This window comes from Leuresthes tenuis, unplaced genomic scaffold (assembly GCF_036924035.1).
Source record: "Leuresthes tenuis unplaced genomic scaffold, fLeuTen1.0.hap1 SCAF_9, whole genome shotgun sequence".
Lineage (NCBI taxonomy): Eukaryota > Metazoa > Chordata > Actinopteri > Atheriniformes > Atherinopsidae > Leuresthes > Leuresthes tenuis.
In genome coordinates, this window is record NW_027325363.1 from 29,372,046 (window position 1) to 29,444,134 (window position 72,089).

A 72,089-nucleotide genomic window follows, 5' to 3' on the forward strand; every position below is an offset into this window, starting at 1 on the left:
TACTCACCAAGGAACAGGACCAGGAAAGTGAACAAACTTAACTGGTCCTCTCCTATATGGACAGGACGCAGAAGCTACAACACATTGTGTAAAGGTATGGTTGACTGAGAATAGACTGAGTAACTGGATCCACAAGGATCACTGTACTCAGGCTCAAGATCCTGCCGAAAGAACATTAACTGAGGTCCGGACTGACTTAGGAACCTCACCTACTGACAAAGACTAGACCACGGGGACTAAAACTCTATCAGAGACTGAACGGACCACTGACGATGAAACCAAAGGAAAACACCACTGTGGAGACTAGACTGTAGAACCACAGTAGCAGAAACAATAAAGGTTACAATAACTAATTTTCACACCTCTCCTGTGTGAAAGTCAGACATTAAAAGCTCAAGTGACAAAGAACTACAACAATAATCTGGACACACCCTCTCTTCCCACCACTCCACACCAGGTGACTAAAAGATCTCTGAAAAATGGCAACAATCCACTTCAATTGCAATTTATTGAGAAACAATATGTACAATCCAATATGTGCTCAGTCATGACATGTTGGTCGAAAGAAAAGGATATGAATGGGATGAATAAAATGTTCTGTGAGAACAGTTTTAATCATGTGTTCTGGTCCATTCGAGAAATTACACGGGAGATGACCCAAGTTGTTTAATCTGGTGCACTTAATCAATCAATCAATCAATCAAACTTTATTTTCATAACACTTTTCATACAAGAAAATGTAACACAAAGTGCTTCACAAGATAGAAGAAAATAAAACAAAACAGTGAAACCCAAAGACACACACACACACACACGTGCACATCTATACGTACACATACACCCATATACATCCACACATACTGGAAGAAAGAAGTAAAGATTAAGTAAAACATAATAAACTGAGGCAGAGCTGCTCGAAGTAAGGTAAAGCACAGAGCTTTGAACTGCACGATTAAAGGCCTAATTCATGTCAAGAAAAAACAAGAAGGATCCTGAACAATTTAGCTAACATTCCAAAACTGCTACGAGCAAAGAAAAATATTACAAAATAATATCAAGAATCTGGGCCCTTAGGTCAAAGCATGCATGCAATATAACAGTGATCAATAACCAACCAAAGATCTGATGTCTAACAACACAAGCATGATGCTGTGGCACTGCTAAGGAAAAGGTTAGCAGCACAAGGCCACATGGCTCATCTAAAAAATAAATAAATGAGGAATTAAGACAACTAGAAAAATAGAATAAACCTTTGTCTTTGATTCTAATTTGTATGGAAATATGTTATTGTATCATGTGATGTTATAAGAAACTCTGATGCCACACTGTTGGTACCACATGAAGTGTTTCTAATTTAAATGAAAAAAAAAATTAATGCTGATCCTGAACTGTCTGTGGATGGCTCAGCATCACGAAACACAGCCACTTGTAAGAATTAAATAGAATTTAGTATAAAGTAACAAGTGAGAATCAAGCAGATCATGCTGAAATTTTATCAAAAGCACTCTGAGTTGAATTAAGAGGACAGACACTATTTATCCCAAAAAGGTTAATCAGTTACTCATTGAGAAGAAATGGCTGCTTTCTTGATGCTGTGCTGCTCCCAAAATGAAATCTAACCACAAACATTTCTGTCCCGCAGCAACAACACAGGAGCAGAAACTGCAGTGGAAGAGTTCAGCAGAACTAACATACGGATGAGACTAAGTCTCATCGGGGGGGTGGAGACACAACAATTAATCATAGTTTACTAACACTTCTCAAGTTTTTCCAAAAATTCTGTGAGTCTTGTCTTTCTTTTGTCTTTTGTTCTATGTTGTCTTGTGTTTTGTCTTTGTCTTGCTGTTTTCTCTAAATGGTTTCAAGTTTTTCCACAGAAAAGGTTGATGGTACTGGATTTCTCATTAATGCTGTACAGCAGGTTGGTGAGTCTAAAGGTACTGTCCTAAAACATGGTTTCTATCAACTGGCCAGTTGTTTTGTTTTTCATTTCATTTCATTTATTTTTATTTTATTTTATTTTATTTATTTATTTTTTTCGGTTTATTTATTTGTTTTTGTTTGGGGTTTATATGAAAACTTAATTGGTCAACCAATGAATACTGGAATTAAACCTGTTAAAAGGGAATTCCTGAATATAGAACATTGTGAAAATGAAATGTTGTGCTGCTCGGTTCTCTCTCCTGCTAACATTCATCCACAGCTTAAATTAACTGCATCGGCAGCAGAACCTCTACAGGACTCACAGCCAAGTGACTGACAAGACGTCGGTCTGAAATTCTGGGAGGCATGATCATCATGCCAAGATAATGGTTGAACAACCACACAACCTTCAACCACTGTCAACAAAATAATCTGAATTATCTCCTGAATTGTCCCAAAGAAAAAGATTAGTTAGGGAAAACGGGTGGTAAAGACCCCTTTGTGGAAGTGAAGTGCTGGTAACCTCTCCTTCCTAGTTAGCTCAGACTGCTGAACTGAGGTTCAGCCAGAAGGACAACCAAACACCAAGCAGTGACAGGATTGGACCAGAAGAGACTGAGCTGCACTGCACCACTCGGCACAATGTTATCATAAAATTTTCACTCAAAAGAAATTGTCAGTTTTTACACTACATCTATCATTACTCATCTGTTCTCAACAGGGTCATATCTTCATATTCACATCATGTTTAAATGTCTGTACTGTATTGTTTTGTGTGTTGGGTTTTGTGATGTTCCTATGTACTTTAATGATTTTAAGTAGACCAAGTACTAATCATAGCCAATCATAAATATGTCCAGTGCCATTGGTGTGAATCGGCTGTTCGGAGCGGGACCTTAGGCACTGAAAGGTAATTAAGTGGTCGGTCGCCAAGAGGGAATGGGGCTATAGGAGAATTTTCCCAGATATCAGCCATCGGGTTTTTCGCTCCTATTCGCTGCGAACAGTGGACGATCCTGATGGTGATGTTAATTGCCTTAAGCACTTTTTGGGTTTCAATATTTTATGAATTGTTGTGGCTTAGTTAATTATTGTTATGTGTTGTAATGGTACTTATGGGTGAGCAGGGTCTTGCCACTGCTTAAACCACATATAGTTTTGGGCCAAAATGAACTAAGATTCTACACAGAGATTGGGTTTGGGGCCACATACACACACTAATTTTAAGACATATTGAAACATTTATTGATTTATTCCTTGCATACACGTACAGGCGTGATACTTATAGCTTTTATGAAATGTGCTCATTGCAGAGTTATGATCAGTTGAGTAATGAAGGTTGAACTATTCTGGGAAAGAGGTTCTGTTCCCAGCATCATGATAAACACTCCTGATACAGAAAGGTTTAGCTAACGCATTACAATTGTGTTACACATGCATATGCAATGAAAACTTGCTTGCTGCTGATAATTGCAAAGAAGAACAGCTTACACATAACAGCTCACATAATGAAGTTGTATCAAAAGGGGGATAACAAGAATCTCCTGTCTGGTTGTGCTGCACCTCAAGGTAGTTGGCCACTTGCAGTTTGGGGACCTGCTAAGTTGGCTGCCGCTAACAGGTGTGACACAATACAGAATATAACGGTCCTACCTCATTTAGTTGACATGATTAAATCATGTCAAAAGGGGGAGTTGTTATAATTGGCTTTATTCTTAGACATTATAAATTCATATTATGTATCTTCCTAAATAACCTATGTTCCTAGCTGGTACTTTTCCACTCTGCTCATACTGCACAACAGATGACCTTAAATGGTCCAAGACCTTAGAAGGACATAAACAACTGGGTCAGACAAAACATCTCTATTAGGGCAGATAGGTCTGGTACATTAGATCCACGCCTAAAACAGCACTCACACACACACACATTATTTATCACATCCAAAGAACACAACAAGGACAGCAGCTGGCCTGAGCATGTCACCCAAAACTGGCCAATTATACTCTGACAAGTGTGAAAACAACTTCTGTGAGATAAAGCTGAATATAAATATGACATGTTTTCGGATAACGGGGCTCGGCCTGACGGATTTCCTGCGGGAGCTCTGGCACTCCGAGTCCAGCGCTGCAATATACTTTACTTGTGACCACTAATAAATACTTTTTTAATAAACGATTTCTCCAGCTTGTTCTTGGGCTTCCAATGAAAAAATCGGGCTAACAGTTACAACCATTAAAATGATTATACTACCAAAAGTTAACTATTTGTTCTCAATGATCCCTATAAAACCATCTGCTATTTGGTTTAAGTCACTAGATTCATGCATCTCCAAATTTCTGTGGAAAAACAAACCACCACGTATTAGTTTAAAAACCCCACAGAAAACCAAGGACAGTGGTGGATTAGATTTACCTCATTTTCAGCACTATTCCTTAGCCAATAGGTTACAATATATATCAAAATGGTATAAACCTTGTTGTTGTCACAGTTCCCAGAGACGTTGTAATCGTTGAGGATTCTATATTCACCCCCTCATTAGAGGCACGTGTTGCAGATTGATGACACTGAATCTTCTTCTCTGTTCATTGCTGGCATCATTCCCAGCATCGTAAGTGTTCGTGGCATTGTTAGTCTCTTCTTCTGGATCTTGATATCGAGCATCCTTTTGTATTTCTGGTTTGTCAGTCCTCTCTCTTCGTTCACCGGAGTCTTCGTCTCTTTGTCCTTGAGTTTGAGGATTTTTTCTTCTTTTGATGCCTTGACACAGTGTGACAGGTGATACCACGTGGGAGATCCTTTAACTTGGACTGCTGTCCCTGTGCTTGCGAAATGGCTGTGCTGCTCAAATGGTCTCTCCTTCATCATATACACAGTTATTTATACATCACCTTCCACCGTGAAGCGTTGTCCCTTTTTGTTTCTCTCTTTGCTCTTAAAATGCTGTTATGCATGTCTAAACCAATCCATTAAATTAGATCATTTTGGCAGTAAAGCGATCTACAATGTGCTTGGTCGCAAAGCTGCTCATCTGTGGTAAACAGCTCTTCAGAAAGGCATTCTTCAATTGATTTCACTAATTTTATGTAATAATTTTGTGATTTCCTACAAAACTACACTTCTCCCATCTGTCTGAGTATTTAATATTGTCTGGGTCCCGTTAAAACATGTATTTTTCCCATCTAATTCCTTGTTTGCTTTAAAACAAGTATTCCCCATTTTCTATCCCTTCAGTAGTCAACCAGTTTGTATGGAGTACACTGGAGCAACTTGACTGATCAGTAAAACACTGCTTTTGTTGTCACCGCAAGGCTTCCCCCGTCGGTTGTTTCACTGAGACACTACTGAGTTAATATAACTCAACACAGTTTATACACATAACATTCATATACATACTAACAAACAAACAAACAATTATTTATCGCAATTTTCTCATCTCTGTTTGAACGTACACCCAGGTAAATATTCCTGTAATCTACTCATACCGACTATGGACCCATTCATTGTTTAACTTCACTGTTTTGCAAATCCTAATTGACTATTACACATTGACATTGAACTTTACTGGATAAGCAGGTCTTCATTGCATTCAGCAGCCTATATGTGAGCATCTATGTGTAAGCTGTTCTTCTTTGCATTTATCAGCAGCAAGCAATTCTTCATTGCACATGCATATGAAAATAGTAAAACAATTCCAATGCGTTAGCAAAACCTTCTATATCAGGAGTGTCCATCATGATGCTGGGAATAGAACCTCTTTCCCATAATAGTTCAACCTTCATTACTCAACTGATCATAACTCCGCAATGAGCACATTTCAAAATATCATTCCTCTACATGTATTAAAAAATCTATGTGTAAATGTTTAATATTTCTTATATTTGTTGATGTCATTCTGTGTGCATGTGGCCTAAACCCAATCTCTGTGTGGCAATTTTAATTTAAACAAGTTGAACTCTGCCTCTGATCATTTAAAAAAGGTGTGTACCAATATCAACCTTTCTCAGGTAATTACTGATCCTACAAAACCAAACTTAAGAGATCCTTCAAGGTTGTCCCTGATTGGCTCAATCTTAACAAATCAAAGGTAGAAAATCCGCAGTATCTGAACTTGGTGTTAGTTATCACTGCTCAATAGCCTGTATCAGAATTGCAAAAATGAAAACATTAGGTCCACGCTTGGTATCCAGATCCTGAAACATCTCCATGAGCAGGTTTTTTTTTTAACTGATCTGTTGAATAGTTATACTCATGACACTGTTAAAATCCCAGATGAAGATCTAGCACTTGACCATTTTTGTAAATCTTCTAATTCCATAGTTGATAAACACGCCCCTTTTAAAAAGTATAGAACTTAGAACAGGTCTAGTCCCTGGCTTTCGGCAGAACTGTCTTCTTAACTTTTTTTTTTTTTTCCCCTTCTCCTGTTCAGCATTATGGCAGCAGAATTGTAGTCTGAATACCTTTGATGCCAAACAGATTTGCTTTGCCAAGGGAAGTTTTATAAATGTAAAGCTCCCCTTGATGCCCATTTATTTCTGTTTACAATATATGACAAGTAATAGAACTGAACCGGACCGGGGGACAAGGAAAGAAGAAGAGGAAAGAAGAGGAAACAGAACAAAAATAGAAACAAAAACCAGACAACCAGCTGCTACACCTGTAAAAAACAAAACAGACAAGACATGAGGGGAATCCAGCCTTAGCGCCACCAGGAGCACCTGAAAGCAGACAAGCAGAGAAAAAACAAACACACAAACAAACAAAAACAAGCACAAGAAGCGGCAATCGCATACAACACAGCTGTGGATATAGATGACCTGAGACGACATGATAATACATCAACTGCTTAGCGACCATGCTACTGGACTAATGAATGTGTGTGTGAGAACATGCAACACCCATGGCACAGGACCTACATGATAACCGTGCTTAGTTATGAGTGTATAAGCGTACAGGGCCACAATCCACAGCCCCCCCAAGCAATCAGAAGCAGGCAGAGAGGGCCACAAGACCCAGGCCACCAGCAGCCCCCACAGAGCACAGAACCCACGAAGCCCACCGCAGGGGCAACCACGCATCCACCCAGAAGACTGCAGAGGAAGCCCCCGGAAAGAGCCCCCATAAGCATAGGGCAGAGGCCCTCCGGGAGCCAGGGGCAACAGCCCACCGACCCAGCCAGGCCTCAGCCGCCCAGACATGGGCCGTGCACTGGACCCGGGCCCCAGGAGCCCGAGCTCCCCCAAACCCCCCGGCAGAGGCCCCACCCAATACCCAGGAAGGCCAAGCGCCCCAGACAGCCACACAGTGGGTCAGCGCCTGCCCCAGCGCCCCTGGCCAAGTGCCCTGGGAGCCAAGACGTGCCCACAGGTGGGTGAAGTCGCGAGCAGCGGGGAGAGGCAACGCTGCCTCCCCATCGGGAGAAGCACAGGCAGGCCAGGCGACAGCAAGTCCCAGATCCAGGCCCAATCATTACCACACACACTTTCACGTCCCATACATCCACAAGTTCTCCCTCCCTCGACTCCGCTGGGATGTAGTGCAGCGGGTACACCAGGGGGCCAGCAGCCCCCCAGCCACCACAGACCCCGAACCAGCAGAACAATTAATTAATCCTCCTGGCCCCTCCCGCCCCGAGCAGCAACCAGGAAGCAGGGGTGTGCGAAGAAGACTCCTCCCCTCACCCTTCTGGCTCTTCAATATTTTCTAATAGTGAGCAATTAAAATTGAGGGGCAGCCGAACTTGTAGAACTGGGAGCGCGGCCCTCTGGGCAGCCTACATACCCATAGAGCCCCGCCCACCAGATGCCACTCAGTGTAACCACCCCCCAAGACCTAATGTGTGTGTGTGAGTGTGTTTGATAAGTAGTAATGTCTAAGGTGTAATTAAAACAGGGGCGGGGAACTGCAGAGTGCAACCAAAGGGGACCACCTACGTGGCCCCATCCACTACACCCCACCGAACACACACGCCCCCAAAACCCTTCATGTGTGAGTGTGTGCTGTGTACAGGAGCCTGAAGGGAGAGGGGTATGGGGATATACACCAGGGGAGCTACTCTCCCCCAGAGAGGGCAGCCAGGGACTGGCTGCAATAGGCATCCCCGCTACCTAGGAGCCAACACAGGGCAGGAGGGCCTGATGTCCACCAGGCTCGGAGCCTGCAACGACCATATTCCGGGAGCTACTGTACCCCCAGAAGGTACCCATCCCGCCCCACCCCACTCAACCCAACCCCACCCCGGAGGACCTCTAGAAAAAGCAAACAAACAACAACAAAAAACAAACAAACAAACCACTAGGTCACACCAGTCGCAGCAGCCCGGGCCTGAGACCCACCATCACCCAGGCCCCCCCCAACAGGGGAAAAGTACCGCCCCCCACCGCACGCCCCAACACCCTGAAAAAAAACAACCTCACAGACTTCAAGCCAGAACTTCTGGACAGGCGCACAAAACCACAAAGCGTGTGCATAATCATCAGGTGTGTTATCTGTGCAATGTGAGCAGATGTTTGAGTGTGTTAGACCCATCCTGAACATCCTTTGTCCTGTATAGTGTGTTCTATGAAGGATTTTGTATTGTATGGGCTGTAAATTAAGATTTCGAGTCATTCTGAAGGTGTTCAAACATATTTGTGGCCAGAAGCTATGACTAGAACTGATGGATAAATCTGCCTCCCATTTTGAGGATGGAAGAGACATTGTGTCATCTATCTTAGACAATAATTTATATATTTTTGATAGTAGTTTTGGGGTGCAGATGCTTAGAAATTCTACTACCCTAGTCGGGAGTTGTAAGTCTGGTTGGTGGAGGATATATTTCTTTGTTATTATAGACTTAAGTTGTTGATATTCTAGGAATTTATTGCTGCCTATCTGATGTTGTGATATGAGCTCATCAAATGAAATAAAATTTCCATTTTGGATTATATGTTCCAGATGTTTAATTCCTTTGATCTTCCACAGAGTAAAGTTTAGCATTTTTTTGTTTTGCAGTATGTCAGGATTGTTCCAGATGGGTGTAAGCTTACACGGGACAAGTGAGGACTTTGTTAATTTAAGAAATTCCCACCAGGCTGTCAGAGAGGTGCTGATGTTAATGCTTTTGAAACATTTGTGATTTTTTACGTTTTGACGAATAAGTGGCAGGTCAGAGATTTCCAGATTATCACACAATGCTTGTTCTATATTTATCCATGGTTCATCTATTGGGCTAGGTTTAAACCATTTTGATATATACTGTAACCTATTGGCTAAGGAATAGTGCTGAAAATTAGGTAAATCTAATCCACCACAGTCCTTGGTCTTCTGTAGGGTTTTTAAACTAATACGTGGTGGTTTGTTTTTCCACAGAAATTTGGAGATGCATGAATCTAGTGACTTAAACCAAGTAGCAGATGGTTTCATGGGGATCATTGAGAACAAATAATTAACTTTTGGTAGTATCATCATTTTAATGGTTGTAACTCTCCCCATAAGTGATATAGGTAAGGACTTCCAACGAGAGAGATCGTCCTCTACTCTCTTTAATAATTGCACATGATTTAGCTTTGTTAGCTCTGAAAGCCTGGAGGAAAGGTTTATGCCTAAATATCTAATATTTCCTGACTGTAAAGTGATCACAGGTATATTCTGGACCCTACAGTTAATGGGCAGAACTGTGGTCTTAGACCAGTTGATAGAGTAGTCAGAAAGTGCTGAGTATTGCAAGACCATACATGATCAAAACAGAGAGCGGAGGTGGTTCAGCTGCAAGGTGTGAATGTCTGACTAAAGTTTGTAAAAAGCGGGTAAGACAAGGTGCGAAGGCCTGACAATGTATGATCAAAAGAGGGAGCGGAGGTTTTCGGCTGCAAGGTCTGAATGTCCAATCATAATCTGTAAAAATCGGGGAAGAAACGGTTCGAAAGCCCGACTATACACCATCAAAAGCGGGAGGGGAGGTGTTACGCTGTAAGACGGTGTGAATGTCCAACCATAATTTGTAAAAACCGGGGAAGAGAAGGCTCGAAAGCCCGACTATACACCATCAACAGCTGGAGCGGAGGTGTTCAGCTGCAAGAAGGTCTGAATGTCCATCAATAATTGCTAGAAAACATGAAAGAGAATTTTCGAATATCAAACCGTACATCATCAAAAGCGGGAGCGGATGTGTTCGGCTACAAGAAGGTTTGAATGTCCAACCATAGTTTGTAAAAAGCAGGTAAGAAAAGGTTCGAATGCCCGAACATACACCATCAAAAGAGGGAGCGGAGGTGTTCCGCTGTAAGAACGTGTGAATGTCCGACCATAGTTGGTAAAAGGCGGGTAAGAAAAGGTGAAAATACCCGACTGTACACAATCAATAGCGGGAGCGGAGTTATTCGGCAACTAAAACGTGTGAAAGTCCCACCCTGGTTTGTAAAAAGCGGGTAAGAAAAGGTGCGAATTCCCGACAATGTATGATCAAAAGAGGGAGCGGAGGTTTTCGGCTGCAAGAAGGTCTGAATGTCCAACCATAATTTGTAAAAACCGGAGAAGAAAGGGCTCGAAAGCCCGACTATACACAATCAAAAGCAGGAGCGGAGGTGTTCAGCTGCAAGAAGGTCTGAATGTCCATCAATAATTGCTAGAAAACATGAAAGAAAATTTTCGAATATCAAAACACACATGATTATAAGCGGGAGAGGAGGTGTTCAGCTGCAAGAAGGTGTGAATGTCCACCCATAATTACTGAAAAATGGGTAAGAAAAGGTGCGAATGCCCAACCATACATCATCAAAAGCAGGAGTAGATGTGTTCGACTACAAGAAGGTTTGAATGTGCGACCATAGTTTGTAAAAAGCGGGTAAGAAAAGATTTGAATGCCTGACTATACACCATCAAATGCGGGAGCGGAAGTGTTCGGCTGTGAGTAGGTGTGAATGTCAAACCATAATTGCTGAAAAATGTGTTAGAAAAGACTAGAATGCCGGACCATACATAATCACAAGCGGGAGAAGTGGTGTTCGGCTGCAAGTAGGTGTGAATGTCCAGCCATAATTACTCACAAACGGGTAAGAAAAGGTAGTATTGCCAGACCATACATGATCAAAACAGGGAGCGGAGGTGGTTCAGCTGCAAGGTGTGAATGTCTGACTAAAGTTTGTAAAAAGCGGGTAAGACAAGGTGCGAAGGCCTGACAATGTATGATCAAAAGAGGGAGCGTAGGTTTTCGGCTGCAAGGTCTGAATGTCCAACCATAATCTGTAAAAACCAGGTAAGAAACGGCTCGAAAGCCCGACTATACACCATCAAAAGCGGGAGCGGAGGTGTTCAGCTGCAAGAAGGTTTGAATGTCCGACCATAGTTTGTAAAAGTCGGGTAAGAAAAGGTTCGAATGCCCGAACATACACCATCAAAAGAGGGAGCGGAGGTGTTCCGCTGTAAGAACGTGTGAATGTCCGACCATAGTTGGTAAAAAGCGGGTAAGAAAAGGTTCGAATGCCCGAACATACACCATCAAAAGAGGGAGCGGAGGTGTTCCGCTGTAAGAACGTGTGAATGTCCGACCATAGTTTGTAAAAGGCGGGTAAGAAAAGGTGAAAATACCCGACTGTACACAATCAATAGCGGGAGCGGAGTTATTCGGCAACTAAAACGTGTGAAAGTCCCACCCTGGATTGTAAAAAGCGGGTAAGAAAAGGTTCGAATGCCCAACAATGTATGATCAAAAGAGGGAGCGGAAGTTTTCGGCTGCAAGAAGGTCTGAATGTCCAACCATAATTTGTAAAAACCGGGGAAGAGAAGGCTCGAAAGCCAGACTATACACAATCAAAAGCGGGAGTGGAGGTGTTCAGCTGCAAGAAGGTCTGAATGTCCATCAATAATTGCTAGAAAACATGAAAGAAAATTTTCGAATATCAAAACACACATGATTATAAGCGGGAGAGGAGGTGTTCAGCTGCAAGAAGGTCTGAATGTCCACCCATAATTACTGAAAAATGGGTAAGAAAAGGTGAGAATGCCCAACCATACATCATCAAAAGCAGGAGTGGATGTGTTCGGCTACAGGAAAGGGTTGAATGTCCGACTATAGTTTGTAAAAAGCGGGTAAGGAATAAATATGAAGTTAAAAGCAGTTTTAACATAGTTTGAGTGAAGGAATTAATTTTATAGTAAAATCCGAAATCGTGTAGAACTCATGAAAATAAGCTTATTCTCGGATTCCTAAAACTTTTGATTTGCTCTTTCTTTTACTGCGAAGTACAACGTTGTTTTTTTGTTTAAATCTATCTAGACATTGATAAATATGAAGGTAAAAGCCATTTTAACATAGTTTCAGTGAAGGAATTCATTTTATAGATAAAATCCGAAATCGTGCAGAACTCATGAAAGCAAGCTTATACTCGGATTCCTGAAATTTTAGATTTGCTCTTTCTTTTACTGCAAAGTACAACGTTGTTTTTTTTTGTTTAAATCTTTCTAGACATGGTAAATATGAAGGACAAAACAGTTTTAACATAGTTTGAGTGAAGGAATGCTTTTTATAAGCAAAATCCCAAATCATGCAGAACTCATGAAAAGATTTTTCTTGGATTTCTGAACCTTTGCTCTTTCTTTTACTGCAAAATACAACGTTGTTTTTTGTTGAAATCTATCTAGACATTGATAAATACTTTATGGTTGGGCATTCTTACCTTTTCTTACCCGCTTTTTACAAATTATGATCTGACATTCACACTTACTTGCAGTCGACCACCTTCTCTCCCGCTTGATATTGGAAAATTTTCTTTCATATTCCTCCGCTCCCTCTTTTGATGGTGTGTGTTCGGGCATTCGCACCTTTTCTTACCCATTTTTGAGTAATTATGGGTGGACATTCAGACCTTACAGCCGAACACCTCCGCTGCCACTTTTGATGGTGTATAGTCTGGCTTTCGAGCCTTTTCTTTCCCGGTTTTTACAAATAATGGTCGGACATTCAGACCTTCTCTCAGCAGAAAACCTCCACTCCCTTTTTTGATCATACATTGTCGGGCATTCGCACCTTGTCTTACCCGCTTTTTACAAACTTTAGTCGAACATTCACACCTTCTTGCAGCCGAACACATCCTCTTCTGCTTTTGATGATATATGGTTGGGCATTCGCACCTTTTTTTACCCATTTTTGAGGAATTATGGGTGGACATTCAGACCACCCATATTTCAGACATTCAGACCTTCTTGCAGTCGAAAACCTCCTGAAAACATCATACATTGTCGGGCATTCGCACTTTGTCTTACCCGCTTTTTACAAACTTTAGTTGGACATTCACACCTTCTTGCAGCTGAAGCACCTCCGCTCCCTCTTTTGATGGTGTATGTTCGGGCATTCGAACCTTTCCTTACCCGCTTTTTAAAAACTATAGTCGGACATTCAACCCTTTCCTGTAGCCGAACACATCCACTCCTGCTTTTGATGATGTATGGTTGGGCATTCTCACCTTTTCTTACCCATTTTTCAGTAATTATGGGTGGACATTCAGACCTTCTTACAGCCGAAAACCTCCGCTGCCGCTTTTGATGGTGTATAGTCTGGTTTTCGAGTCTTTTCTTTCCCGGTTTTTACAAATAATGGTTGGACATTCAGACCTTTTTGCAGCCGAACACATCCTCTCCTGCTTTTGATGATATATGGTTGGGCATTCGCTCCTTTTTTTTACCCATTTTTGGGGAAATACGGGTGGACATTCAGACCTTCTTGCAGCCAAAAACCTCCGCTCCCTCTTTTGATCATACATTGTCGGGCATTTGCACCTTGTCTTACCCGCTTTTTAAAATTTTTAGTCGGACATTCACACCTTCTTGCAGCTGAACAACCTCCGCTCCCTGTTTTGATCATGTATGGTCTGGCAATACTACCTTTTCTTACCCGTTTGTGAGTAATTATGGCTGGACATTCACAGCTTCTTGCAGCCGAACACCTCTCCCGCTTTTGATGATGAATGGTCCGGCATTCTTACCTTTTCTAACACATTTTTCAGCAATTATGGTCGGACATTCACACCTACTCACAGCCGAACACCTCCGCTCCCGCATTTGATGGTGTATAGTCGGGCATTCTCACCCTTTCTCATCAGCTTTTTGCAAATTATGATCTGACATTCACACCTACTTGCAATCGAACAGCTCTGCTCCCGCTTTTGATTATGTTTGGTTAGATATTCTAACCTTTTCTTAACTGCTTTTTACAAACTTTGGTCGGACGTTCACACCTTCTTACACCGGAACCTTACCCGCCTTTTACGAACTATGCTCGGACATTCAAACCTCCTTGTAACCGAACACTTCCACTCCTGCTTTTGATGATGTATGGTTGGGCATTCGCACCTTTTTTTTACCCATTTTTCAGGAATTATGGGTGGACATTCACACCTTCTTGCAGCTTAACACCTCCTCTCCCACTTATGATCATGTGCGGTTTGATTTTCGAAAGTTTTCTTTCATGTTTTCTAGTAATTATTGATGGACATTCAGACCTTGCAGCTGAACACCTCCGCTCCCGCTTTTGATAATACATTGTCGGGCATTTGCACCTTTTCTTCTCCGCTTTTTACAAACTTTAGTCGGACTTTCACAACTTCTTGTAGCCGAACAACTCCACTCCCATTATTGATTTTGTACAGTCGGGTATTTTAACCTTTTCATACCCGCTTTTTACCAACTATGGTCGGATATTCACACCTTCGTACAGCGGAACACCTCCGCTCCCTCTTTTGATGGTGTATGTTTGGGCATTCAAACTTTTTCTTACCCGCTTTTTACAGACTATACTCGGACATTCAAACCTTCATGCCGCCGAAAACCTCCGCTCCCTCGTTTGATCATACATTGTCGTGCATTCGCACCTTGTCTTACCCGCTTTTTACCAACTATGGGTGGACATTCACACCTTCTTACAGCGGAACAACTCCGCTCCCTCTTTTGATTGTGTACAGTCGGGTATTTTAACCTTTTCTTACCCGCTTTTTACCAACTATGGTCGGACATTCAAACCTTCTTGTAGCCGATCACATCCACTCCTGCTTTTGATGATGTATAGTCGGGCTTTCGAGCCTTTTCTTCCCCGGTTTTTACAAATTATGGTTGGACATTCAGACCTTGCAGCCAAAAACCTCCGCTCCCTCTTTTGATCATACATTGTTTGGCATTCGCACCTTGTCATATCCGCTTTTTACAAACTTTAGTCAGACATTCACACCTTGCAGCTGAACCACCTCCGCTCCCTGTTTTGATCATGTATGGTCTGGCAATACTACCTTTTCTTACCCGTTTGTGAGTAATTATGGCTGGACATTCACACCTACTTGCAGCCGAACACCACCTCTCCCTCTTTTGATGATGTATTGTCTGGCATTCTAGTCTTTTCTAATACATTTTTCAGCAATTATGGTCGGACATTCACACCTACTTGCAGCCGAACAGCTCTGCTCCCGCTTTTGATTATGTTTGGTTGGATATTCGAACCTTTTCTTAACTGATTTTTACAAACTTTGGTCGGACGTTCACACCTTCTTGCAGCCGAACACCTCCGCTTCCACTTTTGATGGTATATATTCGGGCATTCGAACCTTTTCTTACCCGCTTTTTACAAACCATGGTCGGACTTTCACACCTTTCTGTAGCCGAACAACTCCGCTTCCGCTATTGATTGTGTACAGTCGGGTATTTTAACCTTTTCTTACCTGCTTTTTACCAACTATGGTCGGACATTCACACCTTCTTACAGCGGAACACCTCCGCTCCCTCTTTTGATGGTGTATGTTCGGGCATTCGAACCTTTTCTTACCCGCTTTTTACAAACTATTGTCGGACATTCAAACCTTCTTGTAGCCGAACACATCCACTCCTGCTTTTGATGATGTATGGTTGGGCATTCTAACCTTTTCTTACCCATTTTTCAGTAATTATTGGTGGACATTCACATATTCTTGCAGCTGAACAACTCCTCTCCCGCTCATGATCATGTGCGGTTTGATATTTGAAAATTTTCTTTCATATTTTAAAGCAATTATTGATGGACATTCAAATCTTCATGTAGCCGAACACATCCACTCCTGCTTTTGATGATGTATGGTTGGGCATTCGCACCCTTTTTTTACCCATTTTTCAGGAATTATGGGTGGAAATTCAGACCTTCTTGCAGCCGAAAACGTCCGCTCCCTCTTTTGATCATACATTGTCGGGCATTTGCACCTTGTCTTACACGCTTTTTATAAACTTTAGTCGGACATTCACACCTTCTTGCAGCTGAACCACCTCCGCTCCCTGTTTTGATCATGTATGGTCTGGCAATACTACCTTTTCTTACCCGTTTGTCTCATAGACTATTCTACCATCAACAACTTGGAAACCACAATCGACTCTCTAGATGCAGAAAAAGCATTTGATGGAGTGACTCGGGAGTAACGAGTTGTCTCAGTGAGTGATTCGTTCATTTTCATGCAGTACCCTTCCTCACCACATGGCAGGCGGCAGTTTCATAAGCTCAGTCAGCAGGACAGGACACAGTATTGATTCGTTCACGACTCAACTCCTCGGGTGACGGGTCCTCGCACAGGAAACTATTGATTCGTTCATGACTCAACTCCTCGACTGACGGGTCCTCGCACAGGAAACAGTATTGATTCGTTTACGACTCAACTCCTTGGGTCTTCGTTCATTTGTCACGTTTCAAATTCTACGTTTCAGGCTGAAGAGCAGTAGGCACAACAGTTCGTTCACAAACCGGATCATTAATCTCATAGACTATTCAACCATCAACAACTTGGAAACCACAATCGACTCTCCAGGATGCAGAAAAAGCATTTGATGGAGTGAACTGTAAATTTTTATTCACAGCATTAAACAAATTCGGATTTGGGTCACACTTCATCAACTGGATAAGGATATTATATAGCTCCCCAAATGCAAGTGTCAGGACAAATGATCAAACTTCTCCAAGCTTCAGTCTGCAGAGAGGTACAAGACAGGGTTGCCCACTTTCTCCCTCACTTTTTGCTATTTTCATCAAACCTTTAGCAGCTTCTATCAGACAAGATAGAAATATTAAAGGCATCCAATTCCAAAATATTGAGCATAAAATAAGTCTTTATGCTGATGATGTATTACGTTTCCTTCAGAACTCACAGACGTCTCTCACTCACACGATCACACTCATAAATAAATTCTCAGCACTTTCTGACTACTCTATCAACTGGTCTAAGACCACAGTTCTGCCCATTAACTGTAGGGTCCAGAATATACCTGTGATCACTTTACAGTCAGGAAATATTAGATATTTAGGCATAAACATTTCCTCCAGGCTCTCAGAGCTAACAAAGCTAAATTATGTGCAATTATTAAAGAAAGTAGAGGACGATCTGTCTCGTTTGAAGTCCTTACCTATATCACTTATGGGTAGAGTTACAACCATTAAAATGATTATACTACCAAAAGTTAACTATTTGTTCTCAATGATCCCTATAAAACCATCTGCTATTTGGTTTAAGTCACTAGATTCATGCATCTCCAAATTTCTGTGGAAAAACAAACCACCACGTATTAGTTTAAAAACCCCACAGAAGACCAAGGACAGTGGTGGATTAGATTTACCTCATTTTCAGCACTATTCCTTAGCCAATAGGTTACAATATATATCAAAATGGTTTAAACCTTGTTGTTGTCACAGTTCCCAGAGACGTTGTAATCGTTGAGGATTCTATATTCACCCCCTCATTAGAGGCACGTGTTGCAGATTGATGACACTGAATCTTCTTCTCTGTTCATTGCTTTTGTATTTCTGGTTTGTCAGTCCTCTCTCTTCGTTCACCGGAGTCTTCGTCTCTTTGTCCTTGAGTTTGAGGATTTTTTCTTCTTTTGATGCCTTGACACAGTGTGACAGGTGAAACCACGTGGGAGATCCTTTAACTTGGACTGCTGTCCCTGTGCTGCGAAATGGCTGTGCTGCTCAAATGGTCTCTCCTTCATCATATACACAGTTATTTATACATCACCTTCCACCGTGAAGCGTTGTCCCTTTTTGTTTCTCTCTTTGTTCTTAAAATGCTGTTATGCATGTCTAAACCAATCCATTAAATTAGATAATTTTGGCAGTAAAGCGATCTACAATGTGCAAAGCTGCTCATCTGTGGTAAACAGCTCTTCAGAAAGGCATTCTTCAATTGATTTCACTAATTTTATGTAATAATTTTGTGATTTCCTACAAAACTACACTTCTCCCATCTGTCTGAGTATTTAATATTGTCTGGGTCCCGTTAAAACATGTATTTTTCCCATCTAATTCCTTGTTTGCTTTAAAACAAGTATTCCCCATTTTCTATCCCTTCAGTAGTCAACCAGTTTGTATGGAGTACACTGGAGCAACTTGACTGATCAGTAAAACACTGCTTTTGTTGTCACCGCAAGGCTTCCCCCGTCGGTTGTTTCACTGAGACACTACTGAGTTAATATAACTCAACACAGTTTATACACATAACATTCATATACATACTAACAAACAAACAAACAATTATTTATCGCAATTTTCTCATCTCTGTTTGAACGTACACCCAGGTAAATATTCCTGTAGTCTACTCATACCGACTATGGACCCATTCATTGTTTAACTTCACTGTTTTGCAAATCCTAATTGAATATTACACATTGACATTGAACTTTACTGGATAAGCAGGTCTTCATTGCATTCAGCAGCCTATATGTGAGCATCTATGTGTAAGCTGTTCTTCTTTGCATTTATCAGCAGCAAGCAATTCTTCATTGCACATGCATATGAAAATAGTAAAACAATTCCAATGCGTTAGCGAAACCTTCTATATCAGGAGTGTCCATCATTATGCTGGGAATAGAACCTCTTTCCCAGAATAGTTCAACCTTCATTACTCAACTGATCATCACTCCGCAATGAGCACATTTCAAAGTATCATTCCTCTACATGTATTCAAAAATCTATGTGTAAATGTTTAATATTTCTTATATTTGTTGATATCATTCTGTGTGCATGTGGCCTAAACCCAATCTCTGTGTGGCAATTTAAATTTAAACAAGTTGAACTCTGCCTCTGATCATTTAAAAAAGGTGTGTACCAATATCAACCTTTCTCAAGTAATTACTGATCCTACAAAACCAAACTTAAGAGATCCTTCAAGGTTGTCCCTGATTGGCTCAATCTTAACAAATCAAAGGTAGAAAATCCGCAGTATCTGAACTTGGTGTTAGTTATCACTGCTCAATAGCCTGTATCTGAACTGCAAAAATGAAAACATTAGGTCCACGCTTGGTATCCAGATCCTGAAACATCTCCATGAGCAGGTTTTTTTTTAACTGATCTGTTGAATAGTTATACTCATGACACTGTTAAAATCCCAGATGAAGATCTAGCACTTGACCATTTTTGTAAATCTTCTAATTCCATAGTTGATAAACACGCCCCTTTTAAAAAGTATAGAACTTAGAACAGGTCTAGTCCCTGGCTTTCGGCAGAACTGTCTTCTTTACTTTTTTTTTTTTTCCCCCTTCTCCTGTTCAGCATTATGGCAGCAGAATTGTAGTCTGAATACCTTTGATGCCAAACAGATTTGCTTTGCCAAGGGAAGTTTTATAAATGTAAAGCTCCCCTTGATGCCCATTTATTTATGTCTGTTTACAATATATGACAAGTAATAGAACTGAACCGGACCGGGGGACAAGGAAAGAAGAAGAGGAAAGAAGAGGAAACAGAACAAAAATAGAAACAAAAACCAGACAACCTGCTGCTACACCTGTAAAAAACCAAACAGACAAGACATGAGGGGAATCCAGCCTTAGCGCCACCAGGAGCACCTGAAAGCAGACAAGCAGAGAAAAAACAAATACACAAACAAACAAAAACAAGCACAAGTAGCGGCAATCGCATACAACACAGCTGTGGATATATATGACCTGAGACGACATGATAATACATCAACTGCTTAGCGACCATGCTACGGGACTAATGAATGTGTGTGTGAGAACATGCAACACCCATGGCACAGGACCTACATGATAACCGTGCTTAGTTATGAGTGTATAAGCGTACAGGGCCACAATCCACAGCCCCCCCAAGCAATCAGAAGCAGGCAGAGAGGGCCACAAGACCCAGGCCACCAGCAGCCCCCACAGAGCACAGAACCCACGAAGCCCACCGCAGGGGCAACCACGCATCCACCCAGAAGACTGCAGAGGAAGCCCCCGGAAAGAGCCCCCATAAGCATAGGGCAGAGGCCCTCCGGGAGCCAGGGGCAACAGCCCACCGACCCCGCCAGGCCCCAGCCGCCCAGACATGGGCCGTGCACTGGACCCGGGCCCCAGGAGCCCGAGCTCCCCCAAACCCCCCGGCAGAGGCCCCACCCAATACCCAGGAGGGCCAAGCGCCCCAGACAGCCACACAGTGGGTCAGCGCCTGCCCCAGCGCCCCTGGCCAAGTGCCCTGGGAGCCAAGACGTGCCCACAGGTGGGTGAAGTCGCGAGCAGCGGGGAGAGGCAACGCTGCCCCCCCATCGGGAGAAGCACAGGCAGGCCAGGCGACAGCAAGTCCCAGATCCAGGCCCAATCATTACCACACACACTTTCACGTCCCATACATCCACAAGTCCTCCCTCCCTCGACTCCGCTGGGGTGTATTGCAGCGGGCACACAAGGGGGGCAGCAGCCCCCCAGCCACCACAGACCCCGAACCAGCAGAACAATTAATTAATCCTCCTAGCCCCTCCCGCCCCGAGCAGCAACCAGGAAGCAGGGGTGTGCGAAGAAGACCCCTCCCTTCACCCTTCTGGCTCTTCAATATTTTCTAATAGTGAGCAATTAAAATTGAGGGGCAGCCAAACTTGTAGAACTGGGAACGCGGCCCTCTGGGCAGCCTACATACCCAAAGAGCCCCGCCCACCAGATGCCACTCAGTGTAACCACCCCCCAAGACCTAATGTGTGTGTGTGAGTGTGTTTGATAAGTGGTAATGTCTAAGGTGTAACTAAAACAGGGGCGGGGAACTGCAGAGTGCAACCAAAGGGGACCACCTACGTGGCCCCATCCACTACACCCCACCGAACACACACGCCCCCAAAACCCTTCATGTGTGAGTGTGTGCTGTGTAAAGGAGCCTGAAGGGAGAGGGGTATGGGGATATACACCAGGGGAGCTACTCTCCCCCAAAGAGGGCAGCCAGGGACTGGCTGCAATAGGCATCCCCGCTACCTAGGAGCCAACACAGGGCAGGAGGGCCTGATGTCCACCAGGCTCGGGGCCTGCAACGACCATATTCCGGGAGCTACTGTACCCCCAGAAGGTACCCATCCCGCCCCACCCCACTCAACCCAACCCCACCCCGGAGGACCTCTAGAAAAAGCAAACAAACAACAACAAAAAACAAACAAACAAACCACCCGGTCACACCAGTCGCAGCAGCCCGGGCCTGAGACCCACCATCACCCAGGCCCCCCCCAACAGGGGAAAAGTACCGCCCCCCACCGCACGCCCCAACACCCTGAAAAAAAAACAACCATCTGCGGACACCTTGGAGGTCCCAGAGCAACAAGCCCGGCACCAGGACCTGCACCAACCCACCCATAATGTGGCGCGTCCAGGGCAACCCAGCCCCCCCAGCCCCCCGCAAGCCCCCAAAACTGCCCTCCAAGCCCGACACACAGTCCCGCCCAGCAATGACCAACCCGGTCCCCACGACCCGAGAGACCACCAGACGCCCGAAGCGACACAGCCCCACGCAGCACACACCCAACCGCCCAGAGCGACCACTACTATGTGATAAAGCTAATCAGAGGGGACCAGAGAGAATGAAATTTAGCCAATTGATGTTTTGAGGAGGCAGACATTGTTTCCATGCTAATATAATCTAAAAGAAAATTTCTAAACTGGTTAATACACAGATTGTTCTTCGCTTTCCCGTTCATGAGAATAGTTTTCTTTGCGATACATAACACTGTGAGAACCATGTGTGCTGAGTTAATTTCCATGTTGATGTTGTCTAAGTCACCCAGTAGGCACAGTCTGGGGCATGCAGGGATGCTACACTTTAGCCATGTTGATAGGTCCTCACAGACTTCAAGCCAGAACTTCTGGACAGGCGCACAAAACCACAAAGCGTGTGCATAATCATCAGGTGTGTTATCTGTGCAATGTGAGCAGATGTTTGAGTGTGTTAGACCCATCCTGAACATCCTTTGTCCTGTATAGTGTGTTCTATGAAGGATTTTGTATTGTATTGGCTGTAAATTAGGATTTCGAGTCATTCTGAAGGTGTTCAAACATATTTGTGGCCAGAAGCTATGACTAGAACTGATGGATAAATCTGCCTCCCATTTTGAGGATGGAAGAGACATTGTGTCATCTATCTTAGACAATAATTTATATATTTTTGATAGTAGTTTTTGGGTGCAGATGCTTAGAAATTCTGCTACCCTAGTCAGGAGTTGTAAGTCTGGTTGGTGGAGGATATATTTCTTTGTTATTATAGACTTAAGTTGTTGATATTCTAGGAATTTATTGCTGCCTATCTGATGTTGTGATATGAGCTCATCAAATGAAATAAAATTTCCATTTTGGATTATATGTTCCAGATGTTTGATTCCTTTGATCTTCCACAGAGTAAAGTTTAGCATTTTTTTGTTTTGCAGTATGTCAGGATTGTTCCAGATGGGTGTAAGCTTACACGGGACAAGTGAGGACTTTGTTATTTTAAGAAATTCCCACCAGGCTGTCAGAGAGGTGCTGATGTTAATGCTTTTGAAACATTTGTGATTTTTTACGTTTTGACGAATAAGTGGCAGGTCAGAGATTTCCAGATTATCACACAATGCTTGTTCTATATTTATCCATGGTTCATCTATTGGGCTAGGTTTAAACCATTTTGATATATACTGTAACCTATTGGCTAAGGAATAGTGCTGAAAATTAGGTAAATCTAATCCACCACAGTCCTTGGTCTTCTGTAGGGTTTTTAAACTAATACGTGGTGGTTTGTTTTTCCACAGATATTTGGAGATGCATGAATCTAGTGACTTAAACCAAGTAGCAGATGGTTTCATGGGGATCATTGAGAACAAATAATTAACTTTTGGTAGTATCATCATTTTAATGGTTGTAACTCTCCCCATAAGTGATATAGGTAAGGACTTCCAACGAGAGAGATCGTCCTCTACTCTCTTTAATAATATCACATGATTTAGCTTTGTTAGCTCTGAGAGCCTGGAGGAAAGGTTTATGCCTAAATATCTAATATTTCCTGACTGTAAAGTGATCACAGGTATATTCTGGACCCTACAGTTAATGGGCAGAACTGTGGTCTTAGACCAGTTGATAGAGTAGTCAGAAAGTGCTGAGTATTGCAAGACCATACATGATCAAAACAGGGAGCGGAGGTGGTTCAGCTGCAAGGTGTGAATGTCTGACTAAAGTTTGTAAAAAGCGGGTAAGACAAGGTGCGAAGGCCTGACAATGTATGATCAAAAGAGTGAGCGGAGGTTTTCGGCTGCAAGGTCTGAATGTCCAACCATAATCTGTAAAAACCAGGTAAGAAACAGCTCGAAAGCCCGACTATACACCATCAAAAGCGGGAGCGGAGGTGTTCAGCTGCAAGAAGGTTTGAATGTCCAACCATAGTTTGTAAAAGGCGGGTAAGAAAAGGTTCTAATGCCCGAACATACACCATCAAAAGAGGGAGCGGAGGTGTTCCGCTGTAAGACGGTGTGAATGTCCGACCATAGTTGGTAAAAAGCGGGTAAGAAAAGGTTTGAATGCCCGAACATACACCATCAAAAGAGGGAGCGGAGGTTTTCCGCTGTAAGACGGTGTGATTGTCCGACCATAATTTGTAAAAACCGGGGAAGAAAAGGCTCGAAAGCCCGACTATACACCATCAACAGCTGGAGCGGAGGTGTTCAGCTGCAAGAAGGTCTGAATGTCCATCAATAATTGCTAGAAAACATGAAAGAGAATTTTCGAATATCAAACCGTACATGATCATAAGCGGGAGAGGAGGTGTTCAGCTGCAAGAAGGTGTGAATGTCCACCCATAATTACGGAAAAATGGGTAAGAAAAGATGCGAATGCCCAACCATACATCATCAAAAGCAGGAGTGGATGTGTTCGGCTACAAGAAGGTTTGAATGTCCGACCATAGTTGGTAAAAAGCGGGTAAGAAAAGGTGAAAATACCCGACTGTACACAATAAATAGCGGAAGCGGAGTTGTTCGGCAACTAAAACGTGTGAAAGTCCCACCCTGGTTTGTAAAAAGCGGGTAAGAAAAGATGCGAATTCCCGACAATGTATGATCAAAAGAGGGAGCGGAGGTTTTTGGCTGCAAGGTCTGAATGTCCAACCATAATGTGTAAAAATCGGGGAAGAAACGGCTCGAAAGCCCGACTATACACCATCAAAAGCGGGAACGGAGGTGTTCAGCTGCAAGAAGGTCTGAATGTCCATCAATAATTGCTAGAAAACATGAAAGAAAATTTTCGAATATCAAACCGCACATGATCATAAGCGGGAGAGGAGGTGTTCAGCTGCAAGAAGGTGTGAATGTCCACCCATAATTACTGAAAAATGGGTAAGAAAAGGTGCGAATGCCCAACCATACATGATCAAAAGAGGGAGCGGAGGTGTTCCACTGTAAGACGGTGTGAAAGTCCGACCATGGTTTGTAAAAAGCGGGTAAGAATAGGTTCGTATGCCCGAATATACACCATCAAAAGCGGAAGCGGAGGTGTTCGGCTGCAAGAAGGTTTGAACGTCCGACCAAAGTTTGTGAAAAGCGGTTAAGAAAAGGTTCGAATATCCAACCAAACATAATCAAAAGCGAGAAAAGAGCTGTTCGACTGCAAGTAGGTGTGACTGTCCAGCCATAATTACTTAAAAATGGGTTAAAAAAAGGTGCGAATTCCCAACCATACATCATCATAAGCAGGAGTGGATGTGTTCGGGTACAAGAAGGTGTGAACGTCCAACCAAAGTTTGTAAAAAGCAGTTAAGAAAAGGTTCGAATATCCAACCAAACATAATCAAAAGCGGGAGCAGACTTGTTCGACTGCAAGTAGGTGTGAATGTCCAGCCATAATTACTCACAAACGGGTAAGAAAAGGTAGTATTGCCAGACCATACATGATCAAAACAGGGAGCGGAGGTGGTTCAGCTGCAAGAAGGTGTGACTGTTCGACTAAAGTTCAAATATATTAACAAAAGCGGGAGGAGAGGTCTTCGGATGAGATTGGTTGAGAATTTCCAACCATAATCTATAAAATGCGGTGAAAAAAAAGGTGTGATAGAACACTAAAAGGTGGAGCGGAAGTGTTCGGCTGCAAGAAGGTGTGAATGTCCGACTATATTTGGTGAAAAGCAGGTGAAGCAAGGTCTGAATGCCCAACCTTACATCATCAAAAGCGAGATCAGAGGTGTTTGGCTGCAAGAAGGCCATAGTTTGCCAAAAGCGGGTAAGGTGCGAATGACCGACTAAATATCAACAAAAGTGGGGGCGGAGGTCTTCGGATGCAAGTGGGTGTGAATATCCCACCATATAAGTATGGTGGAGAGGAAGCTGTGAATGGCCGACCATAGTTTGCAAATAGCGGGTGAGAAAAGGTGCGAATGTCCAACCATACATGATCAAAACAGGGAGCGGAGGTGTTTGGCTGCGGCAAGGTGTGAATGTCCACCCATAATTAATGAAAAGCGGGCAACAAGTAGGTTTGAATGCCCAACCATACATCATCAAAAGAAGGAGTGGATGTGTTCGGCTACAACAAGGTTTGAATGTCCGAGCATAGTAAGTAAAAAGCGGGTAAGAAAAGGTTCGAATGCCCGAACATACACCATCAAAAGAGGGAGCGGAGGTGTTCCGCTGTAAGAAGGTGTGAATGTCCGACCATAGTTGGTAAAATGCGGGTAAGAAAAGGTTAAAATACCCAACTGTACACAATCAATAGCGGAAGCGGAGTTGTTCGGCTACAAGAAGGTGTGAAAGTCCGACCATGGTTTGTAAAAAGCAGGTAAGAAAAGGTTCGAATGCCCGAATATATACCATCAAAAGTGGAAGCGGAGGTGTTCAGCTGCAAGAAGGTGTGAACGTCCGACCAAAGTTTGTAAAAAGCAGTTAAGAAAAGGTTCGAATATCCAAACAAACATAATCAAAAGCGGGAGCCGAGCTGTTCGGCTGCAAGTAGGTGTGAATGTCAGATCATAATTTGCAAAATGCCGATGAGAAAGGCTAAGAATGCTCGACTATACACCATCAATTGCGGGAGCGGAAGTGTTCGGCTGTGAGTAGGTGTGAATGTCCGACCATAATTGCTGAAAAATGTATTAGAAAAGACTAGAATGCCGGACAATACATCATCAAAAGAGGGAGAGGTGGTGTTCGGCTGCAAGTAGGTGTGAATGTCCAGCCATAATTACTCACAAACGGGTAAGAAAAGGTAGTATTGCCAGACCATACATGATCAAAACAGGGAGCAGATGTGGTTCAGCTGCAAGGTGTGAATGTCTGACTAAAGTTTGTAAAAAGCCGATAAGACAAGGTGCGAATGCCCGACAATGTATGATCAAAAGAGGGAGCGGAGGTTTTTGGCTGCAAGAAGGTCTGAATGTCCAACCATAATTTGTAAAAACCGGGGAAGAAAGGGCTCGAAAGCCCGACTATACACCATCAAAAGCGGGAGCGGAGGTTTTCAGCTGCAAGAAGGTCTGAATGTCCATCAATAATTGCTAGAAAACATGAAAGAAATTTTCGAATATCAAAACACACATGATTATAAGCGGGAGAGGAGGTGTTCAGCTGCAAGAAGGTGTGAATGTCCACCCATAATTACTGAAAAATGGGTAAGAGAAGGTGCGAATGCCCAACAATACATCATCAAAAGCAGGAGTGGATGTGTTCGGCTACAAGAAGGTTTGAATGTGCGACCATAGTTTGTAAAAAGCGGGTAAGAAAAGATTTGAATGCCCGACTATACACCATCAAATGCGGTAGCGGAGGTGTTCGGCTGTGAGTAGGTGTGAATGTCAAACCATAATTGCTGAAAAATGTGTTAGAAAAGACTAGAATGCCGGACCATACATAATCACAAGCGGGAGAAGTGGTGTTCGACTGTAAGTAGATGTGAATGTCCAGCCATAATTACTCACAAACGGGTAAGAAAAGGTAGTATTGCCAGACCATACATGATCAAAACAGGGAGCGGAGGTGGTTCAGCTGCAAGGTGTGAATGTTCGACTAAAGTTCAAATATATTAACAAAAGCGGGAGGAGAGGTCTTCGGATGAGATTGGTTTAGAATTTCCAACCATAATCTATAAAATGCGGTGAAAAAAAAGGTGTGATAGAACACTAAAAGGTGGAGCGGAAGTGTTCGGCTGCAAGAAGGTGTGAATGTCCGACTATATTTGGTGAAAAGCAGGTGAAGCAAGGTCTGAATGCCCAACCTTACATCATCAAAAGCGAGATCAGAGGTGTTTGGCTGCAAGAAGGCCATAGTTTGCCAAAAGCGGGTAAGGTGCGAATGACCGACTAAATATCAACAAAAGTGGGGGCGGAGGTCTTCGGATGCAAGTGGGTGTAAATATCCAACCATACAAGTATGGTGGAGAGGAAGCTGTGAATGGCCGACCATAGTTTGCAAAAAGCGGGTGAGAAAAGGTGCGAATGTCCAACCATACATGATCAAAAGCAGGAGTGGATGTGTTCGGCTACAAGAAGGTTTGAATGTCCGAGCATAGTTAGTAAAAAGCGGGTAAGAAAAGGTTCGAATGCCCGAACATACACCATCAAAAGAGGGAGCGGAGGTGTTCCGCTGTAAGAAGGTGTGAATGTCCGACCATAGTAAGTAAAAAGCGGGTAAGAAAAGGTTAAAATACCCGACTGTACACAATCAATTATGGGAGCTGATGTGTTCGGCTACAAGAAGGTGTGAAAGTCCGACCATGGTTTGTAAAAAGCGGGTAAGAAATGGTACGAATGCCCGACAATGTATGATCAAAAGAGGGAGCGGAGGTCTTCGGCTACAAGGTTTAAATGTCCGACCATAATTTGTAAAAAGCGGGTAAGAAAAGGTTCGAATGCCCGACTGTACACCATCAAAAGTGGGAGCGGAGGTGTTCCGCTGTAAGACGGTGTGAATGTCCGACCATAGTTGGTAAAAAGCGGGTAAGAAAAGGTTAAAATACCCGACTGTACACAATCAATAGCGGGAGCGAAGTTGTTCGGCTACAAGGTGTGAAAGGCAACCCATGGTTTGTAAAAAGCGGGTAACAAAAGGTTTGAATGCCCGAATATATATTTATAGTCGGGCTTTCGAGCCGTTTCTTCCCCGATTTTTACAGATTATGATCTGACATTCAGACCTTGCAGCCGAAAACCTCCGCTCCCTCTTTTGATCATACATTGTCAGGCCTTCGCACCTTGTCTTACCCTCTTTTTACAAACTTTAGTCAGACATTCACACCTTGCAGCTGAACCACCTCCGCTCCCTGTTTTGATCATGTATGGTCTTGCAATACTCAGCACTTTCTGACTACTCTATCAACTGGTCTAAGACCACAGTTCTGCCCATTAACTGTAGGGTCCAGAATATACCTGTGATCACTTTACAGTCAGGAAATATTAGATATTTAGGCATAAACCTTTCCTCCAGGCTCTCAGAGCTAACAAAGCTAAATCATGTGCAATTATTAAAGAGAGTAGAGGACGATCTCTCTCTTTGGAAGTCCTTACCTATATCACTTATGGGGAGAGTTACAACCATTAAAATGATGATACTACCAAAAGTAAATTATTTGTTCTCAATGATCCCCATGAAACCATCTGCTACTTGGTTTAAGTCACTAGATTCATGCATCTCCAAATTTCTGTGGAAAAACAAACCACCACGTATTAGTTTAAAAACCCTACAGAAGACCAAGGACTGTGGTGGATTAGATTTACCTAATTTTCAGCACTATTCCTTAGCCAATAGGTTACAGTATATATCAAAATGGTTCAAACCTAGCCCAATAGATGAACCATGGATAAATATAGAACAAGCATTGTGTGATAATCTGGAAATCTCTGACCTGCCACTTATTCGTCAAAACGTAAAAAATCACAAATGTTTCAAAAGCATTAACATCAGCACCTCTCTGACAGCCTGGTGGGAATTTCTTAAAATAACAAAGTCCTCACTTGTCCCCTGTAAGCCATCTGGAACAATCCTGACATACTGCAAAACAAAAAAATGCTAAACTTTACTCTGTGGAAGATCAAAGGAATCAAACATCTGGAACATATCATCCAAAATGGAAATTTTATTTCATTTGATGAGCTCATATCACAACATCAGATAGGCAGCAATAAATTCCTAGAATATCAACAACTTAAGTCTATAATAACAAAGAAATATATCCTCCACCAACCAGACTTACAACTCCCGACTAGGGTAGCAGAATTTCTAAGCATCTGCACCCCAAAACTACTATCAAAAATATATAAATTATTGTCTAAGATAGATGACACAATGTCTCTTCCATCCTCAAAATGGGAGGCAGATTTATCCATCAGTTCTAGTCATAGCTTCTGGCCACAAATATGTTTGAACACCTTCAGAATGACTCGAAATTCTAATTTATAGCCCATACAATACAAATTCCTTCATAGAACACACTATACAGGACAAAGGATGTTCAGGATGGGTCTAACACACTCAAACATCTGCTCACATTGCACAGATAACACACCTGATGATTATGCACACGCTTTGTGGTTTTGTGCGCCTGTCCAGAAGTTCTGGCTTGAAGTCTGTGAGGACCTATCAACATGGCTAAAGTGTAGCATCCCTGCATGCCCCAGACTGTGCCTACTGGGTGACTTAGACAACATCAACATGGAAATTAACTCAGCACACATTGTTCTCACAGTGTTATGTATCGCAAAGAAAACTATTCTCATGAACTGGAAAGCGAAGAACAATCTGTGTATTAACCAGTTTAGAAATTTTCTTTTAGATTATATTAGCATGGAAACAATGTCTGCCTCCTCAAAACATCAATTGGCTGAATTTCATTCTCTCTGGTCCCCTCTGATTAGCTTTATCACATAGTGGTGGTGGTGGGTTGCTGTCCCGTCGCTCTGGGCGGTTGAGTGTGTGCTGGGGGGGGCTGTGTCGCTTCGGGCGTCTGGTGGTCTCTCGGGTCGTGGGGACCGGGTTGGTCATTGCTGGGGGGGACTGTGTGTCGGGCTTGGAGGGCAGTTTTGGGGGCTTGCGGGTGGGGCTGTCTTGCGGTGTGGGGCGGGGTTCCTTAGGGGCCTTGGGGTGGTGGCTGCTGGCTCTATGCCGGGTGGTGGTGCTGGGCCTAGGCCCTGGTGGCTGGCCGTTGCCTTGCGCCTGGGGGGGGGGCCCTGCCTGTGCCTGGGGGGGCTGGGTTGCCCTGGACGCGCCACAGTATGGGTTGGTTGGTGCATGTCCTGGTGCCGGGCTTGTTGCTCTGGGACCTGTCCGCAGATGGTTGTTTTTTTTTCAGGGTGTTGGGGCGTGCGGTGGGGGGCGGTACTTTTCCACTGTTGGGGGGGGGCCTGGGTGATGGTGGGTCTCAGGCCCGGGCTGCTGCGACTGGTGTGACCGGGTGGTTTGTTTGTTTGTTTTTTCTGGTGGACATCAGGCCCTCCTGCCCTGTGTTGGCTCCCAGGTAGCGGAGATGCTTACTATTGCAGCCAGTCCCTGGCTGCCCTCTCTGGGGGAGAGTAGCTCCCCTGGTGTATATCCCCATACCCCTCTCCCTTCAGGCTCCTGTACACAGCACACTCACACATGAAGGGTTTTGGGGGCGTGTGTGTTCGGTGGGGTGTAGTGGATGGGGCCACGTAGGTGGTCCCCTTTGGTTGCACTCTGCAGTTCCCCGCCCCTGTTTTAATTACACCTTAGACATTACTACTTATCAAACACACTCACACACACACATTAGGTCTTGGGGGGTGGTTACACTGAGTGGCATCTGGTGGGCGGGGCTCTTTGGGTATGTAGGCTGCCCAGAGGCCCGCGCTCCCAGTTCTACAAGTTTGGCTGCCCCTCAATTTTAATTGCTCACTATTAGAAAATATTGAAGAGCCAGAAGGGTGAGGGGAGGGGTCTTCTTCGCACACCCCTGCTTCCTGGTTGCTGCTCGGGGCGGGAGGGGCCAGGAGGATTAATTAATTGTTCTACTGGTTCGGGGTCTGTGGTGGCTGGGGGGCTGCTGGCCCCCTGTTGTGCCCGCTGCACTACACCCCAGCGGAGTCGAGGGAGGGAGGACTTGTGGATGTATGGGACGTGAAAGTGTGTGTGGTAATGATTGGGCCTGGATATGGGACTTGCTGTCGCCTGGCCTGCCTTTGCTTCTCCCGATGGGGGGGCAGCGTTGCCTCTCCCCGCTGCTCGCGACTTCATCCACCTGTGGGCACGTCTTGGCTCCCAGGGCACTTGGCCAGGGGCGCTGGGGCAGGCGCTGACCCACTGTGTGGCTGTCTGGGGCGCGTGGCCCTCCTGGGTATTGGGTGGGGCCTCTGCCGGGGGGTTTGGTGGAGCTCGGGCTCCTGGGGCCCGGGTCCAGTGCACGGCCCATATCTGGGCGGCTGGGGCCTGGCGGGGTCGGTGGGCTGTTGCACCTGGCTCCCGGAAGGCCTCTGCCCTATGCTTGTCATATATTGTAAACAGAAATAAATAAATGGGCATCAAGGGGAGCTTTACATTTATAAAACTTCCCTTGGCAAAGCAAATCTGTTTGGCATCAAAGGTATTCAGACTACAATTCTGCTGCCATAATGCTGAACAGGAGAAGGGGGAAAAAAAAAAAAGTAAAGAAGACAGTTCTGCCGAAAGCCAGGGACTAGACCTGTTCTAAGTTCTATACTTTTTAAAAGGGGCGTGTTTATCAACTATGGAATTAGAAGATTTACAAAAATGGTCAAGTGCTAGATCTTCATCTGGGATTTTAACAGTGTCATGAGTATAACTATTCAACAGATCAGTTAAAAAAAAAACCTGCTCATGGAGATGTTTCAGGATCTGGATACCAAGCGTTGACCTAATGTTTTCATTTTTGCAATTCAGATACAGGCTATTGAGCAGTGATAACTAACACCAAGTTCAGATACTGCGGATTTTCTACCTTTGATTTGTTAAGATTGAGCCAATCAGGGACAACCTTGAAGGATCTCTTAAGTTTGGTTTTGTAGGATCAGTAATTACCTGAGAAAGGTTGATATTGGTACACACCTTTTTTAAATGATCAGAGGCAGAGTTCAACTTGTTTAAATTAAAATTGCCACACAGAGATTGGGTTTAGGCCACATGCACACAGAATGACATCAACAAATATAAGAAATATTAAACATTTACACATAGATTTTTGAATACATGTAGAGGAATGATACTTTGAAATGTGCTCATTGCGGAGTTATGATCAGTTGAGTAATGAAGGTTGAACTATTCTGGGAAAGAGGTTCTATTCCCAGCATCATGATGGACACTCCTGATATAGAAGGTTTCGCTAACGCATTGGAATTGTTTTACTATTTTCATATGCATGTGCAATGAAGAATTGCTTGCTGCTGATAAATGCAAAGAAGAACAGCTTACACATAGATGCTCACATATAGGCTGCTGAATGCAATGAAGACCTGCTTATCCAGTAAAGTTCAATGTCAATGTGTAATATTCAATTAGGATTTGCAAAACAGTGAAGTTAAACAATGAATGGGTCCATAGTCGGTATGAGTAGACTACAGGAATATTTACCTGGTTGTACGTTCAAACAGAGATGAGAAAATTGCGATAAATAATTATTTGTTTGTTTGTTAGTATGTATATGAATGTTATGTGTATAAACTGTGTTGAGTTATATTAACTCAGTAGTGTCTCAGTGAAACAACCGATGGGGGAAGCCTTGCGGTGACAACAAAAGCAGTGTTTTACTGATCAGTCAAGTTGCTCCAGTGTACTCCATACAAACTGGTTGACTACTGAAGGGATAGAAAATGGGGAATACTTGTTTTAAAGCAAACAAGGAATTAGATGGGAAAAATACATGTTTTAACGGGACCCAGACAATATTAAATACTCAGACAGATGGGAGAAGTGTAGTTTTGTAAGAAATCACAAAATTATTACATAAAATTAGTGAAATCAATTGAAGAATGCCTTTCTGAAGAGCTGTTTACCACAGATGAGCAGCTTTGCGACCAAGCACATTGTAGATCGCTTTACTGCCAAAATGATCTAATTTAATGGATTGGTTTAGACATGCATAACAGCATTTTAAGAACAAAGAGAGAAACAAAAAGGGACAACGCTTCACGGTGGAAGGTGATGTAGAAATAACTGTGTATATGATGAAGGAGAGACCATTTGAGCAGTACAGCCATTTCGCAGCACAGGGACAGCAGTCCAAGTTAAAGGATCTCCCACGTGGTATCACCTGTCACACTGTGTCAAGGCATCAAAAGAAGAAAAAATCCTCAAACTCAAGGACAAAGAGACGAAGACTCCGGTGAACGAAGAGAGAGGACTCACAAACCAGAAATACAAAAGCAATGAACAGAGAAGAAGATTCAGTGTCATCAATCTGCAACACTTGCCTCTAATGAGGGGGTGAATATAGAATCCTCAACGATTACAACGTCTCTGGGAACTGTGACAACAACAAGGTTTAAACCATTTTGATATATATTGTAACCTATTGGCTAAGGAATAGTGCTGAAAATTAGGTAAATCTAATCCACCACTGTCCTTGGTCTTCTGTGGGGTTTTTAAACTAATACGTGGTGGTTTGTTTTTCCACAGAAATTTGGAGATGCATGAATCTAGTGACTTAAACCAAATAGCAGATGGTTTTATAGGGATCATTGAGAACAAATAGTTAACTTTTGGTAGTATAATCATTTTAATGGTTGTAACTCTCCCCATAAGTGATATAGGTAAGGACTTCAAACGAGACAGATCGTCCTCTACTTTCTTTAATAATTGCACATAATTTAGCTTTGTTAGCTCTGAGAGCCTGGAGGAAATGTTTATGCCTAAATATCTAATATTTCTTGACTGTAAAGTGATCACAGGTATATTCTGGACCCTACAGTTAATGGGCAGAACTGTGGTCTTAGACCAGTTGATAGAGTAGTCAGAAAGTGCTGAGAATTTATTTATGAGTGTGATCGTGTGAGTGAGAGACGTCTGCGAGCTCTGAAGGAAAAGTAATACATCATCAGCATAAAGACTTATTTTATGCTCAATATTTTGGAATTGGATGCCTTTAATATTTCTATCTTGTCTGATAGAAGCTGCTAAAGGTTTGATGAAAATAGCAAAAAGTGAGGGAGAAAGTGGGCAACCCTGTCTTGTACCTCTCTGCAGACTGAAGCTTGGAGAAGTTTGATCATTTGTCCTGACACTTGCATTTGGGGAGCTATATAATATCCTTATCCAGTTGATGAAGTGTGACCCAAACCCGAATTTGTTTAATGCTGTGAATAAAAATTTACAGTTCACTCCATCAAATGCTTTTTCTGCATCCTAGAGAGTCGATTGTGGTTTCCAAGTTGTTGATGGTTGAATAGTCTATGAGATTAATGATCCGGTTTGTGAACGAACTGTTGTGCCTACTGCTCTTCAGCCTGTCAAATGAAACGTAGAATTTGAAACGTGACAAATGAACGAAGACCCAAGGAGTTGAGTCGTAAACGAATCAATACTGTTTCCTGTGCGAGGACCCGTCAGTCGAGGAGTTGAGTCATGAACGAATCAATAGTTTCCTGTGCGAGGACCCGTCACCCGAGGAGTTGAGTCGTGAACGAATCAATACTGTTTCCTGTCCTGCTGACTGAGATTATGAAACTGCCGCCTGCCATGTGGTGAGGAAGGGTACTGCATGAAAATGAACGAATCACTCACTGAGACAACTCGTTACTCCCGAGTCACTCCATCAAATGCTTTTTCTGCATCTAGAGAGTCGATTGTGGTTTCCAAGTTGTTGATGGTAGAATAGTCTATGAGACAAACGGGTAAGAAAAGGTAGTATTGCCAGACCATACATGATCAAAACAGGGAGCGGAGGTGGTTCAGCTGCAAGAAGGTGTGAATGTCCGACTAAAGTTTATAAAAAGCGTGTAAGACAAGGTGCGAATGCCCGACAATGTATGATCAAAAGAGGGAGCGGAGGTTTTCGGCTGCAATAAGGTCTGAATTTCCACCCATAATTCCTGAAAAATGGGTAAAAAAAGGGTGCGAATGCCCAACCATACATCATCAAAAGCAGGAGTGGATGTGTTCGGCTACATGAAGATTTGAATGTCCATCAATAATTGCTTTAAAACATGAAAGAAAATTTTCAAATATCAAACCGCACATGATCATAAGCGGGAGAGGAGTTGTTCAGCTGCAAGAATATGTGAATGTCCACCCATAATTACTGAAAAATGGGTAAGAAAAGGTTAGAATGCCCAACCATACATCATCAAAAGCAGGAGTGGATGTGTTCGGCTACAAGAAGGTTTGAATGTCCGACCATAGTTTGTAAAAAGCGGGTAAGAAAAGGTTCGAATGCCCGAACATACACCATCAAAAGAGGGAGCGGAGGTGTTCCGCTGTAAGAAGGTGTGAATGTCCGACCATAGTTGGTAAAAAGCGGGTAAGAAAAGGTTAAAATACCCGACTGTACACAATCAATAGCGGAAGCGGAGGTGTTCGGCTGCAAGAAGGTGTGAACTTCTGACCAAAGTTTGTAAAAATCAGTTAAGAAAAGGTTCGAATATCCAACCAAACATAATCAAAAGCGGGAGCAGAGCTGTTCGGCTGCAAGTAGGTGTGAATGTCAGATCATAATTTGCAAAATGCTGATGAGAAAGGCTAAGAATGCTTGACTATACACCATCAATTGCGGGAGTGGAAGTGTTCGGCTGTGAGTAGGTGTGAATGTCCGACCATAATTGCTGAAAAATGTATTAGAAAAGACTAGAATGCCGGACAATACATCATCAAAAGAGGGAGAGGTGGTGTTCGGCTGCAAGTAGGTGTGAATGTCCAGCCATAATTACTCACAAACGGGTAAGAAAAGGTAGTATTGCCAGACCATACATGATCAAAACAGGGAGCGGAGGTGGTTCAGCTGCAAGGTGTGAATGTCTGACTAAAGTTTGTAAAAAGCGGATAAGACAAGGTGCGAATGCCCGACAATGTATGATCAAAAGAGGGAGCGGAGGTTTTTGGCTGCAAGGTCTGAATGTCCAACCATAATTTGTAAAAACCGGGGAAGAAAAGGCTCGAAAGCCCATACCAGACTATACACCATCAAAAGCGGCAGTGGAGGTGTTCGGCTGTAAGAAGGTCTGAATGTCCACCCATAATTACTGCAATACATCATCAAAAGCAGGAGTGGATGTGATCGGCTACAAGAAGGTTTGAATGTCCGACCATAGTTTGTAAAAGGCGTGTAAGAAAAGGTTCGAATGCCCGAACATACACCATCAAAAGAGGGAGCGAGGTGTTCCGCTGTAAGAAGGCGTGAATGTCCGACCATAGTTGGTAAAAAGCGGGTAAGAAAAGGTTAAAATACCCGACTGTACACAATCAAAAGAGGGAGCGGAGTTGTTCAGCAACAGTGTGAAAGTCCGACCATGATTTGTAAAAAGCGGGTAAGAAAAGGTTTGTGTACCCGAATATACACCATCAAAAGCGGAAGCGGAGATGTTCGGCTGCAAGAAGGTGTGAACGTCCGACCAAAGTTTGTAAAAAGCAGTTAAGAGAAGGTTAGAATATCTAACCAAACATAATCAAAAGCGGGAGCAGAGCTGTTCAATTGCAAGTAGGTGTGAATGTCAGATCATAATTTGCAAAAAGCTGATGAGAAAGGGTGAGAATGCCCAACTATACACCATCAAATGCGGGAGCGGAGGTGTTCGGCTGTGAGTAGGTGTGAATGTCAAACCATAATTGCTGAAAAATGTGTTAGAAAAGACTAGAATGCCGGACCATTCATCATCAAAGACGGGAGAGGTGTTCGGCTGCAAGAAGCTGTGAATGTCCAGCCATAATTACTCACAAACGGGTAAGAAAAGGTAGTATTGCCAGACCATACATGATCAAAACAGGGAGCGGAGGTTGTTCAGCTGCAAGAAGGTGTGAATGTCTGACAATGTATGATCAAAAGAGGGAGCGGAGGTTTTTGGCTGCAAGAAGGTCTTAATGTCCACCCATAATTCCTCAAAAATGGGTAAAAAAAAAGGTGCGAATGCCCAACCATATATCATCAAAAGCAGAAGAGGATGTGTTCGGCTGCAAGAAGGTCTGAATGTCCAACCATTATTTGTAAAAACCGGGAGAGAAAAGGCTCGAAAACCAGACTATACACCATCAAAAGCGGCAGTGGAGGTGTTCGGCTGTAAGAAGGTCTGAATGTCCACCCATAATTACTGAAAAATGGGTAAGAAAAGGTCAGAATGCCCAACCATACATCATCAAAAGCAGGAGTGGATGTGTTCAGCTACAGGAAAGCGTTGAATGTCCGACTATAGTTTGTAAAAAGCGGGTAAGGAAAGGTTCGAATGCCCGAACATACACCATCAAAAGAGAGAGCGGAGGTGGTTCAGCTGCATGGTGTGAATGTCTGACTAAAGTTTGTAAAAAGCGGGTAAGACAAGGTGCGAAGGCCTGACAATGTATGATCAAAAGAGGGAGCGGAGGTTTTCGGCTGCAAGGTCTGAATGTCCAATCATAATCTGTAAAAATCGGGGAAGAAACGGCTCGAAAGCCAGACTATACACCATCAAAAGCGGGAGCGGAGGTGTTCAGCTGCAAGAAGGTTTGAATGTCCGACCATAGTTTGTAAAAGTCGGGTAAGAAAAGGTTTGAATACCCGAACATACACCATCAAAAGAGGGAGCGGAGGTGTTCCGCTGTAAGACGGTGTGAATGTCCGACCATAATTTGTAAAAACAGGGGAAGAGAAGGCTCGAAAGCCCGACTATACACCATCAACAGCTGGAGCGGAGGTGTTCAGCTGCAAGAAGGTCTGAATGTCCATCAATAATTGCTAGAAAACATGAAAGAGAATTTTCGAATTTCAAACCCTAGATGATCATAAGCGGGAGCGGAGGTGTTCAGCTGCAAGAAGGTGTGAATGTCCATCCATAATTACTGAAAAATGGGTAAGAAAAGGTGCGAATGCCCAACCATACATCATCAAAAGCAGGAGTGGATGTGTTCGGCTACAAGAAGGTTTGAATGTGCGACCATAGTCTGTAAAAAGCGGGTAAGAAAAGATTTGAATGCCCGACTATACACCATCAAATGCGGGAGCGGAAGTTTTCGGCTGTGAGTAGGTGTGAATGTCAAACCATAATTGCTGAAAAATGTGTTAGAAAAGACTAGAATGCCAGACCATACATCATCACAAGCGGGAGAAGTGGTGTTCGGCTGCAAGTAGGTGTGAATGTCCAGCCATAATTACTGACAAACGGGTAAGAAAAGGTAGTATTATCAGGCCATACATGATCAAAACAGGGAGCGGAGGTGGTTCAGCTGCAAGGTGTGAATGTCTGACTAAAGTTTGTAAAAAGCGGGTAAGACAAGGTGCGAATGCCTGACAATGTATGATCAAAAGAGGGAGCGGAGGTTTTTGGCTGCAAGGTCTGAATGTCCAACCATAATTTGTAAAAATCGGGGAAGAAAAGGCTCGAAATCCTGAATATACATCATCAAAAGCAGGAGTGGATATGATCGGTTTCAAGAAGGTTTGAATGTCCGACCATAGTTTGTAAAAGGCGTGTAAGAAAAGGTTCGAATGCCCGAACATACACCATCAAAAGAGGGAGCAGAGGTGTTCCGCTGTAAGAAGGCGTGAATGTCCGACCATAGTTGGTAAAAAGCGGGTAAGAAAAGGTTAAAATACCCGACTGTACACCATCAAAAGAGGGAGCGGAGGAATATGAAAGAAAATTTTCCAATATCAAGCGGGAGAGAAGGTGGTCGACTGCAAGTAAGTGTGAATGTCAGATCATAATTTGTAAAAAGCGGGTAAGAAAAGGTAAGAATGCCCAACCATAAAGATCAAAAGTTGCAGCAGAGATGTTCAGCTGGTATTTATCAATGTCTAGATAGATTTCAACAAAAAACAACGTTGTATTTTGCAGTAAAAGAAAGAGCAAAGGTTCAGAAATCCGAGAAAAAGCTTTTCATGAGTTCTGCATGATTTGGGATTTTGCTTATAAAATGCATTCCATCACTCAAACTATGTTAAAACTGTTTTGTCCTTCATATTTACCATGTCTAGAAAGATTTAAACAAAATAAAACAACGTTGTACTTTGCAGTAAAAGAAAGAGCAAATCTAAAATTTCAGGAATCCGAGTATAAGCTTGCTTTCATGAGTTCTGCACGTTTTCGGATTTTATCTATAAAATGAATTCCTTCACTGAAACTATGTTAAAATGGCTTTTTCCTTCATATTTATCAATGTCTAGATAGATTTAAACAAAAAAACAACGTTGTACTTCGCAGTAAAAGGAAGAGCAAATCAAAAGTTTTAGGAATCCGAGAATAAGCTTATTTTCATGAGTTCTGCACGATTTGGGATTTTACTATAAAATTAATTCCTTCACTCAAACTATGTTAAAACTGCTTTTAACTTCATATTTATCAATGTCTAGATCGACTTCAACAAAGAACAACATCGGATTTTGCAGTAGAAGAAAGAGCAACACTGAAGGATCAGGAATCCGAGAATAAGTTTCTTTTCATACGTTCTGCATGATTTGGGATTTTATGTATAAAATGAATTCCTTCACTCAAACCAAGTTAAAACTGCTTTGTCCTTTATATTTATCAATGTCTAGATTGACTTCAACAAAGAACAACATTGGATTTTGCAGTAGAAGAAAGAGCAACACTGAAGGATCAGGAATCCGAGAATAAGCTTATTTTCATACGTTCTGCACGATTTCGGATTTTCCTATAAAATCAATTGCTTTGCTCAAACCAAGTTAAAATAGCTTTGTCCTTCATATTTATCAATGTCTAAAATGTATCAAGCAGAAAGTTCCTCATATACCCTGAATGAGAAAGAAGCATCCCTTTTGTTGAGCAATACGTTCCTTTTGAGGAGTTATGCATGATTTCGGATTTTGCTATAAAATTCATTGCTTCACTCAAACCAAGTGAAAACTGCTATGTCCTTCATATTTGTCAATGTCTAGATGAATTTCAACTTCTACTGCACCACCTCTCCCACTTTTGATGATGTATGGTCCAGCATTCTTACCTTTTCTAACACATTTTTCAGCAATTATGGTCGGACATTCACACCTATTCACAGCCGAACAACTCCGCTCCCGCATTTGATGGTGTATAGTCGGGCATTCTCACCCTTTCTCATCAGCTTTTTGCATATTATGATCTGACATTCACACCTACTTGCAGTCGAAGTGCTCTGCTCACGCTTTTGATTATGTTTGGTTGGATATTCGAACCTTTTCTTAACTGCTTTTTACAAACTTTGGTCGGACATTCACACCTACTTGCAGCCGAACACTTCCGCTTCCGCTTTTGATGGTATATATTCGGGCATTCAAACCTTTTGTTACCCGCTTTTTACAAACCATGGGTTGACTTTCACACCTTCTTGTAGCCGAACAACTCTGCTCCCGCTATTGATTGTGTACAGTCGGGTATTTTAACCTTTTCTTACCCGCTTTTTACCAACTATGGTCGGACATTCACACCGTCTTACAGCGGAACACCTCCGCTCCTGCTTTTGATGGTTTACAGTCGGGCATTCGAACCTTTTCTTACCCGCTTTTTACAAACTATGGTCGGACATTTAAACCTTGTAGCCGAAAACCTCCGCTCCCTCTTTTGATCATACATTGTCGGGCATTCGCACCATTTCTTACCCGCTTTTTACAAACCATGGTCGGACTTTCACACCTTCTTGTAGCCGATTACATCAGCTCCTGCAATTGATTGTGTACAGTCGGGTATTTTAACATTTTCTTACCCGCTTTTTACTAACTATGCTCGGACATTCAAACCTTCTTGTAGCCGAACACATCCACTCCTGCTTTTGATGATGTATGGTTGGGCATTCAAACCTACTTGTTGCCCGCTTTTCATTAATTATGGGTGGACATTCACACCTTGTCGCAGCCAAACACCTCCGCTCCCTGTTTTGATCATGTATGGTTGGACATTCGCACCTTTTCTCACCCGCTTTTTGCAAACTATGGTCGGCCATTCACAGCTTCCTCTCCACCATACTTGTATGGTGGGATATTCACACCCACTTGCATCCGAAGACCTCCGCCCCCATTTATGTTGATATTTAGTCAGTCATTCGCACCTTACCCACTTTTGGCAAACTATGGCCTTCTTGCAGCCAAACACCTCTGTTCTCGTTTTTGATGATGTAAGGTTGGGCATTCAGACCTTGCTTCACCTGCTTTTCACCAAATATAGTCGGACATTCACACCTTCTTGCAGCCGAACACTTCTATTCCACCTTTTAGTGTTCTATCACACCTTTTTTTTCACCGCATTTTATAGATTATGGTTGGAAATTCTCAACCAATCTCATCCGAAGACCTCTCCTCCCGCTTTTGTTAATATATTTGAACTTTAGTCGGACATTCACACCTTCTTGCAGCTGAACCACCTCCGCTCCCTGTTTTGATCATGTATGGTCTGGCAATACTACCTTTTCTTACCTGTTTGTGAGTAATTATGGCTGGACATTCACACCTACTTGCAGCCGAACACCACCTCTCTCGCTTTTGATGATGTATGGACCGGCATTCTTACCTTTTCTAACACATTTTTCAGCAATTATGGTTGGAGATTCACACCTACTCACAGCCGAACAACTCCGCTCCCGCATTTGATGGTGTATAGTCGGGCATTCTCACCCTTTCTCATCACCTTTTTGCAAATTATGATCTGACATTCACACCTACTTGCAGTCTAACAGCTCTGCTCCCGCTTTTGATTATGTTTGGTTGGATATTCGAACCTTTTCTTAACTGCTTTTTACAAACTTTGGTTGGACGTTCACACCTTCTTGTAGCCGAACACATCCACTCCTGCTTATGATGATGTATGGTTTGGCATTCGCACCTTTTTTTTTACCCAATTTTAAGTAATTATGGCTGGACATTCACAGCTACTTGCAGTCGAACAGCTCTGCTCCCGCTTTTGATCATGTTTGGTTGGATATTCGAACCTTTTCTTAACTGCTTTTGACAAACTTTGGTCGGACGTTCAAACCTTCTTGCAGCCGAATACCTCCGCTTCCGCTTTTGATGGTGTATATTCTGGCATACGAACCTATTCTTACCCGCTTTTTACAAACCATGGTCGGACTTTCACACCGTCTTACAGCGGAACACCTCCGCTCCCTCTTTTGATGATGTATGGTTGGGCATTCGCACCTTTTCTTACCCATTTTTCAGTAATTATGGGTGGACATTCACACCTTCTTGCAGCTGAACACCTCCTATCCCGCTTATGATCATGTGCGGTTTGATATTCGAAAATTTTCTTTCATGTTTTCTAGCAATTATTGATGGACATTCAGACCTTCTTGCAGCTGAACACCTCCGCTCCCGCTTTTGATAGTGTATAGTTGGGCTTTCGAGCCTTTTCTTCCCCGGTTTTTATAAATTATGGTTGGACATTCAGACCTTCTTGCAGCCGAAAACCTCCGCTCCCTCTTTTGATCATACATTGTCGGGCATTCGCACCTTTTCTTACCCGCTTTATACAAACCATGGTCGGACTTTCACACCTTTTAGTAGCCGAACAACTCCGCTCCCGCTATTGATTGTGTACAGTCGGGTATTTTATCCTTTTCTTACCCGCTTTTTACCAACTATGGTCGGACATTCACACCTTCTTACAGCGGTACACCTCCGCTCCCTCTTTTGATGGTGTATGTTCGGTCATTCGAACCTTTTCTTACCCGCTTTTTACAAACTATGGTCGGATATTCAAACCTTCTTGCAGCTGAACACCTTCGCTCCCGCTTTTGATGGTGTATAGTCGGGCTTTCGAGCCGTTTCTTCCCCGATTTTTACAGATTATGGTTGGACATTCAGACCATGCAGCCGAAAACCTCCGCTCCCTCTTTTGATCATACATTGTCAGGCCTTCGCACCTTTTCTTACCCGCTTTTTACAAACTTTAGTCAGACATTCACACCTTGCATTTGAACCACCTCCGCTCCCTGTTTTGATCATGTATGGTCTGGCAATACTACCTTTTCTTACCCGTTTGTGTGTAATTATGGCTGGACATTCACATCTACTTGCAGCCGAACACCACTTCTCCCGCTTGTGATGATGTATGGTCCGACATTCTAGTCTTTTCTAACACATTTTTCAGCAATTATGGTTTGACATTCACACCTACTCACAGCCGAACACTTCCGCTCCCGCATTTGATGGTGTATAGTCGGGCTTTCGAGCCCTTTCTTCCCCGGTTTTTACAAATTATGGTTGGACATTCAGACCTTCTTGCAGCCGAAAACCTCCGCTCCCTCTTTTGATCATACATTGTCGGGAATTCGCATCTTTTCTTACCCGCTTTTTACAAACCAGGGTGGGACTTTCACACGTTTTAGTTGCCGAACAACTCCGCTCCCGCTATTGATTGTGTACAGTCGGGTATTTTCACCTTTTCTTACCCGCTTTTTACCAACTATGGTCGGACATTCACACGTTCTTACAGCCGAACACCTCCGCTCCCGCATTTGATGGTGTATAGTCGGGCATTGGAACCTTTTCTTACCCGCTTTTTACAAACTATGGTCGGACATTCAAACCTTCTTGCAGCTGAACACCTCCTCTCTCGCTTATGATCATGTACGGTTTGATATTGGAAAATTCTCTTTCATATTTTCTAGCAATTATTGATGGACATTCAGACCTTCTTGCAGCTGAACACCTCCGCTCCAGCTGTTGATGGTGTATAGTCGGGCTTTCGAGCCTTTTCTTCCCTGGTTTTTACAAATTATGTTCGGACATTCACACCGTCTTACAGCGGAACACCTCCGCTCCCTCTTTTGATGGTGTATGGTCGGGCATTTGAACCTTTTCTTACCCGCCTTTTACAAACTATGGATGCACATTCAAACCTTCTTGCAGCTGAACACCTTTGCTCCCGCTTTTGATGGTGTATAGTCGGGCTTTCGAGCCGTTTCTTACCTGGTTTTTACAGATTATGATTGGACATTCAGACCTTGCAGCCGAAAACCTCCGCTCTCTCTTTTGATCATACATTGTCAGGCATTCGCACCTTGTCGTACCCGCTTTTTACAAACTTTAGTCAGACATTCACACCTTGCAGCTGAACCACCTCCGCTCCCTGTTTTGATCATGTATGGCCTGGCAATACTACCTTTTCTTACCCGTTTGTGTGTAATTATGGCTGGACATTCACACCTACTTGCAGCCGAACGCCACTTCACCCGCTTGTGATGATGTATGGTCTGGCATTCTAGTCTTTTCTAACACATTTTTCAGCAATTATGGTTTGACATTCACACCTACTCACAGCCGAACACTTCCGCTCCCGCATTTGATGGTGTATAGTCGGGCATTCGAATCTTTTCTTACCCGCTTTTTATAAACTATGGTTGGACATTCAAACCTTGTAGCCGAACACATCCGCTCCTGCTTTTGATGATGTATGGTTGGGCATTCGCACCTTTTCTTACCCATTTTTCAGTAATTATGGGTGGACATTCACACCTTCTTGCAGCTGAACACCTCCTCTCCTGCTTATGATCATGTACGGTTTGATATTCGAAAATTCTCTTTCATGTTTTCTAGCAATTATTGATGGACATTCAGACCTTCTTGCAGCTGAACACCTCTGCTCCAGCTGTTGATGGTATATAGTCGGGCTTTCGAGCCCTTTCTTCCCCGGTTTTTACAAATTATGGTCGGACATTCACACCGTCTTACAGCGGAACACCTCCGCTCCCTCTTTTGATGGTGTATCAAAAAACACCAAATAGCAGATGGTTTTATAGGGATCATTGAGAACAAATAGTTAACTTTTGGTAGTATAATCATTTTAATGGTTGTAACTCTCCCCATAAGTTATATAGGTAAGGACTTCAAACGAGACAGATCGTCCTCTACTTTCTTTAATAATTGCACATAATTTAGCTTTGTTAGCTCTGAGAGCCTGGAGGAAATGTTTATGCCTAAATATCTAATATTTCTTGACTGTAAAGTGATCACAGGTATATTCTGGACCCTACAGTTAATGGGCAGAACTGTGGTCTTAGACCAGTTGATAGAGTAGTCAGAAAGTGCTGAGAAGTTTGTATGGAGTACACTGGAGCAACTTGACTGATCTGTAAAACACTGCTTTTGTTGTCACCGCAAGGCTTCCCCCGTCGGTTGTTTCACTGAGACACTACTGAGTTAATATAACTCAACACAGTTTATACACATAACATTCATATACATACTAACAAACAAACAAATAATTATTTATCGCAATTTTCTCATCTCTGTTTGAACGTACACCCAGGTAAATATTCCTGTAGTCTACTCATACCGACTATGGACCCATTCATTGTTTAACTTCACTGTTTTGCAAATCCTAATTGAATATTACACATTGACATTGAACTTTACTGGATAAGCAGGTCTTCATTGCATTCAGCAGCCTATATGTGAGCATCTATGTGTAAGCTGTTCTTCTTTGCATTTATCAGCAGCAAGCAATTCTTCATTGCACATGCATATGAAAATAGTAAAACAATTCCAATGCGTTAGCGAAACCTTCTATATCAGGAGTGTCCATCATGATGCTGGGAATAGAACCTCTTTCCCAGAATAGTTCAACCTTCATTACTCAACTGATCATAACTCCGCAATGAGCACATTTCAAAGTATCATTCCTCTACATGTATTCAAAAATCTATGTGTAAATGTTTAATATTTCTTATATTTGTTGATGTCATTCTGTGTGCATGTGGCCTAAACCCAATCACTGTGTGGCAATTTTAATTTAAACAAGTTGAACTCTGCCTCTGATCATTTAAAAAAGGTGTGTACCAATATCAACCTTTCTCAGGTAATTACTGATCCTACAAAACCAAACTTAAGAGATCCTTCAAGGTTGTCCCTGATTGGCTCAATCTTAACAAATCAAAGGTAGAAAATCCGCAGTATCTGAACTTGGTGTTAGTTTTCACTGCTCCATAGCCTGTATCAGAATTGCAAAAATGAAAACATTAGGTCCACGCTTGGTATCCAGATCCTGAAACATCTCCATGAGCAGTTTTTTTTTTTAACTGATCTGTTGAATAGTTATACTCATGACACTGTTAAAATCCCAGATGAAGATCTAGCACTTGACCATTTTTGTAAATCTTCTAATTCCATAGTTGATAAACACGTCCCTTTTAAAAAGTATAGAACTTAGAACAGGTCTAGTCCCTGGCTTTCGGCAGAACTGTCTTCTTTACTTTTTTTTTTTTTTCCCCTTCTCCTGTTCAGCATTATGGCAGCAGAATTGTAGTCTGAATACCTTTGATGCCAAACAGATTTGCTTTGCCAAGGGAAGTTTTATAAATGTAAAGCTCCCCTTGATGCCCATTTATTTATTTCTGTTTACAATATATGACAAGTAATAGAACTGAACCGGACCGGAGGACAAGGACAGAAGAAGAGGAAAGAAGAGGAAACAGAACAAAAAAAGAAACAAAAACCAGACAACCAGCTGCTACACCTGTAAAAAACAAAACAGACAAGACATGAGGGGAATCCAGCCTTAGCGTCACCAGGAGCACCTGAAAGCAGACAAGCAGAGAAAAAACAAACACACAAACAAACAAAAACAAGCACAAGAAGCGGCAATCGCATACAACACAGCTGTGGATATAGATGACCTGAGACGACATGATAATAAATCAACTGCTTAGCGACCATGCTACTGGACTAATGAATGTGTGTGTGAGAACATGCAACACCCATGGCACAGGACCTACATGATAACCGTGCTTAGTTATGAGTGTATAAGCGTACAGGGCCACAATCCACAGCCCCCCCAAGCAATCAGAAGCAGGCAGAGAGGGCCACAAGACCCAGGCCACCAGCAGCCCCCACAGAGCACAGAACCCACGAAGCCCACCGCAGGGGCAACCACGCATCCACCCAGAAGACTGCAGAGGAAGCCCCCAGAAAGAGCCCCCATAAGCAGAGGGCAGAGGCCCTCCGGGAGCCAGGGGCAACAGCCCAACGACCCCGCCAGGCCCCAGCCGCCCAGACATGGGCCGTGCACTGGACCCGGGCCCCAGGAGCCCGAGCTCCCCCAAACCCCCCGGCAGAGGCCCCACCCAATACCCAGGAGGGCCAAGCGCCCCAGACAGCCACACAGTGGGTCAGCGCCTGCCCCAGCGCCCCTGGCCAAGTGCCCTGGGAGCCAAGACGTGCCCACAGGTGGGTGAAGTCAAGTGGCCCCTCCCGCCCCGAGCAGCAACCAGGAAGCAGGGGTGTGCGAAGAAGACCCCTCCCCTCACCCTTCTGGCTCTTCAATATTTTCTAATAGTGAGCAATTAAAATTGAGGGGCAGCCAAACTTGTAGAACTGGGAGCGCGGCCCTCTGGGTAGCCTACATACCCAAAGAGCCCCGCCCACCAGATGCCACTCAGTGTAACCACCCCCCAAGACCTAATGTGTGTGTGTGAGTGTGTTTGATAAGTAGTAATGTCTAAGGTGTAATTAAAACAGGGGCGGGGAACTGCAGAGTGCAACCAAAGGGGACCACCTACGTGGCCCCATCCACTACAACCCACCGAACACACACGCCCCCAAAACCCTTCATGTGTGAGTGTGTGCTGTGTACAGGAGCCTGAAGGGAGAGGGGTATGGGGATATACACCAGGGGAGCTACTCTCCCCCAGAGAGGGCAGCCAGGGACTGGCCGCAATAGGCATCCCCGCTACCTGGGAGCCAACACAGGGCAGGAGGGCCTGATGTCCACCAGGCTCGGGGCCTGCAGCGACCATATTCCGGGAGCTACTGTACCCCCAGAAGGTACCCATCCCGCCCCACCCCACTCAACCCAACCCCACCCCGGAGGACCTCTAGAAAAAGCAAACAAATAACAACAAAAAACAAACAAACAAACCACCCGGTCACACCAGTCGCAGCAGCCCGGGCCTGAGACCCACCATCACCCAGGCCCCCCCCAACAGGGGAAAAGTACCGCCCCCCACCGCACGCCCCAACACCCTGAAAAAAAACCAACCATCAGCGGACACCTTGGAGGTCCCAGAGCAACAAGCCCAGCACCAGGACCTGCACCAACCCACCCATACTGTGGCGCATCCAGGGCAACCCAGCCCCCCCAGGCGCAAGGCAGCGCCCAGCCACCAGGGCCCAGGCCCAGCACCACCACCCACGCCAGAGCGGCCCGGCCACCCGGCATAGAGCCAGCAGCCACCACCCTAAGGCCCCTAAGGGACCCCGCCCCACACCGCAAGACAGCCCCACCCGCAAGCCCCCAAAACTGCCCTCCAAGCCCGACACAGAGTCCCCCCCAGCAATGACCAACCCGGTCCCCACGACCCGAGAGACCACCAGACGCCCGAAGCGACACAGCCCCCCCCAGCACACACCCAACCGCCCAGAGTGACGGGACAGCAACCCACCACCACCACTATGTGATAAAGCTAATCAGAGGGGACCAGAGAGAATGAAATTCAGCCAATTGATGTTTTGAGGAGGCAGACATTGTTTCCATGCTAATATAATCTAAAAGAAAATTTCTAAACTGGTTAATACACAGATTGTTCTTCGCTTTCCAGTTCATGAGAATAGTTTTCTTTGTGATACATAACACTGTGAGAACCATGTGTGCTGAGTTAATTTCCATGTTGATGTTGTCTAAGTCACCCAGTAGGCACAGTCTGGGGCATGCAGGGATGCTACACTTTAGCCATGTTGATAGGTCCTCACAGACTTCAAGCCAGAACATCTGGACAGGCGCACAAAACCACAAAGCGTGTGCATAATCATCAGGTGTGTTATCTGTGCAATGTGAGCAGATGTTTGAGTGTGTTAGACCCATCCTGAACATCCTTTGTCCTGTATAGTGTGTTCTATGAAGGATTTTGTATTGTATGTGCTGTAAATTAGGATTTCGAGTCATTCTGAAGGTGTTCAAACATATTTGTGGCCAGAAGCTATGACTAGAACTGATGGATAAATCTGCCTCCCATTTTGAGGATGGAAGAGACATTGTGTCATCTATCTTAGACAATAATTTATATATTTTTGATAGTAGTTTTGGGGTGCAGATGCTTAGAAATTCTGCTACCCTAGTCGGGAGTTGTAAGTCTGGTTGGTGGAGGATATATTTCTTTGTTATTATAGACTTAAGTTGTTGATATTCTAGGAATTTATTGCTGCCTATCTGATGTTGTGATATGAGCTCATCAAATGAAATAAAATTTCCATTTTGGATTATATGTTCCAGATGTTTGATTCCTTTAATCTTCCACAGAGTAAAGTTTAGCATTTTTTTGTTTTGCAGTATGTCAGGATTGTTCCAGATGGGTGTAAGCTTACACGGGACAAGTGAGGACTTTGTTATTTTAAGAAATTCCCACCAGGCTGTCAGAGAGGTGCTGATGTTAATGCTTTTGAAACATTTGTGATTTTTTACGTTTTGACGAATAAGTGGCAGGTCAGAGATTTCCAGATTATCACACAATGCTTGTTCTATATTTATCCATGGTTCATCTATTGGGCTACGTTTAAACCATTATGATATATACTGTAACCTATTGGCTAAGGAATAGTTCTGAAAATTAGGTAAATCTAATCCACCACAGTCCTTGGTCTTCTGTAGGGTTTTTAAACTAATACGTGGTGGTTTGTTTTTCCACAGAAATTTGGAGATGCATGAATCTAGTGACTTAAACCAAGTAGCAGATGGTTTCATGGGGATCATTGAGAACAAATAATTAACTTTTGGTAGTATCATCATTTTAATGGTTGTAACTTTCCCCATAAGTGATATAGGTAAGGACTTCCAACGAGAGAGATCGTCCTCTACTCTCTTTAATAATTGCACATGATTTAGCTTTGTTAGCTCTGAGAGCCTGGAGGAAAGGTTTATACCTAAATATCTAATATTTCATGACTGTAAAGTGATCACAGGTATATTCTGGACCCTACAGTTAATGGGCAGAACTGTGGTCTTAGACCAGTTGATAGAGTAGTCAGAAAGTGCTGAGTATTGCAAGACCACACATGATCAAAACAGGGAGCGGAGGTGGTTCAGCTGCAAGGTGTGAATGTCTGACTAAAGTTTGTAAAAAGCGGGTAAGACAAGGTGCGAAGGCCTGACAATGTATGATCAAAAGAGTGAGCGGAGGTTTTCGGCTGCAAGGTCTGAATGTCCAATCATAATCTGTAAAAATCGGGGAAGAAACGGCTCAAAAGCCGGACTATACACCATCAAAAGCGGGAGCGGAGGTGTTCAGCTGCAAGAAGGTTTAAATGTCCGATCATAGTTTGTAAAAGTCGGTTAAGAAAAGGTTTGAATGCCCGAACATACACCATCAAAAGAGGGAGCGGAGGTGTTCCGCTGTCAGACGGTGTGAATGTCCGACCATAATTTGTAAAAACCGGGGAAGAGAAGGCTCGAAAGCCCGACTATACACCATCAACAGCTGGAGCGGAGGTGTTCAGCTGCAAGAAGGTCTGAATGTCCATCAATAATTGCTAGAAAACATGAAAGAGAATTTTCGAATATCAAACCGTACATGATCATAAGCGGGAGAGGAGGTGTTCAGCTGCAAGAAGGTGTGAATGTCCACCCATAATTACTGAAAAATGGAAAAGAAAAGGTGCGAATGCCCAACCATACATCATCAAAAGCAGGAGCGGATGTGTTCGGCTACAAGAAGGTTTGAATGTCCGACCATAGTTTGTAAAAAGCGGGTAAGAAAAGGTTCGAATGCCCGAACATACACCATCAAACGAGGGAGCGGAGGTGTTCCCTGTAAGAACGTGTGAATGTCCGACCATAGTTGGTAAAAGGCGGGTAAGAAAAGGTGAAAATACCCGACTGTACACAATCAAAAGCGAGAGCGGAGTTATTCGGCAACTAAAACGTGTGAAAGTCTCACACTGGTTTGTAAAAAGCGGGTAAGAAAAGATGCGAATTCCCGACAATGTATGATCAAAAGAGGGAGAGGAGGTTTTCGGCTGCAAAGTCTGAATGTCCAACCATGATTTGTAAAAACCGGGGAAGAAAGGGCTCGAAAGCCCGACTATACACAATCAAAAGCGGGAGCGGAGGTGTTCAGCTGCAAGAAGGTCTGAATGTCCATCAATAATTGCTAGAAAACATGAAAGAAAATTTTCGAATATCAAAACACACATGATTATAAGCGGGAGAGGAGGTGTTCAGCTGCATGAAGGTGTGAATGTCCACCCATAATTACTGAAAAAGAAAAGGTGCGAATGCCCAACCATACATCATCAAAAGCAGGAGTGGATGTGTTCGGCTACAAGAAGGTTTGAATGTGCGACCATAGTTTGTAAAAAGCGGGTAAGAAAAGATTCGAATGCCCGACTATACACCATCAAATGCGGGAGCGGAAGTGTTCGGCTGTGAGTAGGTGTGAATGTCAAACCATAATTGCTGAAAAATGTGTTAGAAAAGACTAGAATGCCGGACCATACATAATCACAAGCGGGAGAGGTGGTGTTCGGCTGCAAGTAGGTGTGAATGTCCAGCAATAATTACTCACAAACGGGTAAGAAAAGGTAGTATTGCCAGACCATACATGATCAACACAGGGAGCGGAGGTGGTTCAGCTGCAAGGTGTGAATGTCTGACTAAAGTTTGTAAAAAGCGGGTAACACAAGGTGCGAAGGCCTGACAATGTATGATCAAAAGAGGGAGCGTAGGTTTTCGGCTGCAAGGTCTGAATGTCCAACCATAATCTGTAAAAATCGGGGAAGACACTGCTCGAAAGCCCGACTATACACCATCAAAAGCGAGAGCGGAGGTGTTCAGCTGCAAGAAGGTTTGAATGTCCGACCATAGTTTGTAAAAGTCGGGTAAGAAAAGGTTCGAATGACCGAACATAATCCATCAAAAGAGGGAGCGGAAGTGTTCCGCTGTAAGAACGTGTGAATGTCCGGCCGTAGTTGGTAAAAATCGGGTAAGAAAAGGTTAAAATACCCGACTGTACACAATCAATAGCGGGAGCGGCGTTGTTCGGCTACTAAAAGGTGTGAAAGTCCGACCATGGTTTGTAAAAAGCGGGTAAGAAAAGGTTCGAATGCCCGAATATATATACCATCAAAAGTAGAAGCGGAGGTGTTCGGCTGCAAGAAGGTGTGAACGTCCGACCAAAGTTTGTAAAAACCGGGGAAAAAAGGGCTCGAAAGCCCGACTATACACCATCAAAAGCGGGAGCGGAGGTGTTCAGCTGCAAGAAGGTCTGAATATCCATCAATAATTGCTAGAAAACATGAAAGAAAATTTATGAATATCAAACCGCACATGATTATAAGCAGGAGAGGAGGTGTTCAGCTGCAACAAGGTGTGAATGTCAAACCATAATTAATGAAAAGCGGGCAACAAGTAGGTTTGAATGCCCAACCATACATCATCAAAAGCAGGAGTGGATGTGTTCGGCTACAAGAAGGTTTGAATGTCCGAGCATAGTTAGTAAAAAGCGGGTAAGAAAAGGTTCGAATGCCCGAACATACACCATCAAAAGAGGGAGCGGAGGTGTTCCGCTGTAAGAAGGTGTGAATGTCCGACCGTAGTTGGTAAAAAGCGGGTAAGAAAAGGTTAAAATACCCGACTGTACAAATTCAATTTCGGGAGCTGATGTGTTCGGCTACAAGAAGGTGTGAAAGTCCGACAATGGTTTGTAAAAAGCGGGTAAGAAATGGTGCTAATACCCGACAATTTATGATCAAAAGATGGAGCGGAGGTTTTCGGCTACAAGGTTTAAATGTCCGACCATAGTTCGTAAAAAGCGGGTAAGAAAAGGTTCGAATGCCCGACTGTACACCATCAAAAGCGGGAGCGGAGGTGTTCCGCTGTAAGATGGTGTGAATGTCCGACCATAGTTGGTAAAAAGCGGGTAAGAAAAGGTTAAAATACCCGACTGTACACAATCAATAGCGGGAGCGGAGTTGTTCGGCCACAAGAAGGTGTGAAAGTCAACCCATGGTTTGTAAAAAGCGGGTAACAAAAGGTTCGAATGCCCGAATATATACCATCAAAAGCGGAAGCGGAGGTGTACGGCTGGAAGAAGGTGTGAACGTCCGACCAAAGTTTGTAAAAAGCAGTTAAGAAAAGGTTCGAATATCCAACCAAACATAATCAAAAGCGTGAGCAGAGCTGTTCGACTGCAACTAGGTGTGAATGTCAGATCATAATATGCAAAAAGCTGATGAATGAAGGGTGAGAATGGTGAGAATGCCCGACTATACACCATCAAATGCGGGAGCGGAGTTGTTCGGCTGTGAATAGGTGTGAATGTCCGACCATAATTGCTGAAAAATGTGTTAGAAAAGGTAAGAAAGCTGGACCATACATCATCAAAAGCGGGAGAGGTGGTGCAGTAGAAGTTGAAATTGATCTAGACATTGACAAATATGAAGGACAAAGCAGTTTCCACTTGGTTTGAGTGAAGCAATGAAGGACAAAGCAGTTTCCACTTGGTTTGAGTGAAGCAATCAATTTTATAGCAAAATCCGAAATCATGCATAACTCCTCAAAAGAAACGTATTGCTCAACCAAAGGGATGCTTCTTTCTCATTCAGGGTATATGAGGAACTTTCTGCTTGATACATTTTAGACATTGATAAATATGAAGGACAAAGCAATTTTAACTTGGTTTGAGCAAAGCAATTCATTTTATAGGAAAATCCGAAATCGTGCAGAACGTATGAAAATAAGCTTATTCTCGGATTCCTGATCCTTCAGTGTTGCTCTTTCTTCTACTGCAAAATCCAATGTTGTTCTTTGTTGAAGTCGATCTAGACACTGATAAATATGAAGGACAAAGCAGTTTTAACTTGGTTTGAGTGAAGGAATTCATTTTATACATAAAATCCCAAATCATGCAGAACGTATGAAAATAAGCTTATTCTCGGATTCCTGATCCTTCAGTGTTGCTCTTTCTTCTACTACGAAGTACAATGTTATTCTTTGTTGAAGTCGATCTAGACACTGATAAATATGAAGGACAAAGCAGTTTTATCTTGGTTTGAGTGAAGGAATTCATTTTATACATAAAATCCCAAATCATGCAGAACGTATGAAAAGAAGCTTATTCTCGTTTCCCTGATCCTTCAGTGTTGCTCTTTCTTCTACTACGAAGTACATTGTTATTCTTTGTTGAAGTCAATCTAGACACTGATAAATATGAAGTTAAAAGCAGTTTTAACATAGTTTGAGTGAAGGAATTAATTTTATAGTAAAATCCGAAATCGTGCAGAACTCATGAAAATAAGCTTATTCTCGGATTCCTAAAACTTTTGATTTGCTCTTTCTTTTACTGCGAAGTACAACGTTGTTTTTTAGTTTAAATCTATCTAGACATTGATAAATATGAAGGTAAAAGCCATTTTAACATAGTTTCAGTGAAGGAATTCATTTTATAGATAAAATCCGAAATCGTGCAGAACTCATGAAAGCAAGCTTATACTCGGATTCCTGAAATTTTAGATTTGCTCTTTCTTTTACTGCAAAGTACAACGTTGTTTTTATTGTTTAAATCTTTCTAGACATGGTAAATATGAAGGACAAAATAGTTTTAACATAGTTTGAGTGAAGGAATGCATTTTATAAGCAAAATCCCAAATCATGCAGAACTCATGAAAAGCTTTTTCTCGGATTTCTGAACCTTTGCTCTTTCTTTTACTGCAAAATACAACGTTGTTTTTTGTTGAAATTTATCTAGACATTGATAAATACCAGCTGAACATCTCTGCTGCCGCTTTTGATCTTTATGGTTGGGCATTCTTACCTTTTCTTACCCACTTTTTACAAAATATGATCTGACATTCACACTTACTTGCAGTCGACCACCTTCTCTCCCGCTTGATATTGGAAAATTTTCTTTCATATTCCTCCGCTCCCTCTTTTGATGGTGTATGTTCAGGCATTCGAACCTTTTCTTTTTACAAACTATAGTCGGACATTCACACCTTCTTGTAGCCGAACACATCCACTCCTGCTTTTGATGATGATTGGTTGGGCATTCGCACCTTTTCTTACCCATTTTTCAGTAATTATGGGTGGACATTCAGACCTTCTTACAGCCGAACACCTCCACTGCCGCATTTGATGGTGTATAGTCTGGCTTTCGAGCCTTTTCTTTCCCGGTTTTTACAAATAATGGTTGGACATTCAGACCTTCTCTCAGCAGAAAACCTCCGCTCCCTTTTTTGATCATACATTGTCGGGCATTCGCACCTTGTCTTACCCGCTTTTTAGAAACTTTAGTCGAACAATCACACCTTGTAGCCGAACACATCCTCTCCTGCTTTTGATGATATAGGGTTGGGCATTCGCACCTTTTTTTACCCATTTTTGAGGAATTATGGGTGGATATTCAGACCACCCATATTTCAGACATTCAGACCTTCTTGCAGCCGAAAACCTCCTGAAAACATCATACATTGTCGGGCTTTCGCACTTTGTCTTACCCGCTTTTTACAAACTTTAGTCGGACATTCACACGTTCTTACAGCGGAACACCTCCGCTCCCTCTTTTGATGGTGTATGTTCGGGCATTCGAACCTTTCCTTACCCGCTTTTTACAAACTATAGTCGGACATTCAACCCTTTCCTGTAGCCGAACACATCCACTCCTGCTTTTGATGATGTATGGTTGGGCATTCTTACCTTTTCTTACCCATTTTTCAGTAATTATGGGTGGACATTCAGACCTTCTTACAGCCGAACACCTCCGCTGCCGCTTTTGATGGTGTATAGTCTGGTTTTCGAGCCTTTTCTTTCCCGGTTTTTACAAATAATGGTTGGACATTCAGACCTTCTTGCAGCCGAACACATCCTCTCCTGCTTTTGATGATATATGGTTGGGCATTCGCACCTTTTTCTTACCCATTTTTGAGGAATTATGGGTGGACATTCAGACCACCCATATTTCAGACATTTAGACCTTGCAGCCAAAAACCTCCTGAAAACCTCATATATTGTAGGACATTCGCACCTTGTCTTACCCGCTTTTTACAAACTTTAGTCGGACATTTACACCTTCTTGCAGCTGAACCACCTCCGCTCCCTCTTTTGATGGTGTATGTTCGGTCATTCAAACCTTTCCTTACACGCTTTTTACAAACTATAGTCGGACATTCAAACCTTCTTGTAGCCGAACACATCCACTCCTGCTGTTGATGATGTTTGGTTGGGCATTCGCACCCTTTTTTACCCATTTTTATAGAATTATGGGTGGACATTCAGACCTTCTTGCAGCCAAAAACCTCCGCTCCCTCTTTTGATCATACATTGTCAGGCATTCGCACCTTGTCTTTCCCGCTTTTTAAAAACATTAGTCGGACATTCACACCTTCTTGCAGCTGAACAACCTCCGCTCCCTGTTTTGATCTTGTATGGTCTGGCAATACTACCTTTCCTTACCTGTTTGTGAGTAATTATGGCTGGACATTCACAGCTTCTTGCAGCCGAACACCTCTCCCGCTTTTGATGATGAATGGTCCGGCATTCTTACCTTTTCTAACACATTTTTCAGCAATTATGGTCGGACATTCACACCTACTCACAGCCGAACACCTCCGCTCCTGCATTTGATGGTGTATAGTCGGGCATTCTCACCCTTTCTCATCAGCTTTTTGCAAATTATGATCTGACATTCACACCTACTTGCAGTCGAACAGCTCTGCTCCCACTTTTGATTAAGTTTGGTCTGATATTCGAAACTTTTCTTAACTGCTTTTTACAAACTTTGGTCGGACGTTCACACCTTCTTGCAGCCGAACATCTACGCTTCCGCTTTTGATGGTGTATATTCGGGTATACAAACCTTTTCTTACCCGCTTTTTACAAACCATGGTCGGACTTTCACACTGTTGCTGAACAACTCCGCTCCCTCTTTTGATTGTGTACAGTCAGGTATTTTAACCTTTTCTTACCCGCTTTTTACCAACTATGGTCGGACATTCACGCCTTCTTACAGTGGAACACCTCTGCTCCCTCTTTTGATGGTGTATGTTCGGGCATTCGAACCTTTTCTTACACGCCTTTTACAAACTATGGTCGGACATTCAAACCTTCTTGTAGCCGATCACATCCAATCCTGCTTTTGATGATGAATAGTCGGGCTTTCGAGCCTTTTCTTCCCCGGTTTTTACAAATTATGGTTGGACATTCAGACCTTGCAGCCAAAAACCTCCGCTCCCTCTTTTGATCATACATTGTCGGGCATTCGCACCTTGTCTTATCCGCTTTTTACAAACTTTAGTCAGACATTCACACCTTGCAGCTGAACCACCTCCGCTCCCTGTTTTGATCATGTATGGTCTGGCAATACTACCTTTTCTTACCCGTTTGTGAGTAATTATGGCTGGACATTCACACCTACTTGCAGCCGAACACCACCTCTCCCTCTTTTGATGATGTATTGTCCAGCATTCTAGTCTTTTCTAATACATTTTTCAGCAATTATGGTCGGACATTCACACCTACTCACAGCCGAACACTTCCGCTCCCGCAATTGATGGTGTATAGTCGAGCATTCTTAGCCTTTCTCATCAGCATTTTGCAAATTATGATCTGACATTCACACCTATTTGCAGCCGAACACCTCTGCTCCCGCTTTTGTTTATATTTGGTTGGATATTCGAACCTTTTCTTAACTGCTTTTTACAAACTTTGGTCGGACGTTCACACCTTCTTGCAGCCGAACACCTCCGCTTCTACTTTTGATGGTATATATATTCGGGCATTCGAACCTTTTTTTACCCTCTTTTTACAAACCATGGTCGGATATTTACACCTTCTTGCAGCTGAACCACCTCCGCTCCCTCTTTTGATGGTGTATGTTCGGGCATTCGAACCTTTTCTTACCCGCTTTTTACTAACTATGCTCGGACATTCAAACCTTCTTGTAGCTGAACACATCCACTCCTGCTTTTGATGATGTATGGTTGGGCATTCAAACCTACTTGTTGCCAGCTTTTCATTAATTATGGATGGACATTCACACCTTGTCGCAGCCAAACACCTCCGCTCCCTCTTTTGATCATGTATGGTTGGACATTCTCACCTTTTCTCACCCGCTTTTTGCAAACTATGGTCGGCCATTCACAGCTTCCTCTCCACCATACTTGTATGGTGGGATATTCACACCCACTTGCATCCGAAGACCTCCGCCCCCACTTATGTTGATTTTTAGTCGGTCATTCGCTCCTTTCCCGCTTTTGGCAAACTATGGCCTTCTTGCAGCCAAACACCTCTGATCTCGCTTTTGATGATGTAAGGTTGGGCATTCAGACCTTGCTTCACCTGCTTTTCACCAAATATAGTCGGACATTCACACCTTCTTGCAGCCAAACACTTCCGCTCCACCTTTTAGTGTTCTATCACACCTTTTTTTTCACCGCATTTTATAGATTATGGTTGGAAATTCTCAACCAATCTCATCCGAAGACCTCTCCTCCCGCTTTTGTTAATATATTTGAACTTTAGTCGAACATTCACTCCTTCTTGTAGCTGAACCACCTCCGCTCCCTGTTTTGATCATGTATGGTCTGGCAATACTACCTTTTCTTACCCGTTTGTTAGTAATTATGGCTGGACATTCACACCTACTTGCAGCCGAACACTCCGCTCCCGCATTTGATGGTGTATAGTTGGGCATTCTCACCCTTTCTCATTACCTTTTTGCAAATTATGATCTGACATTCACACCTACTTGCAGTCGAACAGCTCTGCTCCCGCTTTTGATTATGTTTGGTTGGATATTCGAACGTTTTCTTCACTGCTTTTTACAAACTTTGGTTGGAATTTCACACCTTCTTGTAGCCGAACAAATCCACTCCTGCTTATGATGATGTATGGTTGGGCATTCGCACCTTTTTTTAACCCATTTTTAAGTAATTATGGCTGGACATTCACACCTACTCGCAGTCGAACAGCTCTGCTCCCGCTTTTGATTATGTTTGGTTGGATATTCGAACCTTTTCTTAACTGCTTTTCACAAACTTTGGTCGTACGTTCAAACCTTCTTGCAGCCGAACACCTCCGCTTCCGCTTTTGATGGTGTATATTCGGGCATACGAACCTATTCTTACCCGCTTTTTACAAACCATGGTCGGACTTTCACACCGTCTTACAGCGGAACACCTCCGCTCCCTCTTTTGATGATGTATGGTTGGGCATTCGCACCTTTTCTTACCCATTTTTCAGTAATTATGGGTGGACATTCACACCTTCTTGCAGCTGAACACCTCCGCTCCCGCTTTTGATGGTGTATAGTCGGGCTTTCGAGCCGTTTCTTCCCCGATTTTTACAGATTATGATTGGACATTCAGACCTTGCAGCCAAAAACCTCCGCTCCCTCTTTTGATGGTGTATGTTCGGGCATTCGAACCTTTTCTTACCCGCCTTTAACAAACTATGGGTGGACATTCAAACCTTCTTGCAGCTGAACACCTCCGCTCCCGCTTTTGATGGTGTATAGTCGGGCTTTCGAGCCGTTTCTTACCTGGTTTTTACAGATTATGGTTGGACATTCAGACCTTGCAGCCGAAAACCTCCGCTCCCTCTTTTGATAATACATTGTCAGGCATTCGCACCTTGTCTTACCCGCTTTTTACAAACTTTAGTCAGACATTCACACCTTGCAGCTGAACCACCTCCGCTCCCTGTTTTGATCATGTATGGCCTGGCAATACTACCTTTTCTTACCCGTTTGTGAGTAATTATGACTGGACATTCACACCTACTTTCAGCCGAACACCACTTCTCCCGCTTGTGATGATGTATGGTCTGGCATTCTAGTCTTTTCTAACACATTTTTCAGCAATTATGGTTTGACATTCATACCTACTCACAGCCGAACACTTCCGCTCCCGCATTTGATGGTGTATAGTCGGGCATTCGAATCTTTTCTTACCCGCTTTTTACAAACTATGGTCGGACATTCAAACCTTGTAGCCGAACACATCCACTCCTGCTTTTGATGATGTATGGTTGGGCATTCGCACCTTTTCTTACCCATTTTTCAGTAATTATGGGTGGACATTCACACCTTCTTGCAGCTGAACACCTCCTCTCCCGCTTATGATCATGTACGGTTTGAAATTCGAAAATTCTATTTCATGTTTTCTAGCAATTATTGATGGACATTCAGAACTTCTTGCAGCTGAACACCTCCGCTCCAGCTGTTGATGGTGTATAGTCGGGCTTTCAAACCATTTCTTACCCGCTTTTTACCAACTATGGTCGGACATTCACACTGTCTTACAGCGGAACACCTCCGCTCCCTCTTTTGATGGTGTATGTTCGGTTATCAAAACCTTTTCTTAACCGACTTTTACAAACTATGGTCGGACATTCAAACTTTCTTGCAGCTGAGAACCTCCGCTCCCGCTTTTGATGGTGTATAGTCGGGCTTTCGAGCCGTTTCTTCCCCGATTTTTACAGATTATGATTGGACATTCAGACCTTGCAGCCGAAAACCTCCGCTCCCTCTTTTGATCATGTATGGTCTTGCAATACTCAGCACTTTCTGACTACTCTATCAACTGGTCTAAGACCACAGTTCTGCCCATTAACTGTAGGGTCCAGAATATACCTGTGATCACTTTACAGTCAGGAAATATTAGATATTTAGGCATAAACCTTTCCTCCAGGCTCTCAGAGCTAACAAAGCTAAATCATGTGCAATTATTAAAGAGAGTAGAGGACGATCTCTCTCGTTGGAAGTCCTTACCTATATCACTTATGGGGAGAGTTACAACCATTAAAATGATGATACTACCAAAAGTTAATTATTTGTTCTCAATGATCCCCATGAAACCATCTGCTACTTGGTTTAAGTCACTAGATTCATGCATCTCCAAATTTCTGTGGAAAAACAAACCACTACGTATTAGTTTAAAAACCCTACAGAAGACAAAGGACTGTGGTGGATTAGATTTACCTAATTTTCAGCACTATTCCTTAGCCAATAGGTTACAGTATATATCAAAATGGTTTAAACCTAGCCCAATAGATGAACCATGGATAAATATAGAACAAGCATTGTGTGATAATCTGGAAATCTCTGACCTGCCACTTATTCGTCAAAACGTAAAAAATCACAAATGTTTCAATAGCATTAACATCAGCACCTCTCTGGCAGCCTGGTGGGAATTTCTTAAAATAACAAAGTCCTCACTTGTCCCGTGTAAGCTTACACCCATCTGGAACAATCCTGACATACTGCAAAACAAAAAAATGCTAAACTTTACTCTGTGGAAGATCAAAGGAATCAAACATCCGGAACATATAATCCAAAATGGAAATTTTATTTCATTTGATGAGCTCATATCACAACATCAGATAGGCAGCAATAAATTCCTAGAATATCAACAACTTAAGTCTATAATAACAAAGAAATATATCCTCCACCAACCAGACTTACAACTCCCGACTAGGGTAGCAGAATTTCTAAGCATCTGCACCCCAAAACTACTATCAAAAATATATAAATTATTGTCTAAGATAGATGACACAATGTCTCTTCCATCCTCAAAATGGGAGGCAGATTTATCCATCAGTTCTAGTCATAGCTTCTGGCCACAAATATGTTTGAACACCTTCAGAATGACTCGAAATCCTAATTTACAGCACAATACAAAATCCTTCATAGAACACACTATACAGGACAAAGGATGTTCAGGATGGGTCTAACACACTCAAACATCTGCTCACATTGCACAGATAACACACCTGATGATTATGCACACGCTTTGTGGTTTTGTGCGCCTGTCCAGAAGTTCTGGCTTGAAGTCTGTGAGGACCTATCAACATGGCTAAAGTCTAGCATCCCTGCATGCCCCAGACTGTGCCTACTGGGTGACTTAGACAACATCAACATGGAAATTAACTCAGCACACATGGTTCTCACAGTGTTATGTATCGCAAAGAAAACTATTCTCATGAACTGGAAAGCGAAGAACAATCTGTGTATTAACCAGTTAAGAAATTTTCTTTTAGATTATATTAGCATGGAAACAATGTCTGCCTCCTCAAAACATCAATTGGCTGAATTTCATTCTCTCTGGTCCCCTCTGATTAGCTTTATCACATAGTGGTGGTGGTGGGTTGCTGTCCCGTCTCTCTGGGCGGTTGGGTGTGTGCTGGGGGGGGCTGTGTCGCTTCGGGCGTCTGGTGGTCTCTCGGGTCGTGGGGACCGGGTTGGTCATTGCTGGGGGGGACTGTGTGTCGGGCTTGGAGGGCAGTTTTGGGGGCTTGCGGGTGGGGCTGTCTTGCGGTGTGGGGTGGGGTCCCTTAGGGGCCTTGGGGTGGTGGCTGCTGGCTCTATGCCGGGTGGCCGGGCCGCTCTGGCGTGGGTGGTGGTGCTGGGCCTGGGCCCTGGTGGCTGGGCGCTGCCTTGCGCCTGGGGGGGGGGGGCGGTACTTTTCCCCTGTTGGGGGGGGCCTGGGTGATGGTGGGTCTCAGGCCCGGGCTGGTGTGACCGGGTAGTTTGTTTGTTTGTTTTTTGTTGTTGTTTGTTTGCTTTTTCTAGAGGTCCTACGGGGTGGGGTTGGGTTGAGTGGGGTGGGGCGGGATGGGTACCTTCTGGGGGTACAGTAGCTCCCGGAATATGGTCGCTGCAGGCCCCGAGCCTGGTGGACATCAGGCCCTCCTGCCCTGTGTTGGCTCCCAGGTAGCGGGGATGCCTATTGCAGCCAGTCCCTGGCTGCCCTCTCTGGGGGAGAGTAGCTCCCCTGGTGTATATCCCCATACCCCTCTCCCTTCAGGCTCCTGTACACAGCACACACTCACACATAAAGAGTTTTGGGGGCGTGTGTGTTCGGTGGGGTGTAGTGGATGGGGCCACATAGGTGGTCCCCTTTGGTTGCACTCTGCAGTTCCCCGCCCCTGTTTTAATTACACCTTAGACATTACTACTTATCAAACACACTCACACGCACACATTAGGTCTTGGGGGGTGGTTACACTGAGTGGCATCTGGTGGGCGGGGCTCTATGGGTATGTAGGCTGCCCAAAGGGCCGCGCTCCCAGTTCTACAAGTTCGGCTGCCCCTCAATTTTAATTGCTCACTATTAGAAAATATTGAAGCGCCAGAAGGGTGAGGGGAGGGGTCTTCTTCGCACACCCCTGCTTCCTGGTTGCTGCTCGGGGCGGGAGGGGCCAGGAGGATTAATTAATTGTTCTGCTGGTTCGGGGTCTGTGGTGGCTGCGGGGCTGCTGGCCCCCTGGTGTGCCCGCTGCACTACACCCCAGCGGAGTCGAGGGAGGGAGGACTTGTGGATGTATGGGACGTGAAAGTGTGTGTGGTAATGATTGGGCCTGGATCTGGGACTTGCTGTCGCCTGGCCTGCCTGTGCTTCTCCCGATGGGGGGGCAGCGTTGCCTCTCCCCGCTGCTCGCGACTTCACCCACCTGTGGGCACGTCTTGGCTCCCAGGGCACTTGGCCAGGGGCGCTGGGGCAGGCGCTGACCCACTGTGTGGCTGTCTGGGGCGCTTGGCCCTCCTGGGTATTGGGTGGGGCCTCTGCCGGGGGGTTTGGGGGAGCTCGGGCTCCTGGGGTCCGGGTCCAGTGCACGGCCCATGTCTGGGCGGCTGGGGCCTGGCGGGGTCGGTGGGCTGTTGCCCCTGGCTCCCGGAGGGCCTCTTCCCTATGCTTATGGGGGCTCTTTCCGGGGGCTTCCTCTGCAGTCTTCTGGGTGGATGCGTGGTTGCCCCTGCGGTGGGCTTCGTGGGTTCTGTGCTCTTTGAGGGCTGCTGGTGGCCTGGGTCTTGTGGCCCTCTCTGCCTGCTTCTGATTGCTTGGGGGGGCTGTGGATTGTGGCCCTGTACGCTTATACACTCATAACTAAGCACGGTTATCATGTAGGTCCTGTGCCATGGGTGTTGCATGTTCTCACACACACATTCATTAGTCCAGTAGCATGGTCGCTAAGCAGTTGATGTATTATCATGTCGTCTCAGGTCATCTATATCCACAGCTGTGTTGTATGCGATTGCCGCTTCTTGTGCTTGTTTTTGTTTGTTTGTGTGTTTGTTTTTTCTCTGCTTGTCTGCTTTCAGGTGCTCCTGGTGGCGCTAAGGCTGGATTCCCCTCATGTCTTGTCTGTTTTGTTTTTTACAGGTGTAGCAGCTGGTTGTCTGGTTTTTGTTTCTATTTTTGTTCTGTTTCCTCTTCTTTCCTCTTCTTCTTTCCTTGTCCACCGGTCCGGTTCAGTTGTATTACTTGTCATATATTGTAAACAGAAATTAATAAATGGGCATCAAGGGGAGCTTTACATTTATAAAACTTCCCTTGGCAAAGCAAATCTGTTTGGCATCAAAGGTATTCAGACTACAATTCTGCTGCCATAATGCTGAACAGGAGAAGGGGAAAAAAAAAAAAAAGTAAAGAAGACAGTTCTGCCGAAAGCCAGGGACTAGACCTGTTCTAAGTTCTATACTTTTTAAAAGGGGCGTGTTTATCAACTATGAAGAAGATTTACAAAAATGGTCAAGTGCTAGATCTTCATCTGGGATTTTAACAGTGTCCTCAGTATAACTATTCAACAGATCAGTTTAAAAAAAAAACCTGCTCATGGAGATGTTTCAGGATCTGGATACCAAGCGTGGACCTAATGTTTTCATTTTTGCAATTCTGATACAGGCTATTGAGCAGTGATAACTAACACCAAGTTCAGATACTGCGGATTTTCTACCTTTGATTTGTTAAGATTGAGCCAATCAGGGACAACCTTGAAGGATCTCTTAAGTTTGGTTTCGTAGGATCAGTAATTACCTGAGAAAGGTTGATATTGGTACACACCTTTTTTAAATGATCAGAGGCAGAGTTCAACTTGTTTAAATTAAAATTGCCACACAGAGATTGGGTTTAGGCCACATGCACACAGAATGACATCAACAAATATAAGAAATATTAAACATTTACACATAGATTTTTGAATACATGTAGAGGAATGATACTTTGAAATGTGCTCATTGCGGAGTTATGATCAGTTGAGTAATGAAGGTTGAACTATTCTGGGAAAGAGGTTCTATTCCCAGCATCATGATGGACACTCCTGATATAGAAGGTTTCGCTAACGCATTGGAATTGTTTTACTATTTTCATATGCATGTGCAATGAAGAATTGCTTGCTGCTGATAAATGCAAAGAAGAACAGCTTACACATAGATGCTCACATATAGGCTGCTGAATGCAATGAAGACCTGCTTATCCAGTAAAGTTCAATGTCAATGTGTAATATTCGATTAGGATTTGCAAAACAGTGAAGTTAAACAATGAATGGGTCCATAGTCGGTATGAGTAGACTACAGGAATATTTACCTGGGTGTACGTTCAAACAGAGATGAGAAAATTGCGATAAATAATTGTTTGTTTGTTTGTTAGTATGTATATGAATGTTATGTGTATAAACTGTGTTGAGTTATATTAACTCAGTAGTGTCAGTGAAACAACCGACGGGGGAAGCCTTGCGGTGACAACAAAAGCAGTGTTTTACTGATCAGTCAAGTTGCTCCAGTGTACTCCATACAAACTTCTCAGCACTTTCTGACTACTCTATCAACTGGTCTAAGACCACAGTTCTGCCCATTAACTGTAGGGTCCAGAATATACCTGTGATCACTTTACAGTCAAGGAATATTAGATATTTAGGCATAAACATTTCCTCCAGGCTCTCAGAGCTAACAAAGCTAAATTATGTGCAATTATTAAAGAAAGTAGAGGACTATCTGTCTCGTTGGAAGTCCTTACCTATATCATTTATGGGGAGAGTTACAACCATTAAAATGATTATACTACCAAAATTTAACTCAAAGTTTCCCATTCCCCACAAACTCAAAGTTTGTTCTCAATGATCCCTATAAAACCATCTGCTATATGGTGTTTTTTGATACACCATCAAAAGCGGGAGCGGAGGTGTTCAGCTGCAAGAAGGTTTGAATGTCCGACCATAGTTTGTAAAAGTCGGGTAAGAAAAGGTTTGAATGCCCGAACATACACCATCAAAAGAGGGAGCGGAGGTGTTCCGCTGTAAACCAGTGTTAATGTCCGACCATCATTTGTAAAAACCGGGGAAGAGAAGGCTCGAAAGCCCGACTATACACCATCAACAGCTGGAGCGGAGGTGTTCAGCTGCAAGAAGGTCTGAATGTCCATCAATAATTGCTAGAAATCATGAAAGAGAATTTTCGAATATCAAACCGTACATGATCATAAGCGGGAGAGGAGGTGTTCAGCTGCAAGAAGGTGTGAATGTCCACCCATAATTACTGAAAAATAGGGAAGAAAAGGTGCGAATGCCCAACCATACATCATCAAAAGCAGGAGTGGATGTGTTCGGCTACAAGGTTTGAATGTCCGACCAGAGTTTGTAAAAAGCGGGTAAGAAAAGATTCGAATGCCCGACTATACACCATCAAATGCGGGAGCGGAAGTGTTCGGCTGTGAGTAGGTGTGAATGTCAAACCATAATTGCTGAAAAATGTGTTAGAAAAGACTAGAATGCCAGACCATACATCATCACAAGCGGCAGAAGTGGTGTTCGGCTGCAAGTAGGTGTGAATGTCCAGCCATAATTACTCACAAACGGGTAAGAAAAGGTAGTATTGCCAGGCCATACATGATCAAAACAGGGAGCGGAGGTGGTTCAGCTGCAAGGTGTGAATGTCTGACTAAAGTTTGTAAAAAGCGGGTAAGACAAGGTGCGAATGCCTGACAATGTATGATCAAAAGAGGGAGCGGAGGTGTTCGGCTGCCAGGTCTGAATGTCCAACCATAATCTGTAAAAACCAGGTAAGAAACGGCTCGAAAGCCCGACTATACACCATGAAAAGCGGGAGCGGAGGTGTTCAGCTGCAAGAAGGTTTGAATGTCCAACCAAAGTTTGTAAAAGTCGGGTAAGAAAAGGTTCGAATGCCCGAACATACACCATCAAAAGAGGGAGCGGAGGTGTTCCGCTGTAAGACGGTGTGAATGTCCGACCATAGTTGGTAAAAAGCGGGTAAGAAAAAGATTGAATACCCGAACATACACCATCAAAAGAGGGAGCGGAGGTGTTCCGCTGTAAGACGGTGTGAATGTCCGACCATAATTTGTAAAAACCGGGGAAGAAAAGGCTCGAAAGCCCGACTATACACCATCAACAGCTGGAGCGGAGGTGTTCAGCTGCAAGAAGGTCTGAATGTCCATCAATAATTGCCAGAAAACATGAAATAGAATTTTCGAATATCAAACCATACATGATCATAAGCGGGAGAGGTGTTCAGCTGCAAGAAGGTGTGAATGTCCACCCATAATTACTGAAAAATGGGTAAGAAAAGGTGCGAATGCCCAACCATACATCATCAAAAGAGGGAGCGGAGGTGTTCAGCTGCAAGAAGGTCAGAATGTCCATCAATAATTGCTAGAAAACATGAAAGAAAATTTTCGAATATCAAAACACAAATGATTATAAGCGGGAGAGGAGGTGTTCAGCTGCAAGAAGGTGTGAATGTCCACCCATAAATAATGAAAAATGGGTAAGAAAAGGTGCGAATGCCCAACCATACATCATCAAAAGCAGAAGTGGATGTGTTCGGTTACAAGAAGGTTTGAATGTGCGACGATAGTTTGTAAAAAGTGGGTAAGAAAAGATTTGAATGCCCGACTATACACCATCAAATGCGGGAGCGGAAGTGTTCGGCTGTGAGTAGGTGTGAATGTCAAACCATAATTGCTGAAAAATGTGTTAGAAAAGACTAGAATGCCGGACCATACATAATCACAAGCGGGAGAAGTGGTGTTCGGCTGCAAATAGATGTGAATGTCCAGCCATAATTACTCACAAACGGGTAAGAAAAGGTAGTATTGCCGGACCATACATGATCAAAACAGGGAGCGGAGGTGGTTCAGCTGCAAGGTGACTCTCTGACTAAAGTTTGTAAAAAGCGGGTAAGAAAAGGTGCAAAGGCCTGACAATGTATGATCAAAAGAGGGAGCGGAGGTTTTCGGCTGCAAGGTCTGAATGTCCAACCATAATCTGTAAAAATCGGGGAAGAAACGGTTCGAAAGCCCGACTATACACCATCAAAAGCGGGAGCGGAGGTGTTCAGCTGCAAGAAGGTTTGAATATCCGACCATAGTTTGTAAAAAGCGGGTAAGAAAAGGTTTGAATGACCGAACATACACCATCAAAAGAGGGAGCGGAGGTGTTCCGCTGTAAGAAGGTGTGAATGTCCGACCATAATTGGTAAAAAGCGGGTAAGAAAAGGTTAAAATACCCGACTGTACACAATCAATAGCGGGAGCGGAGTTGTTCGGCTACTAAAAGGTGTGAAAGTCCGACCATGGTTTGTATAAAGCGGGTAAGAAATGGTGCGAATGCCCGACAATGTATGATCAAAAGAGGGAGCGGAGGTGTTCGGCTACAAGTTTTAAATGTCCGACCATAGTTTGTAAAAAGCGGGTAAGAAAAGGTTCGAATGACCGACTGTACACCATCAAAAGCGGGAGCGGAGGAGTTCCGCTGTAAGGCGGTGTGAATGTCCGACCATAGTTGGTAAAAAGCGGGTAAGAAAAGGTTAAAATACCCGACTGTACACAATCAATAGCGGGAGCAGAGTTGTTCGGCTACAAGAAGGTGTGAAAGTCAACCCATGGTTTGTAAAAAGCGGGTAAGAAAAGTTTCCAATGCCCGAATATATACCATCAAAAGCGGAAGCGGAGGTTGTCGGCTGCAAGAAGGTGTGAACGTCCGACCAAAGTTTGTAAAAAGCAGTTAAGAAAAGGTTGGAATATCCAACCAAACATAATCAAAAGCGTGAGCAGAGCTGTTCGACTGCAAGTAGGTGTGAATGTCAGATCATAATATGCAAAAAGCTGATGAGAAAGGGTGAGAATGCCCGACTATACACCATCAAATGCGGGAGCGGAGTTGTTCGGCTGTGAATAGGTGTGAATGTCCGACCATAATTGCTGAAAAATGTGTTAGAAAAGGTAAGAATGCTGGACCATACATCATCAAAAGTGGGAGAGGTGGTGCAGTAGTATCTAGATATTGACAAATTTGAAGGACAAAGCAGTTTCCACTTGGTTTGAGTGAAGCAATGAATTTTATAGCAAAATCCGAAATCATGCATAACTCCTCAAAAGGAACGTATTGCTCAACCAAAGGGATGCTTCTTTCTCATTCAGGGTATAGGAGGAACTTCCTGCTTGATACATTTTAGACATTGATAAATATGAAGGAAAAAGCAATTTTAACTTGGTTTGAGCAAAGCAATTCATTTTATAGGAAAATCCGAAATCGTGCAGAACGTATGAAAATAAGCTTATTCTCGGATTCCTGATCCTTCAGTGTTGCTCTTTCTTCTACTGCAAAATCCAATGTTGTTCTTTGTTGAAGTTGATCTAGACATTGATAAATATTAAGTTAAAAGCAGTTTTAACATAGTTTGAGTGAAGGAATTCATTTTATAGTAAAATCCCAAATCGTGCAGAACTCATGAAAATAAGCTTATTCTCGGATTCCTGATCCTTCAGTGTTGCTCTTTCTTCTACTGCAAAATCCAATGTTGTTCTTTGTTGAAGTCGATCTAGACATTGATAAATATGAAGGACAAAGCAGTTTTAACTTGGTTTGAGTGAAGGAATTCATTTTATACATAAAATCCCAAATCATGCAGAACGTATGAAAAGAAGCTTATTCTTGGATTCCTGATCCTTCAGTGTTGCTCTTTCTTCTACTGCGAAGTACAATGTTATTCTTTGTTGAAGTCGATCTAGACATTGATAAATATGAAGGACAAAGCAGTTTTATCTTGGTTTGAGTGAAGGAATTCATTTTATACATAAAATCCCAAATCATGCAGAACGTATGAAAAGAAGCTTTTTCTCGGATTCCTGATCCTTCAGTGTTGCTCTTTCTTCTACTGCAAAATCCAATGTTGTTCTTTGTTGAAGTCGATCTAGACATTGATAAATATGAAGTTAAAAGCCATTTTAACATAGTTTGAGTGAAGGAATTAATTTTATAGTAAAATCCGAAATAGTGCAGAACTCATGAAAATAAGCTTATTCTCGGATTCCTAAAACTTTTGGTTTGCTCTTTCTTTTACTGCGAAGTACAACGTTTTTTTGTTTAAATCTTTCTAGACATGGTAAATATGAAGGACAGAACAGTTTTAACATAGTTTGAGTGAAGGAATGAATTTTATAAGCAAAATCCCAATTCATGCAGAACTCATGAAAAGCTTTTTCTCGGATTTCTGAACCTTTGCTCTTTCTTTTACTGCAAAATACAACGTTGTTTTTTTGTTGAAATCTATCTAGACATTGATAAATACCAGCTGAACATCTCTGCTGCCGATTTTGATCTTTATGGTTGGGCATTCTTACCTTTTCTAACCCGCTTTTTACAAATTATGATCTGACATTCACACTTACTTGCAGTCGACCACCTTCTCTCCCGCTTGATATTGGAAAATTTTCTTTCATATTCCTCCGCTCCCTCTTTTGATGGTGTATGTTCGGGCATTCGAACCTTTCCTTACCCGCTTTTTACAAACTGTAGTCGGACATTCACACCTTCTTGTAGCCGAACACATCCACTCCTGCTTTTGATGATGTATGGTTGGGCATTCGCACCTTTTCTTACCCATTTTTCAGTAATTATGGGTGGACATTCAGACCTTCTTAGAGCCGAACACCTCCGCTGCCGCTTTTGATGGTGTATAGTCTGGCTTTCGAGCCTTTTCTTTCCCAGTTTTTACAAATAATGGTTGGACATTCAGACCTTCTCTCAGCAGAAAACCTCCGCTCCCTTTTTTGATCATACATTGTCGGGCATTCGCACCTTGTCTTACTCGCTTTTTACAAACTTTAGTCGAACAATCACACCTTCTTGCAGCCGAACACATCCTCTCCTGCTTTTGATGATATATGGTTGGGCATTCGCACCTTTTTTTACCCATTTTTGAGGAATTATAGGTGGACATTCAGACCACCCATATTTCAGACATTCAGACCTTCTTGCAGCCGAAAACCTGAAAACATCATACATTGTCGGGCATTCGCACTTTGTCTTACCCGCTTTTTACAAACTTTAGTCGGACATTCACACGTTCTTACATCGGAACACCTCCGCTCCCTCTTTTGATGGTGTATGTTTGGGCATTCGAACCTTTCCTTACCCACTTTTTACAAACTATAGTCGGACATTCAACCATTTCCTGTAGCCGAACACATCCACTCCTGCTTTTGATGATGTATGGTTGGGCATTCTCACCTTTTCTTACCCATTTTTCAGTAATTATGGGTGGACATTCAGACCTTCTTACAGTCGAACACCTCCGCTGCCGCTTTTGATGGTGTATAGTCTGGTTTTCGAGCCTTTTCTTTCCCGGTTTTTACAAATAATGGTTGGACATTCAGACCTTCTCTCAGCAGAAAACCTCCGCTCCCTTTTTTGATCATACATTGTGGGGCATTCGCACCTTGTCTTACCCGCTTTTTACAAACTTTAGTCAAACATTCACACCTTCTTGCAGCAGAACACATCCTCTCCTGCTTTTGATGGTGTATAGTCTGGTTTTCGAGCCTTTTCTTTCCCGGTTTTTACAAATAATGGTTGGACATTCAGACATTCTTGCAGCCGAACACATGCTCTCCTGCTTTTGATGATATATGGTTGGGTGGACATTCACACCTTCTTGCAGCTTAACACCTCCTCTCCCACTTATGATCATGTGCGGTTTGATTTTCGAAAGTGTTCTTTCATGTCCATCCATCCATCCATCATCTGCCGCTTATCCGGGGGTCGGGTCGCGGGGGCAGCAGCTTGAGCAGAGAAACTCAGACGTCTCTGTCCCCGGCCACTTCCTCCAGCTCTTCCGGGGTGACCCCGAGGCGTTCCCAGGCCAGCCGAGAGA